Genomic DNA, 72,089 nt, shown 5'->3' on the forward strand with positions numbered 1-72,089 from the left:
GCTATAAATGAGCAAAACTTATCTTTTCAGGGATTTAATGGAACAACAACAACAAATATATCTATATCTGTATCTATATCTATCTATCTATCTATCTATCTATCTATATAAAGAACAAAATCATGACATAATGAGATATAGGTATATGATATGTTCTATTTCAATGGTATAACCAATTGTAGTAAAATATTCTATTTTAAGATTAATTTTGAGATTAGAAAGTTCAGACAACTTATTTACTTGATATCTTAAGTACTTCAGCATTTCTATGAGTCATTTTGTTCACTGATAATATGGTATATATTTTACAACTTTAAAAAATTATTTTAGTGGAAATTTTATGCTGTTAGGGATTATGTAAAGAGAAAGTAGCACCTAATATAAAATAAATAAATAATATAAAAGAAATACAGTTGAGGGGCTGGGGATATAGCATAGTTGGTAGAGTGCTTGCCGCTCATGCACAAGGCCCTGGGTTCAATCCCCAGGATAGAGCTTATTTGACAGCAAGTTATCTTTATGATTCATATATTAATACTGGTACAATAGACTCAAAAGCATATTTTGATGTAGATCTATGGTAAATGCCCTTGGGTTCAATCCCCAGATATATATAAAAAAAAAAAAATCCAGGCATGGCAGCACATGCCTATAATCCCAGCAACCCTGGAGGCAGAAGGATTACAAGTTTAATGTCAGCTTCAGCAATTTAGTTTCAAACGTTTAAATAAATATTTGGTTGCAGGATATCAATCTTCTAGATAGTTACTAAATGCAAATAAAATATTGAGAAACTACCTATCACTGTAAACCTTCATGGAAACATTTTACAAGTTTTGCTGGGAATATTTTCTTTATTCACATATTGAATTTAAATTAAAAACTTAAAATCCAAATAGAGATATTAAGTCAAAAAGTTCATTGCCATGGTTTGGATATGATTTAATTGTTTCTCCCCCAAAGCTTGGCTCCTAAGTTGGTGCTATTGGAAAATGGTGAAACCCTTCAGAGCAGGGCCTAGTAGGAGGTTCTTAGGGCAATGGAGGCATGAGGTAAACTCCTTTCATTCCCTCTCTGTCCCTGGGTTGAGATGTAATCACTTCCTTTCACACAGACTCCTGCCATTGCTAGTCATACCTCCAGGTGGTGTAGTTAAAGGGGCAGGCTTTTAAAACCTTTCCTATGCTGACTGGACTTTCAGCCACCCAAACCGAGATCTAAATAAACCTGATCTCTTATAAATTAAGTTAGGTAACTCTCATATTTCATTATAGTGATGAAAAGCTGACTAATATACTCAGGGATTTAATGGAACAGAATAACAGCTTTTACTATGTGTCATATTAAACTGAATGGTGTGTGAACTTCATCACTTAGAATTCACCTATTTTAGGCAGGCATATATTTTGATTCCATGTTTCTGTATATAAATCTAACAGTAACAGATTTTCATTAGCAAAATATTCTTCAAAATATTGTTAATAAACTGGTTTATATGATTTAACTTTTAATATGTCGAGTTGAAAATATAATAATTTTCTGTATAAAATTTATAATAAAAGTTTGGTTATACAGCATTATTTTTAATATAAAATTTTCTATTTATATTTATTGCCCATATTTCATATATAATTTTAAATTAATCATAGCATATGTGTTATAAAATGATGCCATAAACATCAATATTATATCCATCATGCCTTTTAAAAAATATTTTTCTATAAATTACATAACAAGTTAAAAAATAGCAATATTTCTAAGTTTATTGCTATAAGATTTTAAACTCCCTTTTCAAAGAGGTGGAAAAAACATTATTCCAATTAAAATGAAGAAATGTTTATTTAAACACATGCTACTTACAATACACATACACATATATATTTATATACCTTGTTATAGTTTCAGTCATCTCTATGGTGATATGAATTTCACTTACAAGCAAAGTTAAAATTTTGGTGAACTCCAGTTTAAATGAATAGTGTGACTGATTATTTAAGGAATATATTTCATTTAAAAACATTATCTAGAGACAAAGTACTGTTTTTTTATTAGTTTCCGTGACATATCACTTATTTTTGAGTACTTGAAGGTCATCTATTTGAAAATACAGAATGTTAACATAAATTTTTCTTTTACCAGTTTTTCATGATGATGTTATTCAATATGATTATTAATTTTAGAACTATTTATATTTCAATACAACTTATTTTCTTTTTTTATCATGTTTCTTATATTTTATTTATTTATTTTTATTGGTTGTTCAAAACATTACAAAGCTCTTGACATATGTTTCATACATTAGATTCAAGTTGGTTATGAACTCCCATTTTTACCCCAAATACAGATTGCAGAATCACATCTGTTACACATCCACATTTTTACATAATGCCCTATTAGTAACTGTTGTATTCTGCTACCTTTCCTATCTTCTACAATCCTCCCTCCCCTCCCCTCCCATCTTCTCTCTCTACCCCATCTACTGTATTTCATTTCTCTCCTTGTTTATTTGCCCGTTCCCCTTGCAACCTCTTATGCGTGTTTTTATATAACAATGAGGGTCTCCCTCCATTACCATGCAATTTCCCTTTTCTCTACCTTTCCCTCCCACCTAGTGTATCTGTTTAATGTTGATCTTTTCTTCCTGCTCTTCCTCCCTGTTCTGTTCTTGGTTGTTCTCATTATATCAAAGAAGACATTTGGTATTTGGTTTTTAGGGATTGGCTAGCTTCACTAAGCATAATCTGCTCTAGTGCCATCCATTTCCCTGCAAAATCCATGATTTTGTCATTTTTTAGTGCTGCGTAATGTTCCATGGTGTATAAATGCCACATTTTTTTTTATCCATTCATCTATTGAAGGGCATCTGGGTTGGTTCCACAGTCTAGCAATTGTGAATTGTGCTGCTATGAACATCGATGTGGCAGTATCCCTGCAGTAAGCTCTTTTAAGGTCTTCAGGGAATAGTCCGAGAAGGGCAATAGCTGGGTCAAATGGTGGATCCATTCCCAGCTTTCCCAGGAATCTCCATACTGTTTTCCAAATTGGCCGCACTAGTTTGCAGTCCCACCAGCAATGTACAAGAGTACCCTTTTCCCCACATCCTCGCCAGCACTTATTGTTGTTTGACTTCATAATGGCTGCCAATCTTACTGGAGTGAGATGGTATCTTAGGGTGGTTTTGATTTGCATTTCTCTGACTGCTAGAGATGGTGAGCATTTTTTCATGTACTTGTTGATTGATTGTATGTCCTCCTCTGAGAAGTGTCTGTTCAGGTCTTTTGCCCATTTGTTGATTGGGTTATTTGTTTTTTTATTGTTTACACAATTTATTTTCTATAAAAAAATAATTTCCTCTTCTTTAATTCTGAGATAATTCAACTTTAGAAATTCTTTTGAGATGATAGAGCTTGTCAGTGTTTTCAGAATTAGTAATTGATGACTTTGTATATAGGTCTGGAACTTTTACTAGTAGATGTTTTCAATTTTGTTTTGAAATTCACAACTAAGTTATTTGACATATCAAACTGTTGTCATAAGTATGAGAGATGTGTTCAAACTACGTTCTACAACAGAATATGGAGAAAAATAGAAATTAGAAATAAATTGTTGAATCTTTCATAAGTTTATTTTTTATATCAGTAAAAGTCAATTATTTGTTCAAATTTAAAGTATGAATAAATATCAGTATGTATATATGCATGTAAATATAGCCAATAAGGTAATAATTATAAAATATTTAATTTTATATATTTAATTTTATATACCTGGAATAATGTTTTTAAAGGCAGTATATATTAAAATAATCAACAAATGTTTCATTAGTGAGTCACATTACTAAAATGTCATGTGACTTAAAAACAGTTTTAAAATATTTTAAAATGAAGAAGTTTAGTGATTATATTGCCACATTTGCCTTCTATAAAACCCAGCTTGCCTCAAAAGGCCAAATTCTCACTAATAAGGATTGCAGAACCAAGAGGAGAAGACTCTAGCAGCCACAGGACCTAGGACAAGACTTGTCAAAATTTGGAGAGATGACTCGGCTCAAAATGTACCTTACTTGGAAATATACCCAATACTAGGACTAGGAGTGAAATTCATGCCAATACTTTCTCAACAGAAAGTACCAAAGTGATTCCTGAAAAATTAGTACAAACTAGTTTATCAAAAAAAATAGACATCAGCTCTGACATGTAAAGAGCATGTTATTATCATTACTACAAGTGTAACACTAAACAAACTGAAAAATGAGGATTCTTCTCAAGCCCATCAAAGAGAAGAGGTCACAGAACAAACCAGCACCATGAAATCTGAAGATAGCATACAATGTGGAGAATCAGAGCTTAGATCAGTTTATCTGGATCAAAGCTGCTGGAACTATAAATTGGCAAGAAGACTTACATGATAATATTGAGTAATTGGTAGAGGTTCTGTTTGGACTAGAGTCAGAGTAAAAATCCCTTGCACCCACAGTCAGAGTAAGGGATCTCAGTGCATGGATTTTATCTCTAAGAACCTCACAAGGCTGTCACTACTAAAATCCAAGGCAAAAGTCATGCCACATCTCTGGCAAAGGAAGGGAAATGTTACTACTTTGAAATACATAATTGTTAGGAAAACCAAAGACACCAGTAGAAAGAGAAATAAGAACACCTAAGGAATTTGAAGCCCCTGGCAACTGTGGACATAGTAAACAATAAAAACAGCTCAAATTATAGCTTACTTGTTGGGGTTTAAGTGTGCAGAGTTTAGCTCTCTCAGCCTGACACTTTGCAAGAGCTGTGGCTGTGATTTAGGTCAGCTGAGGCAAACCTCAGCTAGGAGGAGGAAAAGTTCTCTTCCCTTTATCGCAAGCCACAAGTTCTGCATGGTTTGGCCTAGAGGAAGAAGCTTCCTGCATACTGGACCTGGGAACAGTACATTCGGGGATTAGATAATGTCTACAAAGAACTTTGGGAGGGTACTTATCAAATGAACAGGAACAATCTGAATTTAGCTCTGTGTACCCGCTGAGGCATGATATTTGGGCTATGTAGATGAAATGTTACTGAAGAATTGCTTGCTTTGTTAGAAGAAGAATATAAAAGGAACTTGCAAATAAACCTCAGCATGCAGTTGCAATTGCTGCCTTGGCTCTGCATCCCCTGTGTCCCGGTTATTTCGCGACCCTTACCCAGGGACCCGAACGCACTAGACGTTCACACTTACTTAAAAATAATCTCACATTTAGGATCTATTCACCGCAGATGCTATTACCTGATAGAGCATATCAGCTTTTTAATAAAAATTACCATCATTCTAAAAAGGAAGAAAAAGAAGGAGAAGTAGAAGAAAAGAAGATCATATTGGGACATTTCAAAAGCGTAACATATATAAAACTTTGAAAGAAGTGGTGGGAGTGGTGGAGGTAGCAGGCAACTTATTTATACAGTAAAAAGGAAAATAGTTAATTTGGACTTATTAGAAATTATGAGAGAAGGGAGTGAAACAAAAAAAAATTTAAGTGTTGAAAGGAGAAAAAAGTTCAGTTTTATTGGAAAGTGCAAGAAAAATGTTTTTTTTTTTTTTTTTTGAAAAATGTTTTCTTTAGACTCAAAGAAAATAAGTGAGGAAATGCCTGGACAATATATCTACCTGACATGAAATAGTGAAAGAATCTCTTTAAAAAGAAAAATAGAGAGAGAGAGATCAAAACAAGTTTACATAATGAAAAGAAATTCTACAAACTTAAACTATAATAAGATATCACCTCATCACAGTAATAATGACTGTTATCAAGTAGATAATATAGCAAATGCTTGCACAGATTTAGAGAAAAGAGAACCCTTGACACTGTTGATTGAAATGTAAATTAATACAGCAATTGTGGGAAACAGTGTGGAAGTTTCTCAAAAAATTAAAAATAGAATTACCACATGATCCAGAAATCTCATTACTGAATATATATTCAAATGAAATAAAACCAATATGTTGAAGAGACATCTCATGCCATGAATTCATTGCAGTACTGTGCACAATACTGATGAGAGGAAACAAACTAGGTGTCCATCAATTGACAGATAAAGAAATGGTGGTCTATAAAGAAATTGAATATTATTCAGCCACAAAGGAATAAAATTCTGTCATTTGCTATAATTTGGATGGAATAGATAATTGTGTTGAGTAAAATAAGTCAGGTTAACAAAACAGGTACTGCATGATCTCACTTATATGTGGAATCTAAAACAAGCAATCTTATGGAAGTTGAGTGTAAAATGGTGGTTACCAGATTAGGGAGAGTTGATATAGGTAGAGATGGAAAAAGGTTGATCAATGGGCATTATATTATACTTAGATAACAGCAAGAAGTTCTAATGTGTTGTTGTGTAGTAGAGTGATTGGGTAACAATAATTCATTATAAATTTTTAAAAATCTAAAGAAAGTATTTGAAAAAGTTTCCTTTAATGAAATGATAAATGTTCGAGGAAATAAATATCTTTAACCTGATTTAAACATCACATTTTGTGTACATGTATTGAAACATTACTTGATACTTCATTCATAGCTACAATTCTATTTTATTTATTTGAGATAGAGCCTTTCTATTTTGTCCATGCTGATCCCTGAGAGCAAGTGATTCCCTTGCTAGGACTGCATGCCAACATACCGGTTATTTTTTTTTAATATTTTCTTTTAGTTGTAGGTGGACACAATACCTTTATTTTATTTTTATGTGGTGTTGAGGATCCAACCCAGGGCCTCACACATGCTAGGTGAGCGCTCTACCACTGAGCCACAACTCTGGCCCCAACATACCTGGTTTGTACATATATATATGTACAATTCTTGTGTTTTTATGTATCCATTGAAAATAAATAAAAATAATAGCAATAAAATTTTGTTCAAAGTTGGAAAAAGGTGAAAATCATAAGTAAAATTGAATGAACTATCTTTCATTTTCTGATGTTTGACTTAGTAGATATTCACTCAAAGTAATAAAGGCATGTGAATAAGTGAAATGAATTAAAGTGATTTTATGAGGAAAGGAAAGAAAGAACTGAAAGTACAAAGTTGTTCTAAAGAACCTGCAATACTCATGACGGTGTATAATTTGAATGTGAACTTCAAGCCATTGTTAATGTATATTTCAAACTCTAAAGCAATTCCTCAGAATGAACCAAACAAGTTCATTTGATATGCAAAGAGAAAAGAGAAATGGGATTATAATAAACTTTGAATTAAACCACAAAAGACAGAAAAAAAGGTGATGAGGAATGAAAGGAACAATCAGACAAGGAGAAGGAAAAACTTACAAACATGGCAGGTGTTATCACATCATATCAACAATAAAGTATGCAAATTGGTGTGGGAGAAATAAAATGATCTTTGTTCATAGATGACATGATTATCTGTATAAAATATTGCCCCCAAAATCAACAATAATAAAAGTGTTCTGGATATAGTAAGTAATTATAGCAAGTTCATATGATGCAAGTCTAGTGCAAAGCACAAAATGATACAAACCACATTGAAGATAAATTGACCATTTCATTCAATAATAATAATAGTCTAACAATGTAATCTAGCAATTGTGCTAGTAGGTATTTATCCAAATGAGTTTAAAATTTATTTTCACACAAAATTCTACATACAAATATTTACAGCAAATTTATTCATAATTTGCAAAATAACTGGGTTGTTCTGCAATAGGTGAATAGACTGAAAACAGACCTCTGGTATATTCCTACGGTGAAATATTATTTATCAGTTTAAAAATGAGCTACTAAACCATGAAAGACATTGAAGAACCTTGAAAGTATTTTGCTTAGTAAAAGAAACCAGCCTTGAAAAGCTCACATAGTATGATTCTACTTACAAGACATATGCTACAGGCAAAATCGGAGGTGGCAAAAATATCAATGGTTGCCAACACTTCAAGGAGGTAGAAATAAATGAAGTTAAGGGGATTTCACAGTGGTGGAAGCATGGTATCATAATGTTGGATATATGACATGATGCATTTATCAAAGTCCATAAAACCGTGCAGCACAAAAAGTAAACTTTAGTGTATGCAAATAGAAAAATTATTCAGGGTATGCAAAGATTTCAGAAAGGAATACAATGTGACAAGACAGTTTGACTATCATGCAAAATAGGAAATACTTCACTGAAATAAAATAAGCTGATTTATATAATTTTGGAAATGAGTTGAGTCTATAAGGATGATGGGAAAATAAAATGTTTATAAGAACAGTACTCTAGCCATTAAAAATTGTTTTCTGTCAAGATATGAACTGATAATTCTGAAAGCACTGCATATGTATGTGAAGGTTAACAATTAAGTAAATAGACGGTGGATGGTAGAACCAGAGTTCTCACTTTTACTATTTACAGTGTATAAAGTTATGGATAAACAAAAGGTGCATACTGAGATAATCCATGTGCAATGCATTAGGGTTAATAATATCAATATGAACTCATGTTTAGTCTAATATAAATAAACATAATTATATGCAAGCAGATATATAACTATATACATATATAGATATATATGAAAGGGTAACATACACATAGATTTCTTTGCATGTATTCATCAACACAGATTTTAGTTTTTTTGAACACTTTGTTATATGATTATCTAATGTATTTATTATAGTAAAGAAACTCTGATTAACACATGTGATATCAATAAATTAATCCTAAAGTTTATAGAGATAAGCAAAAGATCCCACAAAACCAACACTATCTAAAAACGAGATGAGCACATTTAGAGGACTGATATTACCTGAATTCAAGAACTACTAAGATATTCTTTTAACAATTGTCAATGAAACAACTGGGCACTCATATGCAAAAATAAATCTGGATGAAAACCATAGCACTTTCACAAAATCTGGAAGATAACATAGAAAATTCATGTGACCTGTAAGCAAAGACTTTTGACATATAACATAAAAGACACGATTCATAAAAGTTAGAAAGCTGAACTTTATTAACATTTCTTCTCTGTGAAAGACACTGTCGGTGGAAGGAGAAGACAAGTAACAGATTGGAAGGAATTCCATGTAAAAGGCACATCTGATTAAAGCCTACTAATCAAAATGCACAAATAACCCTTAGATTTAACAATAAGAAAATGAAAGTCTCAAATAACAATAGGCTAAAGATCAGAACAGATTCTTCACCAAATAAGATGGGTGAAAAATCATATGAAAAGATGCTGAACATCATACATTATTATGTATGGGAATGTAAAGTAATATTGAGATCCCACTACATGCCTAGTGGAATGGCCAAAATCCAAAAGAAAATCAAAGCTGATGAGGCTATTAAGAAAAAGGAGTTCTTATTCATTGTTTGTGGGAACAGAAAACAGTTCAGGCTTTTGGAAACCAGTGTGTGTCTAGTCCCCTTTTTGCTGCTATGACCAAAATATACAAAAAGAACAACTTGGAGGAAACAAAGTTTATTTCAGCTCACAATGTCAGAGGTTCTGTCCATGGGGGTTCAACTTCATTGCTCTGGGCCCAAGGTGAGGCCACACATCATGGTGGACAGTCATGGAAGAGAAGTGTTGCTTCACACATGGACGGCAGGTAGCATAGAGATCAAAGGAAGGGACAATAGAGCAGATGAAACCCTTCCAGGACATGGTTTCAGTGACCCACCTCTTCCAATCTCATTCCATCTTCCTACAGATATCCCCCTTTTAATCCATTCAAACTAGGATGGACTGATTTGATTACAGTTTTCATATGATAATCATTTTATCTCTGAATATTCCTGTATTTAAAAAAGGAGTTTGAGAGGACAACTCATACCCAAACCATAATATTCTATCCTTGGCCTACAAAGCTCATGTCCAGATCACAATGCAGAATGCATTTAGTACATTTCCAAGAGTCACCCTACCCCCAGCTTTAACAGTTTCGTCGTTGCCCAAAATTCCTAGTCCAAAGTTCTATCAGAGACCCAAGGAAAACTGTTGCCTCTGAGTCCCTATAAAAACAAAAGGAAGTTATGTATGTTCCTAATATAAAATGGCACAGAATAAACATTTCCATTCCAAAAGGTCTAAATAGGGGCATAGAAAGATGGGATGGAACCAAAGCAAGAATCAAACTTAGCCAGGCAGATGTTAAGTTCTGTAGATTCACATCCAGCATCTGAGTCACATCATGGTGAGATGTTTACTCCAAATGGTCTGGACAGTCCCCCACCTTCAGCATTGCAACCCACACTGGCTCTCTTTTAAACTGCCTTTCTTTGTTTCCAGTAGATTTACTTGGCAAAAGTCCCCATTACTGGCATTTATTAATTCCTGGGGACTCTATTTCAATTTCAGTCTTATATTTGCAGCTTCACTCATTGCCCTCTCGGGGGCAGCCTTGACAAACTCTAGTCCTGAAATACTTTCTCTGGTGTCTCAGGTCTTACTTTGAAAGCTCTGTGGGGGCCTCCATGCCCACTTAATTCCTGAACTCAAGTATCCTGCATCACTGCAGAACTAGTACCACATGGATGATACCAAGTTCTTACATCATCTTATGCAGTATCTGCCACCACCACCCACATCATCAGGATCATGGCTACAGTGGACTCTGAGTGTCTAGGTGGCTAGGCATGGTGGAACAACTTCCTAGGACACACTGTGCAAAAAGGGTGACCCATAATCTCTTTTCAAAGGAATTTTCTATTTTATATTCTTGAGCCTGCAATAGGCATGGTTTTATAAGTCCTTAAGTATTATTTCTAGTGTCTCTTTGCAAAGTACATAGTATCTCTTTAATGGTTAATCTCTTTAACCACCACACCTTCCTTGGCCCCAATTTTATATGCACTTTTCTGGCCAAATTGCAGTTTTAAAAATCCATCAACTCTGTTGTCAACTCCCAATTCTCATAGTACATCTGACTAAAAGCTGCCAGCAACATTCATGCCACTGACCAAATGCTATGTTGCCCTGAAATTTTGTTTACCAGATTAATTAGTGTCATACCTTTAAATTCAACCTCACACAAAGTCACAAGATAAGGGCAAATTGTAGAAAAGTTCTTTTACAGAATGTAACATGAATGGTCCCTGGCCCAATTTCCAATAGAGCCCTATTACCCTGTGAACTCTCACGAGTACAATTTTTGCTGTCTGCATTCTTGTCAGCATTCTGCTCTTCTGAGCTCCCACCAGAATCACCCATTATCCTCGGTTTACAACATCCTAAGATTTCTCAAGCTTGTATCTCCATATTTGCCGCAGTCCAGCTGCAGCAAAATAGCCGGGGGGGGGGGGGTGGAGGGTGGTGACAAGCAACTTGTGTAGATTGATACAGCAGGAGTGGAAGCTGTTTATTGTAGGACAACAGAGGTATTTATACATTCCACAAAGCTTATCTAATTAACATAAACTAGATACAGCAGTCAACCAATAAGGAATCTCCATACTTAATGGCTCGAGTTACTTCATAAACCACTCCCTCTGGCAAAATGCCAGGCACCATCCTGACTTGTTTACAGACCCTAACATTTCTCTGGCAAAATGCCAGGTGCCATCCTGACTTGTTTACAGACTCTAACACATATTTTACAATTTTTTTCCTATAAATTAATTCCAAAGCCTTGTGAAGCACATGGTCATGTTAATCACAGCAATGACCCCATTTCTTGGTACCAATTTTTGTGTTAGTCAGCATTTTGTCACTGTGACCAAAATGTTTGAGAAGAACAACTTATAGGAGAAGAAGTTTATTTGGGCTATGGTTTTAGAAGTTTAGTCCGTGGTTGACCAACTTCATTACTCTGGCCCAAAGTAAAGCAGAATATCATAGCAGAAGGGCATGGGGGAACAGCTCTGTTCACTCCAGGGTAGAAAGAAAACAGAGAGAGCTACATAAAGGGACCAAAGAGAAGATGAACACTTCCAGAGCACAGGGCACAACCCCAGTGATCCACCTTCTCCAGCCATGCCCCATCTGCCTAGAGTCACCACCTAGCAGTCCATTTAAACTAGGATGGGCTAATATGGTTCTAGCTTTCAAAAATGCAATCATTTTACCTCTGAATAATCCTGTGTTAACACAGAAACTCCGACAATATGGTTCTTCTCATGTGTGCTAGACAAGTGATCTTACCACTAAGTTAAACCAAGACTCAGGATGAATAATTCTTATAAAACTAAGCATATTGTCATGGTATCGATATGAAGGGTCCCTCAGAGCTCCTGGTTAGTGAAGGAATAGGCAGAGGTAAAATTAATAGATTAAGAGACTTGTAATCTAATTAGTCAATCCTAGTTTGAACTGATTGGGTGGTAACTCTAGGTAGGTAGAGCATAGATGGAGGAGATAGGTCACTGGAGGTATGCCTTAAAAGGGTTCAACTTCTCTCTCTTTTCCTAACCCTGCCATGAGTTAAGCATCTTTTCTTTACTGGATCCTTCCCCCCCTGGTGTACTAACTCACCTTGGCCCCAGAGTTAAGTTTTCTCTCTATAGACTGAATCCTCTAAAAACTGTGAGCCCCAATAAATTTTTATTTCTCTAAGTTGTTCTTGTCAGGTAATTTGGTGACAGCTATGAAAAGTTAACTAAAATATATAACACAGCAATTAAGATTTTTTTCAACCAAATAACCTAAAAGTGTAAATCAATGTAGAATTCTGAACCTGAATGTGTATAGCAGTTTTATTAATAATTGCCAAAACTTTGACACAATCTGTGGAGACAAGTGAATGGAGTACTGCATACATGGCATACATTAGGGGTGTCTGAGTGGCAAACCACTCCTCCATGCTAGGTGTGTGAGCAGCAAACCACTTACTCTGAAGGCACAGCTCTAGGTGTGAGGCCTTGATTGCAGTTCCAGTGCTTGCTCCACAGCCTGCTCCTTGATTGGTTGCTGCAAGGACAGTTGGCAAGAAATTGTATTAGTGGCTGCCTGTAAAGTGCTGAGCTACTATCTGAGTATACATGGTAACTGCACAATAAAATCAGACCTGTTTCCATCTTGGTATCCGGAGGTATTGATTAGCATCTCCACATTCTCCTCTATCCTGTTCCGTGGACCTCCTCACTGGACTAGAGAGAGCCCACATAACAACCAAGATATTCTTCAGAAAGTGAATAGATATGTTAAAAGTGGAGCATTGTTTAGCACTAGAAATAAATAAGCTATAAGGATCAGGGAATAAAAATCCATTCAGAAGGCCAGGGGCATAACTCAGTTGGTAGAGTGCTTGTGCTTGCCTTGCATCTCTCATGCACAAGGCCCTGGGTTCAAGCCCAGCAGGGAAGAAGAATAAGAGGAGGAGGAGGAGGAAGAAGAGGAGGAGGAGGAGGAAGAGGAGGAGGAGGAAGAGGAGGAGGAGGAGGAGGAGAAACAAATCCATTCAAAAATCCAGAAATCCTAAATACATAGTGCTAGGTGAAAAATGTTAATGATCCTGGAAAAGGAGAAAAGTATGGATACTATAAAAAATGGAATGGTTTCTGGGGTGGACACATGAATAGGCAGAAGAAAAAGGAATTTTAGGTCAATAAAACTACTCTGTATGATACTATATACATTTGCCAAAACACAGTATGTACAATACCAAGAATGAATTGTAATGCAAACTATGAAGTTTTGGTGATAATGATATACTTTTGACCAAATATACCACTATGGATTATGGATTTTAACAAATATACCCCTGGTAAGTATTATTGATAGTGGGGAAGCTATGTATATGTGGAAAGAGGAGAGGCTTATGAAAAATCTCTGTTTCTTACACTTTATTTTGCTATACACTTAAATATTCTCTAAACATAAAGCATATTACAACATTTTTTTTAAATGAGGAAAACATCAGGGAGGTCAGATTGTTCCAGTTATTACAGATACAAAAGATATCAAGAATGTTTTTATTAAAGAATACATTGCAAAGACATATTAAGTACAAACTTTTGTTATAGTATTAATTCATGAAAATATTTTAGTATCATAATTGGAATCTATAATGAACATATTTAAAACAATGAAAATAATTTGTTTTGAGTATGATGGTAAACAAACAAATGTAGGACAAAAACAGTTTCATCAATGATAGGATTAAGCCAATAGATAATGTTTAACACTAAACAACTCAGACAAAAGGATAATCATGTGATATTAATACACATAAAATGTTGAGAATATTTAATCTGGGTCATAGGCTAATAGATGAAAAGTAACATGGTAGTAAGAAAATATATATATACATATATGTATATATTTATTTGCAATAAAAATATATAATTATATATTTACAATTTTTATATATATATATGTGTGTGTGTGTGTGTATATATATATATATATATCTCCACCAAAGCACTCTATACTATGTTCACATAAAATTCCATGTATCACATGTGTACACACACACACACACACACATATAATTACACTCATATAATGATAATTTAAAAAATATCTGCCATTGTCATGGGTTTAGATAATAAGATATTGCTGCAGGGTCAAATGTGTAGATATATACAGTAAAATTTCTGGGATGTTTAAATGGTTTAAATTTTTGTTGTTGTTTTTAGTTTATTTGGTTTGGTTTGACCCCCTTTTTTTATCCCTACAAAATTTTCTTTCCAATTATTCTTCTAGCCATCACTATAATTAATATCATACCACAGAAAATATTTAGGGTAATTTTTTAGAGAGACAGAAGGAAAAGGCTTTTGAGATTTCTTGTTGGAGAATGCCCATCTGGTGCTCTTATCATTTGGGTGGACTCTGAATATTTTGTGAGATGAAGGACCTGCCAATTACACTGTAAAAGCCACAAATTCTACATGCTTCTCCCAAGGATAAGCTTTACCTTTACATATAAGGTCTTCACAAGCCAACATATTCCTTTCTAAATAAGAAGAGAGCTATTATTTGAATCAAATATTTCCTGGAAATGAAGGATCTCAATTCTAACTTTTTGAGACAAGAGGATGGTCAGTGTCTTTGGAAAAGATAAAACCTAATACATGAGAAAAATATATGTTAAAAAGGTGCCACCTATGATAAATATGAAATCATGCTGAGCAGTGTTGCATGTCTTTTATCCCAGCCATTCAGGAGGCTGAGGCAGAAAGATTTAAAGTTTGAGGCCAGTCTCGGCAATTTACTGAGGTCCTAGGTAACTCAGTGAGACACTGTCTCAAAGTAAATAATAAAAGGGTTGGGCATTTAGCTCAGTAGTAGAATGTTCTGGGTTTCATCCCCAGTAAACAAATAGGCAATCATATAATTCATCATCCAAATTGATATTTTGAAAGGGCAAGGGAATGCCAGTAACTCCCATCCTAAGATAACAGGCACAAACTAGGACTATGTGGCTACTCTAATGTTAAAATATTACAGTGGATGATATATAGAATTAAGGGACTTAGTCCAGTGACAAGAAGCAGAGTGCATATCAAATACCTGAATTCTCTTTAGTCATTCAGTGTTCTGAGTATATTTAGGATTATTAAGATGTATGAGTTTGCTTAGAGTGAGCATTTATTTTTTGCTTCCTAGAATTCATGGACCTTACTTCAATTATAGCTCTGTTTTGTTTCTTTAGTTACTTATTCCATATTTAAATCTACATAATATTGTGGGGATTCACCCAAAATTTTTTTTCAGTTTGAAATAACAGAAAAAAGTCTGTGTACTAATATTTCTATTTCAATGTTTTGTTAGTCAGAATTTCATTGGAGAAACATCAGACCAGACATTTTGCTCAATAATTGCAAACAAATACCCACAGGAAAGGGTCAGTAGAGAACAATGAAATCATCTTGTCTAGCCTCTTACCCTTTACAAAGCCCCTTTCATTTCCATCTACTGGCTATTAATTCACTGTAACTTACTATTCTGATGATATGAGACTTAATTCAAGAAATGAATTCTGACATTCTTCTCTTTTCTTCATTTTAAATGTGGAGAATTTAATTTCTCTTATGTATGCCCTTAACCCTCAATTTAATGTAGATTCCTGAATAAACATCAAGCTCATATTTAGATTTAGATTGTATAAATTCTCTTTGCTAACACTTTATCTTATTCCTGATGTTCAATTTAATATCCTGTTTAAATCAGACTTCGTACTATAAATAATACAAGAAAACATGAATTAGATTTTAATGCATGGCATTAAAAATGAGAAAATTACCCATTGACTATGAAACAGGAAGTTCAAGATCCCATCAATTGAATCATGACATAAAATACAGCCTAAATTCCCTCTCTGTAATCCTTAACTTTGACTACATAACAAAGTTTATGATTGCACTTGTCAATAGTTTTAACTGTCTCAATTTTTTAGTTGTTCATATTATTTTTATCTTTTATACTTTACTAGATTCATCATCATCTGAATATAAGCTATATATCTCAAATAGATAAAATCTGTACTTTTAAGATTTGTGATAGAATTGATTCTTACAGATAACTGCCAAAAAGAATTATGGAATAATTTAGGCATGCTAAAAATACCACTTTTATTTAGAGGTTATGTATACACATGTCAAAACAACTAGCTGAAAATGTGAAGTACTCAGTCAATCAACCATCTATGTTGTCTACATGATGCCAAACAGCCAACTTGATTGATATTTGTTCTAAACTGAATGCATTGACTCCATAGAAACATTAATGTTATCTTTATAGAGTTGATCTTGTCATGTCTATGCTTAAAAATCTTCCTGTGGCTTTCAGGATTCGATCCAAAATCCTTAGCTAGACATGAAAGGCTTTGCAGGAGCTATTGTTTGCTTTTCTGACTCTCTTATTCTGTCATCCTCCCCATTTTGCCCTAGCCTCTGCACTGTTAATGATCTTGCTTTCTCCCAGTGTTCAGGAAGATTCCTGATGGTTTAGGGTGGGCTTTCCTATGCCAGCATCTTCTCCCTTACTCTACACACAGCTTGTTGTTATACTTGGCAATTCCTTCATTATGCTTTAAATCATCAACTAAAGGTCACACTGTCATATTTATCTGTCTCCGTCCGCTGCCTCTGTTCTGTCTCATGTGCCCCCATAAATTTTCATTCCAGGCAAAGTAAATAAATTAATGTTACTTGGATGAATGTGTGAATGAATAAAATGACTTGGTTAGTTATTTACTTTTTAAATTCAAGTCAATGTTTTTAAGGCTTATTATGTACCTATTGGTCCTTCCACTTCAATTAATTTGGATATGCGACTTATTTAAAACTTTAGTTTTGTGAAAACAAATTTGTGACTAGAGTGATGGCCTCTTGGTTTGAGGTCAGCCATGTCATATAAAGTAATCTAGGAAAACCAAGCTTAATATTGTCTTCATGAGCCGGATGCAGCAGCACACTCTTAGAATCCCAGAGGCTTGGGAGGCTGAGGCAAGAGGATGGTAAGTTCAAAGCCAACTTCAACAACTTAGTGAGGCCCTAAGCAACTCAAGGCTACCCTGTCTCTATTACCAAGAAAAAAAAAAGGAAAATAACGTTTATGATTTTTGCTAATGGGTATCTTATTTGTTTGTAACTTTTTTGCTTATCTTCAATGTGTTTCACACTGATTTTGGTATCATCATCCTTATTTCCACAGTGAATCTCTTGCAAACAGAGTCCCAAATAAAGATCAATGAATGGTGTTGAGATTCCAGAGCATGGGGAACCAGTAGATTTCATTTCTTTTCCTTCTTGGGTTAAAAGTAATTCTTTCTATTTGGAGCTGAATTACTACATCCTCCTTTCTCCTTTATCACTGGTGACTCTTCTCAGTCTTCTTGGAAGCTTCCTCCTCATTTCTCACACCCCTTAATAGTATTATGTGCTGGGGTTTTGCCTTTCAATGTTAATACTCCACGCTCAATCTCTTGGCTCTCATCGGATCCCATGGCTTGATAAATAAAATGGTATATGGTTATAAATGCCAACTTTGTGTCCCCAACACATACCTCTCCCTAAACCCTAGAATCTACTGTGTACTCTCCCTCATTTCTCCTATGCACAATAGACATTTTCAACTCAATTTATTCAAAACCGAACCTCTAATTTTTTTCCTTCCCAAATCTGTGTTCTTTACCACTTTGAAAGCAACTCAAGTCATATAAGATGAACAAGTAGAGTTGGAAACATCTTTTGCATCTCTCTCTTATACCTTATATGCAGGTCTTTAAAATACATCTAGTATATTACCACTCTGTGCCTGGGAATAAAGATTCCATAATCTCTTCTCTGTTGTCTTTCAGTAGGTTTTTAACTGGTTTCTATACTTGTGTTTTTATACCTTTAAAGATATTCTCAAGTTAGGAGTCAAAGTGATTCTTTTAAAACAGAAAATCATATCATGTCACTCTGCTTGAATCTTTAGTGGCTATCTACTTACATAAATCAAAGATGCCAGTATGCCTCATCAGCAAATACTACCAGAAAATAATTTGTTATTTTACTGCTTTGAGGTTGATATCAATCAATCAATCACCCTAACATGCCCTGGTTTAAGCTAGTGTTCATGACTATACACATTTATCTCAGGGTTTCATAAGATCTAACTTGAATCACAGGCTATTTAATTGGAATTGAAATAATCAATATCTAAAGTACCATATAATTATATTTTTGAATATTTATTTAGTAGAAAAAAATGTCTTAGGCATCTCTAATGTTTGATACTAAAGCATTATATAATGGTAATATTAATAATATTCAAATCCAATAAAATAGGTTATTATTCTAATGACAGTATGCACTTAGAGCACATGTTTACATATCAACAAAACCAATGAACTGTCCCTAGGATTTTATAGTCCACACAGAATTTAGGGAGGCAAATAAAGACAGCTAATTAAAAATAACAGAAGTTAATTATTCAAAGAAAATTACCCAAGAACATTTTGGAAAGTATTACTAATTTATTATTCACATTTAACTACATTAAAAGGATGTAAAAAACAAAAATAGTATTGTTTTCCACATATAAGAGCTTCTGAAATTTCCAAATAAATTATAAGTAAACACAACCTGGTCTATTATCTTGGATATTAAGAACCTGTCTCCTGCTGTCATTTGTTTATTTAGTTTTTTTAAAAAAAAATTAAAAAACTGTCTCTGTAGTAAAATATTTGACACAGTGTGAAGCACATAAAAGAAAAACTTGAGGAATCACTTCATCAGGGAGACTTTGGCAGTGGTATATGTCACCCATAAATATGGAAATGTATTTATGCTTTTACTTTTGTCTTTTTAATATTGCAGAGATTGACATGGATCTCTACTGAGAATAAAGATTACCAAAAGAATTGTTGATAAAGAATGAACTTAATTGTGCTTCTGGTCAAGATGTAGTAACAGGGTCAACAATTCTTGTTTTGTCTCGAAAAACAATAGCAACAACTAAAAAGAAGACAGTATATAACAAGATAGACAAAAAGTTTTCTGTAAATGTCCAGATAGAATATAGTTTCAATGTTGTGAAAGATGTAGTTTCCCTGGCAATTACTCAACTTTGTTATTATATTTCAAAAGTCTATATTCATAGACTATATGTGAGGGCACATTGACAAATTTGTTAGGTGGGCCATGGTTTGATGAAACATGAAAGGATAAAACAATGTTTTTCTTTTCAAAGTTACATGAGAAGTTCATTTCTGTAATAAGGGGGACAAATAAAGTGTATTTTATAATTTATTCAGCTTACTGTATTTTGCAGATCATAGTGAATATTTTTTTTAAGAAAATCCAGATTGGAACCCGCTGAGCTCTTATCTTGAGGTGGCAGAGTGAAGAGTCCAGGGAGGCCTATAGAGTTAGAGTTTATGAGAGAGAACACTGGAGGCAGGAGAACTAGACAAAGAGTCCAGGAAATATGCAGAGCACCCTACCCAAGTAATTCACTGCATGTTGACCCACACATGCCTGTAAGGAAGGAATTTGATGCCCAAAATTAGAGGAGGGATGACATTGAAAAAAAAGCAAACAAACAAACAACAACAACAAAACCAAAAAGAAACCAGGAATCAGCACTCAGAGCTCATTTGGGGCTAGAAATAGTGTTTAGTCCTCCAAATTATACAAGTGAATCTCATAATTCATGAGACATAGATAGAATGTTCAAAAGCATATACCTTGACCCCACAATATGAAATAACTAACTCAAAGCTAAATGCTGCTCTGGGCCTACCTAACAATGGGGGGATGGAAAGCAAGATCCAAAAATATCAAACTGTTCTCAAGTCACTTATCTGTACCCAAGAGTAAGTCTGTGTGTGTGTGTGTGTGTGTGTGTGTGTGCATTTGTGTGTGTCTCAATACAGAGTATTCAGCACATAAATTCCAAATGACTGTTTACTATGAAATTTTACTATGTATGAAAAAAGTAGAAAAATATAATTCTATAATTAGTATAAAATTTAGGTCAATTTTGAAAATCCTCAAATGGCTCAGATGTTGGAATGAGCCAGCAAGACTATTCAAAATTACTATAACTATATTCTACATATTCAGAATGGCACAGGAAGCAATAAGTAGTCTAATTACAGACATGGAGGACATGAGTCTTTTTCAAAAAGATCTAACTTCTAAAAATGAAATATAAATATTTGCCTTGACAATGATAATGCAAGAAAAAAAAGACAGAACGGACATTACAGAAGAAAATATTAGTGAACTTGACAACATAGCAACAGAAAACTATATAATATAAAGATAGAAAGAAGACACATTTAAAAACAAACAAAAAATAAACAAAATATCATTGAACCACAGGAAAGCTTTAAGTGATCTAAAAGTGGTATAATTGATGTCCCCTAAGGATGAGGAGAATTTTGCAGATACAATACCCAAGTCATTTATATGTTGGATAACACACATAAAAAGATGCAGGAAAATTAATGATTTCCCAGGACAAAAATTATAAGGAGAACTACAACACAGTACATCATAACATAATAGCACAAAACCAATAATAAAACAATGAATCTTAAAAGCAGCATGTTAGTTGCAGTGTAACAAAGATTAGTATAGCATTCATTAGAAATAAAAAAATAAAATAAAAAGAAAGAAATTAAAAGGTAAAGGAGCAACCTGGTATGATTGAATAAGCATTAAAAAAGAAGTTAATACATAAAAAATATATACTAAAAAGCAAAGTAATCATTATAGCACTTTAGGCCAATATGTAAATATTTTTGTTATTTGATATTTAAAAATATCTATTTTCTAACCCAAAAGATTCCTCAGAAAACTGGGAATGGAACCACCATTTGACTCAGCTATACCACTCCTTGGTTTATACTCAAAGGACTTAAAATCAGCATGCAATAGTGATGCAGCCACATCATGTTTATAGCAGCTCAATTCGCAAGAGCTAGACTATGGAACCCACCTAGATGTCCTTCAATAGATGAATGGATAAAAAAAATGTGGTATATATACTCAATGGACTATTACTCAGTTTTAAAGAAGAGTGAAATTATGGCATTTGCAAGTAAATGGTAGGGGTTGGAGAATATTATGCTAAGGGAAATAAGCCAGTCCCACAAAACCAAAGGTTGAATATTTTCTCTAATATGTGGATGCTAATTCACAATAAGGTGGTGGTGGTGGGGGGCACTAGGAAAGAATAGCATTACCTTTGATTAGGCAGAGGGAAGTGATGGGAGGGGAGGTGGAGATGGGAAAGACAGTAGAAGACATTACTGTATGTACATATGTGACTGCATGAACAATGATTCTGCAACATGTACACTCAGAAAAATGAGAAATTAAATCCCATTGATGTACTATATATGAAGGTGCATAAATGCATTCTACTGTCATGTACAACTAATTAAGACAAATAAAAATTTTTAATAAAATTTGCAAAACAACAACAAAAACAAAAAGCAAAGTACTCTGAAGTTTACAGCACAAGCTGTACCCCAATGTATGACAACTGAATGAAGAGCAACAGGAGGAAATAACTTATTCTCAGTTTCTTATACTGTATTGGCAATGGAACTGCAGCAATTTAAGGTTGAATTTGACTTTAAAAACTGTGTATTATACTCTCAAGAGCAACAACTAGTATAAAAAAGGCAAGTTATTTAACTATAAACCAACAATAGATATGTAATAGAAACATTTAAAATACAATTAATACAAAAGTAAACAAATAAGAAATGGGGAGACAGAGGAAAATAGAAAATAAATAGCAATACAGTAAATTTACACTTAGTTTTAATTCATTTTCCCATTAATTTCAAATGGGTGAGTGAAATTTTCACTTAATTTTCCCATTGATTTTAAATGATCAACATAATACAATTAAGGCAAAGATTGTTAAATTGACTAAGGAAGAAAAAATTAGCTATGCATTACCATTGAGAATCTCATTTTAAATACAGAGACAGAAAAAGGAGACAGGAAAGATACACAATGATATACCTTGCAATCACTAACATACACAAAAGCTAAGGTGTCTGTATCAATGTCAGCTTAACTCGATAAAGATCACTGGTGTATATCCTGATTTACACAAACTGATAAATACTTTTTGATAAATATTCAAAGGCTCTTAAATGTCCTGAAGGGATATTTCAATTTCTGCACACAAAAGTATACATAGATCAATAGGTATGTAAATTACAAATACATGCATATATTAACAATATTTAATAATACATGCGTTATTATATAAAAACAATATATTTATAAATAAGTATGTATAGTTTATAGATATGCATATGCACACGCACACATAGTTAAATAAGATTTCTACTTTTAGAGTAAATATTTTCCTGTCAGAGAGATGACAGCAAGTCTTGAAATTTATATTTGGTTCATTAAAGGAAGGTTAACTGCAAGGAATCTGCAGTAGAGTTATTTAAAGAACATGTTGAAAATGGTGGTGTAAATGTACATATAATTAACGATTTGATTTTCGAAAAATCCTGTTGAGGTTTTAGGTCTTTAATACCCCTTCAAAACTTAAAATAATACTTCAATTAAAGTGAAGTTTCATGTTAAATTTAAAAAATAATGATCTAACAATCATTTTTAATGTAAGGAATCACTAGTTATAGGTCAGAGCAACAGCATATTTTATTGTCTACTGAGTATATCACATTTATATTACCTTTTTCCCCCAAAACCTAGTTGTGGAAGGAATAAAATAATCTTATTCTTATTATGCTTAATTTAGTTATGATGTATAGGATGGATAGAGATTTTAGGTGATTTTATTTTCAATTAACAACATGAATTTTTGGTATTTTTTTCTAAAACTTAATGGAGCCAAAGAGTACTAAAATTTATAGTCATATGAAAAATTAGATACCTGTTATAATTGTTTTCAAGAATAAGATCTTAGTTCTGACAATAAGAGATAAAGAAATAAGTAGGAAATTAAGCTATCCCTCAATTTATCTGTTGAACTTAATTTTTTTTTCAGAAGAAAAATAATGATTTAAAACATGGGTTGACAACTTAGAGGCAACTGCATATTTTTATAGATACAATTTCATTTGAGACATATTTGTTTATGTATTGTCTTGTCTCCTCTTATGCCATAACAGCAGAGCTATGTAGTTGTAGATAGAGTATGGTCTGAGAATTCTAAAACATTTACTATTTAACCTTTGTATGAAGTATTTAATGATTTCTAAATTAGAACATTTATATTATTTTTATTATTTTCTCATCTTGAAGAAATTATAAAAGCTCATTATCAAATGCCAAGAATCACATAAAATATAAATTAGATAAAATTCCATACCATTGAACTTATTTGATTCCCCTTTCTATTATTAAGATGATTGCAAAGAAAATTATGCTAATCTAAGCCAGTGGTTCCCAACCTTGGCTACATATTAGAAAACTCACAAGAAATGTTAACAATTGGTGTCCAATTCATACTACAAACTAATTAAAAAAGAATGAGTGAGGAGGAAGAGGCACCATAATCAGTGTTATTTTGAATGCTCTCTAAATAATTTCTAAGTGCAGCAGAGGTTTAGAAACATGTCTCCTTGAAGAATTTGTCTTTAATGTTCAGGTAAACTAGAAGCACAGCTGAACATGAGGAAACTAGGAGAGCTAACTTCCAATATTATCTACATTCATATAGCATTATGTTACAGTAACAGTACATATAATGTAGAAGTAAAACACTCAGCAAAGTAGAATGAAAAGTTGTTTCTCTAATTACTTTGCTGGAGTCTGGAAGGGAAAGTTAAAAGGTGTATAATAAACAGGTGGCTGGCATGGACATGGGTAAGCTTCTGGAATCATACCTGTTAATAAGGTTTATTTAGGCAGTGATTCTCAATCAAGTTATTAAACTTTCAGCTTAATTTACTTTCTTTAACTTGTTACACATGAATAATCTTTAAAAACCTAATCTGAAATGTGAATTGACACTGAGAAAAACAATGGTAATTACCTAGTGTAAAATTTATTCCTCTGACTAAAGATAACATTCAAAAGAAAATCAAACAGCAAACTCTGTGTTGTTAATCAAAAAAGAAAAAATTGTCTTACCTTTATTATATATTTTCAGGCAAAGAGTAGTCCTTCTAAATAGGTAAAATTAAAAAGACAGAAAGTATTATTAATAAAATTGTATAATGAAAACCAGATAAATATCATTTAAGTCATGAATGTGAAATTGCTTAAGGATTCCTTATTACTGAACATGAATTAGAGTTTATATGTATCGCCAATGAAGAAAACACATGCTTTATTGCCTCAATATTGTTTATAGAACATAACTATAAACTATAGAAAATAATATAAGCATGAAGTAGAAGATTACCTTTGTTTGAGCAGAGAGCTCTATTAAAAACATAATTGTTAACAAATATTTAAAACTGTTAGTACCATGACTTCTTTTTCTATACCACAGTTAAAATTGAAATATAGCTGATTTGAATTGGTTCTAGAGAATATTATAAAAAAGAGGAAAGTAAGAATAGGAAAATATTTAAAGCAATAATGATATTGATATTAATAAGGAAAATTTTACAAAATTGTTATCCTTGATATTTGATTATACTAAAGAAAATGAATATAGAAAAAGTTTGTACCATCAATGTTGAATCTGATTTCCAAATACACAATTTAAATTAGAATTACAAGAGTATGTGTAGAAATTTTATTTTTTCCCTACATCATGTGTCATTAGACACAGGACTAGGTAGGAGGGCCTGGGGTGTTCCTCAATGCAGCTGTGGATGAGGTGTTCCTGGAAAGGTAACTTAGAATCTTCTTTCACATGATAATTTTTTCAGCTGCATCTCAATTTTCAAAGCCCCCTCTATCTCTGCTTCACCTCAATTCTTAAAAGCAATGCTGTTGATTTGAGGCCAGTCATCATTTCCCTGTTCATGAAAGTACCAATACTCATGTAATAGCAGGTATACAGCAGTAGTACTACAATCCAGGCAAGGAACATTAAAATGATCTGATATTAAAAAGTAATTATATTTAATAATTATATTTAATATGTGTGAAGAAATTTAAAAAAAAATTAAAAACATGCTCAAGAGGGAGATGCTACTAAAAGGACCAGGAAGATGTTGAACATAACTTAATAGATGACCACTTCCACATTCTGCACAGGAAACAGAGTTGAAATTATCATTGCCTTTATTTTAACCAAAACAAAACAAAACAACAAAACAGAACCTGCAAATGCAAAACTTTTTTTGAATCCAGAAAAATTTGGTTGAACACAGAAACCTTTTATCACTGAATAACTCTCCTCAAATTTGAGGAAAGATATATATATGCTCCAAAAGACACTGCTGGCACTTTCCTACTAGGAACAGATGTTACAAGGCAGAACAACAACAACAACAGCAAAAATCAACAAAGTTCTACTTAGATGCTGAATGCAGTCTACTGAGAGAATATAGAATACCTGTGGTAACAGGAAAAAAAGAGAGAAACCACAAGATTTTCTCCACAGTCATTCCCAGACACACAGAGAAGAGACAAGAGAAAGGAAAGCTCCTGAATAGTGTGGGCCCAGAGAAGGGAAGGAGCAACCACTTTGAGGCTTGCTTGGATCCTGCTCCCAGCCTATTCCATTGATCAAAAACCAGAACTCTCTGAGTACAAAGGACGGCTCATCCTGCCACCCCTAGCACAGGAGTAAAGTCCTACTGCTGCTGGTAGAGGAGAGAAAAAAACCTTCCATCCTAAACACAGGGCTAAGAATACTCTCTGACTTTTGACTCAGCAGAGTGAGAGGAAGAAAAATTCTAATCCAGGTTTCCAAACTTTATCTGAGCCTGCCTTAAGAGCTAGCATCTGTCTTGCCAGTCTTGAAGCTGAGACAGGTGGCCATCTAGATACATGGGAAAATAGAGATGACTATGTGGGCTAATAGATGCCACCACTACTACCTGGTGCCACACATACTAAGCAGACAAACTCAAGAATTGCCTGTGTGTCTTTCTTGAATGGGTTTGTAGAGGTCTCCAGGATCTCTGGCCAAGCTGTTGGGTGGAGGTCTTCTATACAACGCCAGTTAGTCAAGACTGGCAGGATGCCTGCTTGGTCTAATGCACAGACATGAATGCAGAAGGAAGGCATGTGAAGAGTGAGACAAAATGCTAATAACAAAAGCAGAAGATAAATCCTCAGAGGCTCTCCCTAACTGAATAGAGAGATGTCACTCACTTGAGAATAGATTTAAAATAATACCCATAAAGATGTTGAGAGCCAAAGAACAATGCAGTGAAGAAAGTGAAAATTTTAAGGAATATATAGAAAAATATTTTAAAATTCCAAATAGGCATCTTGAAGCTGATAAACATATTATGTGTGCTGAAAACTGAGAAGAGGTATTCAACTGAGCAAACCATAAAAAGCAGAAGAAACAATTAGGAAAGTTTAAAACAGGATACTAGAAATAATAATTAAGAGGAGCAAAAATATAAAAAATTGAATCAGTGAAGAAAGCTTGAGGGAATTACAGAACATTCATTAAGATGGCCAGTATAGACAGGGGTTGTAGCTCAATGGTAGAGAGCTTGCCTAGCATGTGTGAGGCTCTGGGTTCCATCCTCAACACCACATAAAGATAAGCAAATAAAATAAAGATATTGTATCCATCTACGACAACAGCAAAAAATTTTTTTTAAAAAGATGACCAATATATACATTATGGGATTTTCTGAAGGAAAATAAATGGAGAAAGGGCCAGATGGTTTGTTCTATTAAAAAAAATAGCCAACAACTCCCTAAACTTGGAAAAGAACATGAACATTTACATTCAAGACGCCCTGTGTATACCCAATAAGATAAACCCAAATAAATCCACATTGATATACATTTTAACTAATTTGGAAAAAAAAGTCAATGAGAAATTTTTATGGGTGCATTATATTTGTACATAATGATGAGATTTGTTGTTATGTAGTCATACATGCACATAACATAATAATATAATTTGACCAATATCACTCCTTGGCATTTGCCTCCTCCTTCCACATAAAAATGAGATTATTGTGATCTAACCATATAAAATGATCTTAAATACAAATTGTTCAAGCATTCAATAAAAGGCAGAGATTATCAGATTGTGTGAACAGAGTCCTTATACTATATTCAAGAAACCAATTTTAAATATAAAGACAAACTGATTAAAATAAAATCAGGGGAAAAATACATACAGGACATTAATCAAATCAAAGCCATAGTAACCATAATAATACCAAAGTAAAATTTGGAGAAGGAGATGTTACCAGTGATAAATAAGGCTGGTGCATAATGACAAATTGGTCAATCCGTTACATAAAATGCTCATGTTAGAAAAATCTCAATTCAAAGATGCACTTACAAAAGTAGAAACAGAAATTAGAAGGAGAATAAACTAAAAAGAGCAAACAAATTGAAATCCTAAAGAGGCAAGGGCCTTATAAAAACATATGTAGATTTTAACAAAATTGATAAAAAATAGAGAAGATTAATGAAATCAAAAACTATTTATTTGAAAAATAAATTGATAATACCGACAAAATTCTAGCCCAAATAACCAAGACTAAACATAGAATAAGCAAATTATAAATCTCATGGATAAAGTGGGCATATTATTAATGTTTCTTTAGAAATTGAAAACACAATTATGTGGTTGTATGGATAACTAAGTATGAGCCATTAAATTAAGAGCTTCCTGAAAAAGTTTCCCAATCCCACTCAAAATAACTATTTTTTGCCACTTATCAACGCCACAAACCTAGCAAACAACTTAACACCAGGTTTTTTTGGGGTCAGGAGTGCATGCAAACATTAATTGGGATTCTGCTTAGGACTTCACAATGAGAAAATGAAAATTTCAGTTAGGGCTGTGATTTATCTAGAGGTCCAAAAAATTTATGAAACATGACACAATTAATTTGGAAATAACAGAATCATTGTGAGAAGAATGACCACTAAAAGTTGTCTAATAAAGTCTAAATTAAGACAATAAAAGAAGACAAAGATGCAAACTTTAAAATTAGAAATGAAGACACTGAATTTCCATTTTTTTCATATAATATGATCACCTACATGGGAACCAAAACTGTTCATGGAAAGACTACTAAAATTATCTAAAAATTCAAAAATTTGCTGAATATAAAGCTGTAATGTATACAATAATAAATCACATTTTATGCACTATTAATAAAAGGTATCATATTATTTCAGAAAGATACTATATGCCAGAAGAAAAAAATTATAGGACAAAAAACTAAATTATATACAAACATTTTTAGAAGGCATCACTTGGGTTGATAAACATTTTTAAGTCAGAGATAATGTTTTCTTAGTTATATGCCTGAAACCAAGAACAAAGAAGATCTTCCCACTTTCAGGGCACATAAAAATGTATCTTATTTTATTACATAGTTACCCAAATTGTTTAAGTACCATGACATACTTTTTGACCATCATTAAGTGAGTAGCACATATTTTGTATTACATTAAAGAGGATCTTAAATTTTCTTTGTAAATTAGTGTCATGTTTCATTATTTATGTATAATTGCTATTAAATGATACATAGTTTTCTAAGCCTTGCAAATAATTATGCTTTCTATAATAGGCTTCAAAATGATGCATACATTTAGTAATCATAGCTAAATTTTTATGATTATAAGTGACAGATGTCTGAGCCTTGCAATCATTTTAACTTGACATTTTCAATTATTATAGCTATATTGATGAAAGAAGATTAAGGAGCTCTCAGATGCCAAATCCCATTATTTTAACTTTATGTACAGCTGTCAAGGCCTAATAATTCCAAAGGGATATAACTATTCTAGAATAAAAATGCAGAAGGGAGGTCCTCTTGGCAATTTGAAATTGAATATCATCTCTGAAATATAAAATAAAAGAAAATCAGTATGTCTATTTTTTTAGCTTCCACTTCTCCTTGAAAAAATGATAGTTTAAACCCCCAAAGAAGCAATAATCTACATGTAAGAATATGTTGCTTAGTACATTTTAACAATCTATATTTTTTGCCCTAAAATTCTTAATACAGGCATAACTCAAAGGAAATAATCAAGGTTATAGCTCTTAGGTTTTCAGAGTTGATAGTCATTTCTGATTTTTCCTTTTGGCTTACGTTTCTGGAAGCAATTTTAATTCTGTCCTTTTCAATTCATTTTTGAAGACCATTGATTCATAAGGAGCATCATGTTTGTGTCTCTAATATTGTACAAAATCTCTTTATGCCACAGCATATTTCTAATTTACTGAAGATTACCATGAATTACTTCTATTAAAAATTTATAACAAAGCATCTAGATTCATCCATTTTGTTTTTTATTTGCCAAAAGATATTCTATTTGAAATAGGAAGATGTGCCTTAAATATGAAGAAACTTAAGTTTCTTTATTACCAGATGTTAAAATTCATATGTATGAATATATTTTTTCAATGCAGAATATAAAATGATATGAAGTTAGTTAGACTGTGAAGGTAGCGTCTACTTATTTTAAAACATTTACATCATCTCTCACAATGTTTTTCATACTTACCTGTGATTTCCATCTTAATATTTTTCAGAAGTAATGGTGTGTCACAAACTATTAAATTCTCAGTGACCAACTGATCCCAATATTTCCTTTTTCACTCCTGACCTTGCTGCGACATCTTGTTTTTGAGATACAATTAAAGTACAATAAACTGTACATTGAAATGTGTAAAATTTGATATATTTTTGCATACACACACTGGTGAAATCATCATTATAATCAGAACAATGAACACCCATCACCCTCAAAAGTTGCAGGATGGTCCTTTTATGTGATTTTTTTTTTTTTTTTGGTTGTAGTGATCAAACCCAGAGCTTCAGGCATGTCAGGCAAACACTCTACCACTCAGTCACATCCCCAGACCTCCTTGTGCTACTTGGTAATCCATTCTATCTCCCTTTCCAGGTAACCACGAATCTGCTTTCAACCTGTTTGTACAGTAGTTTTCATTTCTTAGATTTTTCTATCAATGGAGTTATATATAAAGTCATATTTCTGCCAAGATGGTTAAACTGGTGTATATTAGTAATACAGATATTAAGGATGGAAGGTGCATTTGGGTAGTCAGCCAAGGCCTCACTGAGAATGGGATATTAATGACCTGGGATGATGAGGAAATGGGCCATTTACAATTTCTGTGGAAAATAATAGATTTGGGAAGAAGCACAGTGTATGCTAAATCTGAGGAAGGAGCATGCTTTCTTTCTTCCTGGGGCAGCAAGGTATCCAGTGCAGTTTTAAGTGAATGATGTGGAGAATAGTAAGAGATGAAGTCAGAATAGTGGTATGGTGTCTGTGGTTTAGTTCCCTAGGACTGTCACAATGCAGTCCCACCAACTAATAGTATTAATTGACAGAAGTTTATTGTTTCACAGTTTGGGAGACAAAACATCCAAGATGAAGTTTTAGCACAATTGGTTCCTTTTGAGGGTTGTAAGGTATAGATTGGCTTCATACCTCTTACTTGGCTAGAATTGTTTGGTGTTCCTTGGTTGATAGACATATTGCCATCATCACTGCCTTCATTTTTAAATGACATTATATCCTGTGTGCATGTCTGTGTCTAAATGTTTCTTTCTTAAGTGGACATCAGACATATTGGATTAGATACAGATCCTACTAATGTTTCTTATTATATCTGCAATCCTTTAATTTTCAAAGAAGATTACATTTGAGGTACTGTGGGTTAGGACTTCAATATGGAGTTTTGGGAGGACAGAATTCAAATCATAACAAAAGTAAACCCAAGCCAGGCATCCTGGTGCACACCTATAATCCCAGAGGCTTGGGAGGCTAAGGCAGGAGAATTCAAAGTTCAAAGCCATCCCTAGCAATTTAACAAGACCTAAGAAGCTTAGCTAGACGCTGTCTGTCAACAAAATAGGGGATGGAGATGTGGCTCACTGGATTCAATCCCCAGTACATTATTTCAGAAAGAAGAGAAGAAGATTACAATTATCCATTTTATAGGGGAACCATAAAACCAATATCAAAACTAGACAAAGATATCATCAGAAAATTATAGACCAATACCTCCATGAACACAGAGATAGAATATGAATAGAAACCAGAAATATAAATGATAGCACATTATGAACAAGTTGAATTTATCAAGGATGCAAGCTTGATTTTTTAATATAAATCATGTTAATCGAATCAATAGAAAACAGGAGGAAAATATAATGATCTCAGTAAATCACATAAGCTTTTATCAAATTCAGGAAATTTTTATAAAAAAATTATCACTAATGAGAAATTGGAGCTTCTTCATTCTGATAAAAGGTACTGCTAAAAATTAAAGATAATATCTAATAATTATGAAATATTTATGTCTGATATAATAATATTTATATTACCTATAGATAATCTTAAATATATCATCCTTAGCTAATGTTTAGATATTATTTTTAGTTAAAGATAATATCTTTAATAATACTAGATGATACACTCATAAAGATCAGAAATAAGGCAGGGGTGCAATTTTACTTTCCTATTCAGCAGTGTAGGAGAAGCTTAGACTCTTGCACAAAAGCAAGGGACCAAAATAATGTATAACGTGCACAATTATGCACAAATATACAGCAAAACTTACACACAAACACACACACACACATACTCACACTCACACACAGATTTATGTGTGATAGTTCACAGGCACATTATTCATAGTACACCCAATATTTAAATTGTTCTAACTCTTCATCAACAGAAGAATACTAGACCAATTGTTGGATCTTGCACAGTGGAATACTAATGTGCATTAAAAGCAAAAAAAAAAAAAAAACAAAAAAAAAACAAAAAAACTACTAACTCAACCAAGTAGGTGAAGCGTATGTACATTATTATGAGAGATAGAAGGTGTATATAAAGTAGAATACAAGGCACGATGCTTTTCATATTAAATTCCTGAATAGGAAAAGCTGTCCCATGGTCATGAAAATCAGAAAATTGTTGCCAAAGTGGTGGAGATGACTGGAAAGGAGCAGAGGCAAACTTTCTGTGATGATGTAGATGGTTTTTCCTTTAGTATGTGTTTGTTACACAGATGTACACAGTTGTCAAAAGTCAACACTTAAAAAGGGTACTTTTGTTCTCTATAATTCATACTCCAATCAATAAATGATTATACATGAATTAATATGTAAATAACAAATGACCACCCTATTCCCCCAAGTCTGATTGTCATCTCTTTCTTTCAAAGCCTGGGTGAAAAATCTAGCCTCACTGAACTCCATTAGTGAGGAATTGTCCTATATGTCTCAGTAGGCAGCAATGGAGTAAAATTTTGGTAATCCCTGTCATAGCATTATATCTTGGACGAAAAATTAGGAATCCAAGAATAATATATCTAAAGTCACTTAGCTATATTGCTGCACAATTGGCTATGTTAGCCATATTTTTAAAGTATTTAAGGTACTGATTGATTTGATTAATTTTTATAATAATAATATGAGTAAAAAAATCAAATAATGGTAGATCAAGAGATTAAGCATTGAAAATATTTTATCTTAAAAAGGCCTATGCCTGGAGTAAATATTATTCTGAAAATACCTAGTGTAGTTAGTAGCAGGTCTGAAATCCTTAACTATTTTTCATAAACTCCTTATTCTTTCCTGAAAAAAAAAAGATTTTCTATCAAAAATGCTGATAAAAGATACCAGAAATACCAACTAAGCTGTATATTTTGGGTTCAAGTCACCTAATAGGGTTTATATTAAATTCAAATACATCATTGTCATATTTATTATTTGGGAAGATTTCAGAAAGTTACTTCAAGACATGTTTTCTGTGTCTTTGCCTGAACAATCTAAATCTTGATCACATTGTGATTTCTTCATTTTGCTGAATGAGCTCTCACAGGTCAGAGTTTAACTTCCTCAACAAAGAGGTTTGGAAGTTGGCAAAACATTGTATATATAACTGAAATAATATAATATAATATTAATAATATAATAATATAATATAATAATATAAAATAATAATATAACTTAAAAACAAGATGACTTCTGAAAGTAACCTTGATTTTCTCCTTCAGACACACACACACACACACATACACAGGTCACTGGAGAGGTCTTCTAATTCTGTCTACACATTTTTTCTTCATGTCACTCTAACACCTGTTTTCATTTTCACTTTGATAGGAAGAAAAAGTAGTAGCTTACCATTTTTCCTCTTGACAGTTCCTTGATTGTAGAAGTCTAACATGTGTTAAAACATGGCTCTGCTCTGATTATTTCCTTGTTTTAGATAACTCTTTATTCCACTTAAATTTGTAGACAGCAAGTTTTCTGGAGTGTCAGTAATTTGTTGGTATGAGTTGTTGAAAGATATTCCCAGCTTTGTGTGTTCTAATGAGCCCAGCAGTTCATTCGGAGTGTCTGAGTCTTGTGAAGATAATAAGCCTGGCAACTCTGTTAGTCACAGACAGATCTGCAGTGAAGGGTACAGTGAGCTTCTAATTTAGAACAGATCTTTCTATTTGAAGCAAATAAGGCTTCAAATACTCGTGCTGGATTTTTCTCTCTTTTTTTAATTTTATATAAATTGGCACTTTAGAATTATGTAGAGATTTCAAAATTCTAACGTTTGATTAAAAAAAAATCTTTTTTGTCTCTATCTTTCAGAAAAACAAAACAAACCCCAAAATGACTATCACACTATGAAATGAATATTAGGTCCAGAAGTCTTCAAAAATGAGAGTGTTTGTTTCAAAGATAATCTATGAAGACTTTGCTTTCTTCCATTTTTGGAGGGGGAGGTGGTAGGATACAGGAAATTGAACCCAGTGGCATTTAACCACTGAGCCACATCCCCAGCCCTTGTTTGTTTTTTTAATTTTTAATTTTTTAAATTTTGAGACAAGGTCTTACTTAGTTCTTAGGGCCTCGCTAAATTGCTGACACTGGCTTTGAACTCGAAATCCTCCTCCCTCTGTCTTCCCTGAGCCACGGAAGCACCACCATGCTTGGCCGTTTTTATTAAAAAAAAGAGATTTTCTTAATTGGAATCAGAACTTAGAAATCCAAAGAGTTACCCAGTGAGCGATAATGATTTTCCAAAATCTTATTTAAATAAATTCTAATATACAGTTGTTTTAAAAATTTATGTGAGGCAAAAAAGAGTTTAAATATTGATATTCTGAATGAAGTATTATATTTTTTATTGTTAATTTTTAAGGTCCTGAAAAGTCTTAGCTTGCTTGGAAAAATATTAATCTTTTATTATATTCCAGTTAGTGTGTTTGAAAAATATGTCTCCCAAAGTTAGTGTATAATGTTTAAACTATTAATGTACATTATTTTCATATCAAGTATGTTATTTTTAATCCTGATCATAAATATCTATCACTTACATATTTAATAGTATTGATTTTACAATAATTATCTCAAGAGTTATTATTATTACATCTCTAGTGGAACTTTAAATTACTTTGTTCTTAAGGTGGACATTTTATTTTAACCATACCTTCAAGTTTTCCTTCCTTTTCTATTGACTTAGTAATAACAAGATTTAGCATATTTGAAATATACATTAAGATTATGATGGCAAAATTTAGAAAACTTTCATAGTATTTTATGTAACTATTTTTTAATGTTGAGTATTCAAGTTTATTTTTTTCAGTAGTTTCATGTTTTACCATGAAAGTGTGGTTCATAAATTAAGTGATTTCTAACAGGTGATTACTTGAGTAAAAAATGCATAGCTGCGATATACACTGCAAAAAATAGTTAATGTTTTCTCCTCTTATGTATGTATGCATATTTCTGGTTTTGTAGAATTTGGGGACTTTGTTATTACTCTGTTATTAATTTTGATTTATTTTGCATTGATCAACAGTTTATTTTGGTACTAGGTCAGAAAAACTTAGTATTGGATAGAAGAAAAATGAAAACAACTGTTTTTCCTGTCTAATTTTGTAAAGTAGAATGTCTCTGCTAGTAAAATTAATTTTTTCCAGAACTCTAGGATACCATTTAGTAACATACTGAAATGGTATCTACATCTTTTCTCTTATATCAGCATGATAATATTTAAATCAACATATAAATTGTTGCTTAGAACTGATACTTCAATATGATTTCTGAGTTGTAAATTTCAAATTTATACTTTGAACATCATTTCATTTTGGACTTTATTTCCAGCTATATAATTTGAGAATATAGGTAACCTAATTTAATAATTTTTTCAGTATAGTCCTTTATGAATTACCACAACAATTTAGTTCTTTACTCCAACTTCTGCTCAAAGATATTCATTAATGCATATGGTATATGACAATAGTCTCCCAAATTTTGCCCATGTCCTTTAAAATAAGTTTGAGATCTATGTATCATTTTGCATTTCTTAAACTGATACCAACTTTTTTTATTCTTAATAAAAATACTATATTTTATGTTATAAGCGATTAAACCATTTATATTAACTTTTAAAGATATGTAATGAAATAAAAATAGTAATGCAAATTTACTCTTAGTATCTATTTAAAATACATGAACTACCTAAAAGAAATTTTATATTGTTCTTTTTATGCCTTGAATTTATATTCACTTCCTATTTCCTTCACACAATTTTATTATATAATATTTTTATTAGAGAAACTTATTTACTGATAATTTTAATCATGCTTCTCTATAACAAAATATGAAAAAACATTGTTTTCAAAAATATTTCCTATGACTAAAAACTTTTTGTTGACAGAATATTTTCCAGGATAAAATTGTTTAAAAAATGTTATTAGTGCGTAATTCAGTAAAATGTAAATATAATTTATAATAATTAAGCATACAAGTAAAATCTGAAGTTCTTAATGAAATGACAAGGACTGTTCTGTGGTATTTTGCTTTTTTTTATCACTGCATGTATCTTTAGAATAAATTCTAGTTATAATAAAAAAAATGTTTGGTATTAATCCAGTTGAAGATTTTAACATCGAGAAAACACCATTCACAAATATAAGTCAGTGGGGATTATAGGAAAGACTTAGAGCACTGTATCAATTCTCAAACCTCATTCTAGGTCCTGTATTTTATGATAAATAAACAAGTTTAATTTCTGTTTGTATGTGGTAGAAAGAAGACAGTTTGAGATTAGTAAAATTGTAAAGATATATGACATTTTCATTAGAAGCATTTACTTCAACAAATTCTGAGAAAAAAAAAATCCCAAAAGTTAATTAATATAACCAAATTATTATAAATAATACTTTCATTTTTTTCAATTGGAAGCATCTCTTAATTTTGATTGGCTGAGTTACAAAAATAAAATCTATCAATTTTATTTCTTTTCCAATATAACATTTTACGTAATACTTTTAATTATCACTTGTTTAAAATTTTTTATCAGAAACATGGCACTGTACTTTTATCTCATCAGTTTAAATGAAAAATAGCATATGACTTGTTAAATGTATTCTATAGCTTCATACTAGCTAGTCAAAACAGATTGGTCAAGATCATTGTCATTTTTCAATCTATAATTACACAATAATACATATTGCATAAGAAAATAAGGTGTCTGGAATTTAATTCTAAGAAAGATCAATAAGACATGTAAACTCACTGCTTGTTCTCATCTGAACTCAATATGGTTGAATAGACTCACTCTTCTTTTGAATCTTCTTGTTTTGTTTTCCAGGTATTGTCCCTTAAAGTGATGTATATTTTGACTTGATTAGAGAAGAAAGACCTTTTAAGAAATTTTTTTCAGAATTCTTTTTACTTGATACTTGGAAGATTTGTATAATAAAGAGCAACACATCACAGTAAGATCCTGGAGAGTTAACAAATATGCTTTTCTTCTATAAAGCAGGAGAAAAGAAATTTTGAAGCCAGGTGGAAATAGAGATCCTATGGGAACATTAGTTCTCTGTATACCTATCAGAAGAAATGACCACAATTGGGGAAAGGACCAACAGAGATCATTGGGCTGCAAAAATCCTCAACCAAATAATAGCAAACCAAGTTTAACAGCACAATAAAATTCATTCACCATGATCAAGTGAGATTTATTTCAGGAACACAAACGTGGTACAACCATTTGTGAATCAATAGATGTGATATAAATTAACAGAAGGAAGGACACAATCATGTGATCATGACAGTAGATACAGAAAAATATTTCGCAAAATATAATATCCTTGTATAATAAAAAATCTTTTTAACAAAATAGTTTTTGAAGGAGTATATTTCAACATATACAAACCAATGACTAACATACTCTACAGTGAGAAGTTGAAAGCTTTTGCTCTAAGGTAAGAAACAATCCAAAGATTCCCAAGTGTTCCATTTAAATCATTAATTTTGAATTGATTTCATATGGTATAGGATAAGGGAATAATTGCGTTCTTTTGCATGTGGATAGCCAGTTTTCCCAGCACCATTAATTGAAGAGATTGCTTTTTTCCCATTGTATATTCTAAGCATCATTGTTTAAAATCAATTGAGTTTAGGGCTGGGGATGTGGCTCAAGCGGTAGCGCGCTCGCCTGGCATGCGTGCGGCCCGGGTTCGATCCTCAGCACCACATACCAACAAAGATGTTGTGTCCGCCGAGAACTAAAAACTAAATATTAAGAAAAAAAATTCTCTCTCTCTCTCCCCCCCTCTCTCACTCTCTCTTTAAAAAAAAATAAAATAAAATCAATTGAGTATAAATACATGGTTTACTTTTGACTCTCTATTTTTCTGTTCTATTGGTCTATGTGTCTGTTTTTATGCCAATAACATACTGATTTGATTATATAACATTGGCATAGATTTTGAAATCAGGTGCTATGATGCTTCCAACTTTCTTAATTTTGTTAAAAATTACTTTGGCTATTTGAAGTCTTTTGAGGTTTCATAAGAATTTTGTAATTATTTTTCTATGTCTATGAAAAATGCTATCTGAATTCTCAGAGACTGCATTGAATTGGTAAGTTGCTTTGGATAGTATGGATGTTTTCACAATATTAATTAATTCTAATCCATGAAAAGGGATATATTTCCATTAATTTCTTCTATTTCTTTCATCGATAGTTTGACAACTTTTAGTATTTTTTCACTTCCTTTTTTTCAATTAGTTCCTAAGTATTATTATGGTATTATAAATGGGATCATCTATATTTCTTTTCTGGGTATTTTATAAATACAAATATAGCTGAATGTTTGTGCTAGATTTTTAATGGCTAGGAAGTATCCATTTTCCTAAATACTTCTGTTTTATTAGATAATGTCTTTGTTTCTCTTTCTGTATTTATCTGTAATCTACCTCTCTGTCATACATATCCAGGCTTAGGAGAAGACATTTGTGTAAAACTTCAGACATTATATACTGTTAAAGTTTTATTTTCGTGAGATACATCAGTGTGTGTAAAAATGACTAATAAACTAGCAGGACAAATGTAAATCACTAAACTAAACCTACTTTATTTCAAATGATTAATTTCAAATGAATCAAATTTCAAGTGAATTAATCAGTATATTGAAATTTTATCATTGTCTATTTCATCCATGTATAGATTTCCATATCTGTGAAACACACACACACACACACACACGCACACACACACACACACACAAATACACACACACACACACAAAGTGTAACTTCAGGAATATTTGTTAAAGTTTTCTGAAATTCAGATTTATTTTGTTTTTACTTTCCTACTTAGTATGTACTCCTATATCATCCTGATAATGTTAGGGGACAGACATGTGAAAAGTGGGAACACAATGTTAAGAAAATAATTGTATAAAATGGGTTCACTGTGCTGAACTCCCCGTGCTTTCTTTTCCAATTAGCAATTTACCTATAGTCCTGCCTGGCGTAAGTGGAAAGATATGTCATATTCCTTGGCAAAATACCTGTTAACTGGAGGAGAAATGCAAGCTCATGATAGTGTCAACTGGAGGAAGCTAGAAGACTTTTATGACCAAATCCTAAAACTCTAGCCATAAGGATATGTCTTCTTCACCATAAAATCTGTAAGAAATGGTTAGTATGAGCCAAGGTGATCTAGAGTTGCCACAGCAGTGGGTATTTGAAAGTCTAATGTCACTCTGATTTCTGTCAAAAGTCAAGAGATGGTCCTGGGAAAACTCTCTATAAACTTCGTTGGGCTCTCCAATAAAACTGGAGTGCAAGACAGGCATGTTTGTAGGGGATGATGTAACATTTGGGGCATGTTGCACCAGAAAAGAGGAAACCTAACTTGCTGGCTGCTACCCACTTGCCAGTCTTGGAGCCGCACATGATGGTGCCTGTTGATCAGCCAGAAGGCATTACCATGGGTTGTGACAAAAAATCAGACCACCTCTAGGATAGGCTCAGAACCCTTCCGCCCTCATGGACAGTTCGTGTCTCCCATTACAGCCTGTAGGATGGCTGTTCACGTGAACTCTCCCCACCCTGCTGACCTTTATCCTGATTGGCTCCTGTACATTATATTAGCTTTGCATGTTTTCTTAATAAAGGAGATCCTGCTTTGACTGGTCTCCCTGAAGCATCTGATTGTCCTCCAGTGAGGGAGGGCTGGGTGCAGTTGACCTTTGCCTTTCTTGGCTCATCCTGGTCGGGGCGTGCTCTCCCCATCTCTCCTGCAGGTCAGGAGGGAACAGGGGGGCTAAAACCCCCGACACATGTTGTTTTTCTCCTTTCTGAGAAGACACACTCTGTCTCTTGAAAGTGTTCTCTTTCCCTTTTCGTATTTCTGCAATAAACTCATTCCTGTTACACTGAGCAACATATCTGAAATCTTTCTGGCTTGATAGCAAGAATCAGGGTTTGAAAAAGGGTCTTCACATTTCCTCAGTTTCTCAGAAGACCCCAGCTCTGTAACCCTAGTATGAGAAATGTTAAAAATTTCAGGGTCTTGAAAGGCAGAAGTGTGGCTCTGGTAAGGTCAACACCTTTGTCTTGATCCTGATTTATTTTGTACCCATTTATAAACTTCAAAACCAGATTTTTAAAAAATGTAGCCTGGTGCAGTGGTATGCATTTATAGTCTCAGCAACTCAGAAAGCTGAGGCAGGAGGATCACAATTTTGAGCCAACCTCAATAAGTTAAGGAGACCCTCCTTAGTGACAAATTAAGATTTTATGACTAGGAGAAACTCACTCTCTGGGCAGGGGGGTGGGGGACTGGGGATGTAGCTCAGTGGTGTAGTGCCCCAGGGTTCAATCCCCAGTATGTACCAGTGGAATTATGAACACTGTGCCTGGGTTATATTAGAATATTGTAGGCTGAATTGGGAAGGCATAGATAGAATACAATGGTGACATTTGACAAAGATGGATAATCTCTATCTATGAAGCATATAAACAAGAGGAAAGTCAGTTGAGATGAATCAGGACCTCATATATGTAATGATGAACTTTGTTCTCTGAAAAACAGTCATCAAGGGGTTTCAATGAGATATGAAAAAAATATCTTATGATCATTAAATGAAAAAACCAAAATAAAACAAAAACAAAACTTCCTGCCTAGCAGTGAGATTATTTCAGAGGTAATAATGTTTAATAAAAGAAACTCTTTCAGGACATTATAGCTATGGTGCAAAAGAGAAATAATGCAGAACCAAATTTAGCAAAATAGGAATGTGAATTTTTAAAAAGTAGGCCAGCTTGGAAAGATATTACTGCTGTGAAATTTATATATCCACATGATCCATTCAATTGGAAATAGTATGAAAAAAAAAACTTGAAGGATGACTTTCAGCTTCTAACTTTACTGGTATCACCACAGAGAAGATAAATTTATTGGATTTGTCAAGGAAAAAAGATTGGTTTCACGTTCTGAATGTGTTTTAAACACGAAATTTTTAATACTCATAGGCCTATGCAAAGTCCAAATGCACTTTTATGAATCAGGCCAAAACCCTGAAATCAATTTAAAAAAACCTTTCTGGATTATGTTAGATAAAAGTATGTAAATGTTTTTAAAGCTCTAATTGAATATTCATGCAATTTTCTGCAAGGTTATTTTTGTACATTTATAGCTAAATTCAGAAGACTAACTGCTTTAACATAAATGTGTGACACATACAACAAAGAAATTCACCTTTGTGCAAGGTAATATTTTATAACAGAATAATTTCACTTTTTGTGGCAGAAACAATGGTATGCAGCATGCTGAGCATTTCTACTCACATTTTAACCCAGCAGCACAATACTCTCTGAGACATAATACAACATGAAGAAAATATATACATCTCCTAATAAAACTACATGAATTCCAGAAATCTCATAAGCCAAACTTATTTTGTTTTTCTCTATTGTGAATGCCAAACCTATTTTGTTTTTCTCTATTGTGAATTTTCTCTGTTCTTTCTCCAAATTTATTCAATATAAATCCTATATTTTCAAAATGGAAGGAAATAACTATTAGTTTGGAATAGACCAACAACAGAAATGGTTGTACATAATGTAGCAGGGATTTCTTTTGAAGAAAGAGAATAACATGGATAATCTGAGATGATAAAATGAAAGATAAATTCCTTTTTGGTATAAAGAGGATAATATGGTTCACATTACAATGCTACTCGAGTAGAATTAAACTTAAGGTAATCCTATAGATCTAATGTAAATTAAAAAGTGGGAAGAGGATTATAGGCCAAATTGAAACAGCCCTTCTCTAAACTTGAATTTATAAATATGAACATGTTGGGAGCTAGCAATTAAGAGGTGAATTATATACCTTTTGAAGCATTGCTTTTAATTCACAAGTGTTTTTGAAATCGCTCATTTAAATCTGGCATCAAATGATATATATTTGATGTACATCTAGGACAGGGTAAAGCTTGTTACCAACCCCAGGCTTCTCATTTTAGTTCCTATTCTGACCCCACTGCAGAAAGCCACCCAATTCCGATATTTGTTAGTTATCTTCATACCCCAGTCTCCATTCCAGCAAACTGTTGGCCCTGATCCCAGGGCTCCTGTCCTTTCTTCAGCTATTCTGGTTTACTCTTCTTTAATCTCCTTTTACTCCATCTTCAAAGCTGTTCTGCATCATCTGCTTTTGATTGACTTCCTCTTTTCAGCTACTGCAGAAGGAAGTTTCTCAGTATTTGTTCCTAGCCATATGGAGCGCCTCACTTTAATAACAAGGCACAGAAAAATGTCAAGAATAAATTTTAAAAACAAAAATAAAGATTTGAAGACTTATTACATAAACACTTTGAATTTATTTTACCTTAGAAAACAAAGATTACAATTGAATATCTTGTTTTTCTGTTCTTTAAATTTTAATATATTTTTATTGTTAGAATGTAATATTTGCAAAATGCCTACTGCTTTACTTTATCATGGGGTAGTCATCTTGCAAGAATGCTTCATCTTTACTTTTTAAGTAAAATTAACCAGTGATTATATATTCTAGGTACCACTTAAAAGCACAAAGTGTTAAACACAATTTCTATGTATCTGATAAACCTATTGTTGAATTCTGGCTCCAGAAAATATTACCAAGCAAGCTGAGTCATGAGGAAATGAGGGCTTTATTCTTACCATAAAGAGAGCAAGCACCACCTCATGGAAGTCTTCCTACCATTTGGAAGGAGAAGAGAAGGTTGTACTTCTAAAGTTTTAAAGGCTAAATTTTTTTGGAGATGGGGGGGCGTGTTTTGATTCAGGGACTTTATTATAATTGCAGAAAGAGCAATTTAGTATTGTGGACACAGCAAGGAGAAGATTTTGAGAAAAAGGATCCTAAAAATTGTTTTTTGATATGATGTATAACAGATGTCTTTCAGAAAATTCTTAGCATGAACACTATTACCTTTCTCAGCAAGAGTTTCCAGGAGTAAAATTAATTTGATGAAGACAATGGAAAATAAAGATATATTGTGTATAGATGTGGGTGCCTTTAATTCTCACTATGTTTTCAAAGCAGATAATACATGCCTGCCCCCCCCCAATCTATCTATTTGAAATCACTGTCTTTGTCTATATTTATAAAATCAAAGGATGATTAAAATATCCCTACCACAGTTTGGCATTGTTATCATTTTATTTTTCATAAGGCTGGACATTCCTGAATACTATTCAGGTCATGTGCCTATTTTACTGTACCTAGCTAGGGCAAGGGAATTAATAACATTGTGTGCATTTGCATGTGTGTGTGTGTGTATGTGTGTGTGTAGGGTTGGTCATGGCCATAGGGAATAAGGTACAATAGAAAATAAAGTATTTGTTGACTAGTTCCTATAACAATTTTTATATATAGTCAGCTATATGTCTTCTTATCCATGAAAAATGATCTTAATAGTCACTTTGTAGATGCAAAGTAGATGTTCAGTAAAGCAGTTGAATAAATGAATTCAATTTGTTCTGCTTCTAATTACCTGAACAAACTAAATTTTTTTATAAAAGTAAAACCCAAATCTTAGTTATAGCTAGCATATAAGCCCTCAGTACATGTTACCTGCTGCTATGAAGTTTATCAGTTCTTAATATTTTTCTTCTTTTGCATATTATCCAATAATTATAATGAAGCTGATTTGTTCTCAAGATTTGATTTTCCTTTTCTGGGTGAATCTACAGAAGTTACTTAGATCAAAATTATGAGTAGCTACAATTTTCTTGTATTAAATTTTCAAATCCTCTTGCTCTCATGAAATAGTTTATGTTAAAGTGACATATCACATAAATAGTTCTCCAAAATACATTAAAATAAATTAGATATGATTTGTTTATATTTTTCTGGTATCTATACTTATAACTGTAATTGTTTTTTCAAGTTACATTGGAGGACATTTTAAGATTTCAAGAATGTAAAAAATTACTGTGTTCAGTCAAAGTCAGTGGCTGAAGCAGGAATGAAGCCTGTGATTAACTTGCTCTTTGTGTCCTGCCATTTGCCAAGACTCTGCTTTAGTTATAACAGTAATTATAACAATACTTTTTAGAGTCATAACAAAAATAATAATAAAAATAGCAAAAACAAAGCTAAGTATATGACTTTGAGACTCTTGAATCTCTGATATCGACATAAGTTGATCTAAAATTCCTTAATTTTAGAATCTGAAAAATTCAAGATGTCCCCCAAACCTTTTAATTCTTGTTATATGTTATATTTCTTGTGGTTCCCTCTACCTTTGGAATCATATAACTTTTTTTTTTTAACTTTACCTGTAGAACCAGATTAAAATTCAGTCCCTTCATTGATTTTTACCAAAACCAACACACAAAAGCAAGGAAGTAAAAAACAAACTGAAAACATAAGACTCTCCTAAAAGCTAAGTGTTTTTACAAGGAAAAACAATTGCTTTTATATAATTATAAAGCAAATATTTCCTCAGTTTTTCATTTAACTTAGTAATAAATCAGAGAACCAAAAAGATGTTACTACCAGTTCAAAAATAAATTTAAATAGCCACATAGAGAGAGAAAATTAAGATTTGTTAAAATCAATTTATAAATAGATATAAAAATGCATGTATCCACAGATAAAAAAACAAATGTATTTCATGGGGCATAATGAATTTGCCTTTCTATGATTAAGAATCATTTGTATTGTTATCAATTTTCTATGCTTTATGAAGTTTCAAAAATAGCTCAAACATGATTAAAGGCTTTGCTAACCAGGAAGGCTATGCCATTCAGGACATTATAGTCTCTTTTGCTGAATTGCAGATTCTTTCAATTTTTTTTTCTTACAATATCTGTCCTTCCCCCTTTGATTAAGAATCTCAAATATTATAATTGGTATGTCAATCTTTTTCTTTCAGTAGATTTGTTCTGATTGTTTACATAGATTCAACAAAAATTTTAATTAATCATGTAGGAATCCAAACATATTTTACAAATCTGGAGCCTCATAGTACTGACCAATTTCTATGGCCACAAAATTCATTTTAATCTGAAAGTTTTTATAAGGACTCTACAATTGAACCTTAAAAATCCCTATTGGGTAACCCAAGTTAAAAATACAAGTTGCTGAAATATGCAACAATATTTTATCTGCCATTCTTATGAATTTGGGTGTGTTCACTTCTTGATACTCCTTCCAAATTTGCCAATGTTCCAGGGTTGCCACAAAAACCCTTCTGATTATCTTACTTACAACTTAGGGCCCTGTAAAACTGGCACATTTTTTTTTTTTGTCACAGTCTGGTAGGTATTAGATTCTTAAATTAAGTTGCCTTAGAATCTTTTACAACTAGCAGGTCACACCATATTCAACGCAAATTATCCTTAAATATGAAACTCCAGAGAAGATCTTGGTTGTACAATGAATATGTCCAATTATATTTTATCAAAACGAGAATGGATTTTTTAAAAGAACTTAACAAAGCCTTGAAATGAATATATTTCTATAAATAATATGAAAGGGAATTTCAGAACCAGTAGGGGTCATTGAGAACCTGACATCATTTAAAAATATTTTATTTTATTTTACAAAAATCTGACATTATGAGTTCAATAGCATGAGAAAAAGAAAGTTTCTTTGCAAATACATAAAACAGAAAACTAATTTAAATCAAATATGCTTCAAACATAAAATCAGAATAATGATTTCCTCCTCAGTTCCATCAATCCTGTGTATTTCATTCTTATTCTGTTGGAGTTTTGATGAATGTTATAGCTGAAGAAGTCACCTGCTTTTGACTCAGAATCCTGGAAATACAGACTCATGCTACAGATTGGATGTTTCTATGGAAGGTCAGCCTCAAAGCCATGATTTGAAGAAAAATATTGAGATGTACTATACAGTTACTTATAGCGATATATTCAACTTATTAAAAATATTATATAAAAAGACACAATAAGTCGTAAGACCCAGACATCTGAAGTTTTATAAAATTCTATGAGCAAGTCTAGTGTGCATCAACAGTCAGGAACTAAAGGCCTAGAATCTGCTAGATTTTGATAAAAGAATTAAGATTCTGAGCACTTAAACATTTAATCATTTAAACAATAAGCTACTTGTAGTAAATCTTTGCTCTTATCCACTATTAGTTTAAAAAGAGACCTTTGGGACAATTATAAATATAGGAAAGCTTAATAAAAATATTTCATGAGAATTTTGATCCTTTTTCCTTGATATGATAGCATATTATGATTAGGAGACATGTTTAAAGCTTCTCACAAATCATAATCCTTTACAGCACCTCTTTCTCTTTTTAAGATAAAAGAACAATAATTCTGCTTTTTCAGAATCCTGTGGAGAAAATTTTAAAGGTAGTTTTTTTCTCTGTAACATTTTGTAAACATTTTTTCCTCTTATTTTTTGATTCAGTTTAGAAAAGCAAAAATTAAGAAGTGGTTTGAGAATATTTGGAATTTTAATTAAAATGGAATCTTGAGTGCCTAAGAAATAATACTTGTCTATTAAAGCAAAGTTGAAAAAAATTGAATATAATCAATGAATTTAAAACAGTTGGAAAGAAACAATTATTTTATAAGGGATGAACACATTATATCATTATTATTAATTATTTTTTTTGTGGTGCTAGGGATTGAACCCAGTGTCTCACTCATTCTAGACAAGTGTTCTATCACTGAGTCACACTTATTTTTGTTAAAATAATAGGTAATACTTATTTTGTTCCCCAATAATAAATAATACAAATTATTCTAGTATAATGCAAAATCTCTATTATCTAGATAGTTTACACATAATGTTTTTTTTTGCATATTTTAGCTAAGTACATTAGTTAGTAAGTCAAGTAAAGAAGCCTATCAAATTTTAACAATCTTAGTTAAAATTTTAACATGTTTTATAGATTCTCTTCAGATCCCTATAAGTTGTTAAAGCAAAAAAGAATTATTTTCCATAATTTTACCTTCCTTCATTATATTCTTTCATATTCTAGTAAACAACAACAACAAAAAATCAATAACAACTCCTGCTTTTTCTTTAGGACAGATCAAGGAGGTCTTTGTGGTCAAAACTAATTCCATGCTAATTGTATGATGTTATCATGTGATGCATTCATGACATCATTGCTATCTTAAAATGAACCAACAAACATTTTAAAATTTGTGGTTTGGTTCCCAATACAACAAATATAAACAGCTATATCTTATAGAAATAAATTATGAAACTAATGCAAAATGAGCTTAACTCTGGGGAAAGAATTAAACTTACTGATAAGCTTGTTCATATTTCATGAGAAAGAATCATTTTCCATGACATCAGTTTAGAAACTTATAGAGTTTTGACATATCTTAAAAAAAAGAAAGAAAGAATTAGATTGCCAGGAAGGTTGATCTAGAACGGATATTTATGACCTTCCTGGTGCACTTAGCATCTTCACAATTTTTTCCTACATGTCCATCATAACTTGATTAGATTTCCTACTTCTAAGTTGTCAAGAAACACGATGAAGTTCCTGTTATAAACCTAAAAGGTAAAAAGTAAATAGGATAAATACTTTTAAAATTCAAGACACATATCCTAAATGTCCTGTGTTGGAAGTTTATCTTCAACCTACAAACATATAGTCCCCCCCCACAAGGCAGGTCCAGTCTGAAAGTCTCTCACTCTTTTCTATTCCTTGCTTTCTACTTTCAAAATATTATAGAAAATTGGAAAAAAGAAAACACAGGCAAATATAGATATTTAGTAGAGTAAGCATCTGGGATATTTAGAGAGAAAACATTTACATGGCTTGTTGAATATTATTGTTGTTAATTAAAGTAGAGTCAAAGGTGAGAATCAGATCATATTCTGTTTCCAAAATACTTTGGTAAAAAAAATATATAAGGTTAGTAAAAACAGGGTCTCCCTAAGTTGCTGAGGTTGGCCTTCAACTTCCTTGTTACTGCCTCTGCCTCCATTCAGCTGAGATTATTACAGGTTTGCCCAATGCCCAGTTCAAGTTTTTAATGTTATTTAACAATAAGCCTGATTTTAAAGAGGTTTTGTATTTACAGAAAAATTGCAAAGATAATAAAAAGTTTTCCACATATCCTGCAATCTGTTAATTAACGATTACATATTAACATGTTGCAATTAATAAACCAATTTATTTTTTTTTTAAAAAAACATAGAAAATATAATGTTTAGTATGCTTCCTAATGACTGTTTAAAAATGAAGTTTAGCAATTTCCCACAGAAATCTGGTAATGAAATACTAAACAGAATAAAATTTCAATGATTTTGACCAAGTAGTTATGGCACATTTTCTTTCAAATAAAAATCTGTTGCTATTTAAATCACATTTGTTGCTGTTAAATTTAGAGAATGTCATTGAACTGAAAAGGCAGTGTGTGGATGTTATGATTTAATGATATTTGCTACCAGAAATTCCTGGAGATCAAAGTAATAATATCTTTAACATTAATGAGCAGTCAAGCAATGCTTCATTCATCTTCATAGGAAGCTCAATTCTTTGCAGAGGATGAAGAAGTAATATCAAATATATTAATACAAGAAAACCATCAGTAGACATTAATAATTCACATTATATATTATATATTTGCCATTTTTATTATTTTAAACTGTTATAAGCTAAAAATATTGATTTTCAGTTTACGTTCTGTGAAATGGAAATGTTCTCCTTTTATAACCCAGAAAATATATGCTTATAGATAAGTATACTCTTACATATTTTTGAAAAGTATTTTAAAAAATAACTTATTGACCTCTTTATTTCAGCTTAATTTTGCTTGGTCTTGAATGAAGGTAGCAACATGAATAGTATCACTTTATATTCTAAATACAAATTTTTTGAATTGTAAATTTCAATTTTAATTTTATTATAATTCTCAGTGGTTCTAGGTAATGACTTATTCCTGGTTGCAAGTTATCACTGTATTCTGGGGCAAGATATAAACTCAAACCTTATCATTTAAAAATGCATAACAGAAAGGAAATAGAGGTACAAATACATCCCTTCTGACATCTTTCTTCTAAGTCCTTAAAATTGTTCTCTGTTTCAGGTTTAAATGCTAGACTAGATAAGAGGCATCTCTACTTCACCTTTTAATCTTTAGAGAAACTAGCAATTGGAGTGGCCCTAATGAAAGATAGTTTACCAAGACCCAGCCCCGACCTCCCACAACAACCCGTGGGGGACACAGGCTCACAGTAGGCCCTGGTCCACAGCTCCACTGGCAGGAGTCAGGCCTGGCCCAGATCTGTCCACACCAACTTGTACAGGACCCAGGTCCAGTGTAGATTCAAGTTTGTCCTCCCCCCATACTTGGGAGCCTAAACCTAACCCACTTCCATCTTGGGACACTGCAGTCATTGCCATAGCCTTCCCCACACAATAGCCCCTAACTTTTTGACAACAGACAAGGCCTACAAGTAGCTGCATCTCAGAGAAGGCATCCCAAAGGGAGTGTGAGGCCCACTCTTGCAGCATAAGACATTGCTTCATTCTTGGGGCACCTTAACAATTATCTCAAGTTACCTCTGCTATTGCCACCATCAACCTTAGATGCAGTAACATACACGGAGGGACACCGGCAGGGCCTGGAAACCCAACATCAAGGTGAGGTAAAGACAGTCTGCATGGTTATTACAAGAATATAGGGAAGAAACTGTAATATCTCAGATCCACACTGCAAGAAAGGAAGACACACAGACAAGATGAAAAAAAAACAAGGGAGGAAAGTGCCCCAAGCAAACCAGGTCACTATAATAACAGAACCCTTGGACAGCGAAGTTGACGAAATGTCAGAGATGGAGTTCAGAAGGTTCATAATTAAAATTATCTGTGAATTAAAAAGAATGACCTAAATAAGCAAATACAGGCAAAAATTGATCACTCCAACAAGGAGATAAGAAAGCAAATACAGGTAGCAAAAGATTACTTGAAGAGAGAGATAAAGACTCTGAAGAAAAAAAAAAACTAGTTAGAAATCCTTGAAATAAAGGATAAATAAATCAAATAAAAAACTCAATAGAAAGCATAACCAACAGACTTGATCACTTGGAAGAAAGAACATCAGATAATGACAAAAGCTGAACAAAGAAACTATAGAACTCAATAATACAATCAATAACTTAGACTTAACTGACATATATAAAATATTTCATCCTTCAGTGAGATAATACACTTTCTTCTCAGCAGCACATAGATCTTACTCTAAAATAGGCCATATATTATGCCACAAAGCAACTATTAGCAAATACAAAAAAGCAGAAATATTACCCTGCATTCTATGAGATCATAATGGAATGAAATTAGAAATCAATGATAAAATAAGAAATAAAATCCACTCCAACACCTGGAGACTAAACAATATGCTACTGAATGAACAATGGGGTGCAGAAGACATCAAGGTGGAGATTAAAAAATTTTTAGAGGTGAATGAGAACACAGATACATCATATAGAAGTCTCTAGGACACTATGAAATCAGTTCTAAGAGGAAAGTTCAGTGCATGGAGTTTATTCCTTAAAAGAAGAAAAAGTAAACAAATAAATGACTTAACATTACATCTCAAAGCCCTAGAAAAAGAAGAATAAATCAACACCCAAATTAGCAGAAGACAGGAAATAATTAAAATCAGAACTGAAATCAATGAAATTGATTTTAAAAAAATACAGAACAAAAAGATGGTTCTTTGAAAAAATAAATAAAATTGACAGACACTTAGCAATGCTAATGAAGAGAAGGAGAGTAAAAGCTTAAATTATTAACATACATGATGAAAAAGGAATATCACAACAGACACTACAGAAATACAGAAGATAATCATCAATTATTTTAAAAACTTTTACTCCAAAAAAATAGAAAACATCAAAGGCATTTACAAAGGCATTTAGATGCAGTAGCATACACGGAGGGACACTGGCAGGGTCCAACATCAAGGTGAGGTAAAGAGTCATATAATTTGCTCAAGTTGAATAAGGATGATATACACAATTTAAACAGACCAATTTCAAGTGATGAAATAGAAGATGCCAACAAAAGTCTACCAACCAAGAAAAGCCCAGAACCAGATGAGTACACAGCCAAGTTCTACAAGACCTTTAAAGAAGAATTAATACCAATACCCTTCAATTTATTTCAGGAAATGGAAAAAGACGCAGCACTTCCAAACTCATTCTATGAGTCCAATATCACCCTGATTCCAAAACCAGGCAAAGACACATCAAAAAAAAAAAGAGAAAAATTCAGACAAATATATCTAATGAACATAGATGCAAAAATTCTCAATAAAATTCTGGAAAATTGAATATTAAAACATATCAAAAAGATCTTGCACCATGATCAAGTGGGATTCATCTCAGGGATTCAAGGTTGGTTCACATATGGAAATCAATGAATATAATTCATCACATCAATAGATTTAAAGATAAGAATCATCTCAATAGTCACAGAAAAAGCGTTTGATGAAATACAGCACCCTTTATGTTCAAAGCACTAGAAAAACTAAGGATAACAGGAACATATCTCAACATCATAAAGGCTATCTACACTAAGCCAGGCCAACATCACTATAAATGGCAAAAAAATGAAGACATTCCTTCTAAAAACTGGAACAAGACAGGGATGCCCTCTTTCACCAATTTTATTTAACATATTTCTTGAAACACTGGCCAGAGCAATTAGACAGATGAAAGAAATTAAAGGGATAAACATAGGAAAAGAAGAGCTCAAATTGGCACTGTTTGCTGATGATATAATTCTGTACCTGGAAGACCCTAAAAGTCCATCAGAAAACTTCTAGAACTAGTAAATGAATCCATCAAAGTAACAGGATATAAAATCAACACCCATAAATCAAAAGCATTTCTGCATATAAGTGATAAATCTTTCAGAAAAGAAAATGAGAAAATACCCCATTTACAATAGCCTTAAAAAATAAAATACCTGGGAATAAACTTAATGAAAGAGGTGAAAGATCTATATAATGAAAATTACAGAACCCTAAAGAGAGAAATCAAAGAGGATCTTAGAAGATGGAAAGATAGACCTTGCTCTTGGATAGGCAGAATTAATATAATCAAAATGTGCTTCCAAAGCACTATACAGATTTAATGTAATTCCAATCAAAATTCCAATTAGAATTCTCATAGAAATAGGAAAGGCAATCATAAAATTCATCTGGAAAAAAAGAGACCCAGAATAGCTAAAGCAATCCTTAGCAGGAAGAGTGAAGCAGGTGGCTTCACTATACCAGACCTATACTTTAGAGCAATAGTAACAAAAACAGCATGGTATTGGCACCAAAACAGACTAGTAGATCAATGGTACAGAATAGAGGACACTGAGACTAAGCCACAAAATTACAATTACCTTATATTAGACAAAGATGCCAAAACATGCATAGGAGAAAAGATAGCCTCCTCAACAAATGGTGCTGGAAAAACTGGAAATCCATATGTGACAAATCAAATTATACCCCCATCTCTTACCATGCACAAAACTCAAAATGGATCAAGGACTTAGGAATAAAACCAGAGACCCTGTGTCTAATAGAAAAAATAGGCCCTAATCTCCATCATGTGGGATTAGGCCCCAACTTCCTTAATAAGACTCCTTTGGTGCAAGAATTAAAATCAAGAGGGCTGGGGATGTGGCTTAAGTGGTAACACACTAGCCTGGCATGCTCCTGGCACTGGGTTCTATCCTCAGCACCACATAAAAATAAAATAAAGATGTGTCCACCGAAAACTGAAAAATAAAATTAAAAAATTCCCTCTCTCTCTTTAAAACATAAAAATAAAATGAAAAATCAATAAATGAGATGGACTCAAACTAAAAAGTTTCTTCTCAGCAAAAGAAACAATCTGTGAAGTGAATAGAGAGCCTACATCTTGGGAGCAAATCTTAATCCCTCAGATATCATATAGAGTACTAATCTCTAGGGTTTATAAAGAAATCAAAAAGCTAAGCACCAATAAATAAATAAACAAACAAACAAACAAATAAATAAATAATCCTATCAGCAAATGGGCCAAGTAGCTGAACAGACACTTCTCAGAAGATGATATACAATCAATCAACAAATATATGAAAAAATGTTCATCATCTCTAGCAATCAGAGAAATGCAAATCAAAACCACTCAAAGATTTCATCTTACTCCAGTCAGAATGGTAGCTATTATAAATACAAACAACAATAAATGTTGGTGAGGATGTGGGGGAAAAGGTATACTCGTACAATGCTCGTGGAACTGCAAATTATTGCAGCCAATATGGAAAGCAGTATGGAGATTTCCTGGAAAATTGGAAATGGAACCAACATTTCACCCAGCTGTCCCTCTCCTTGGTCTATACCCAAAGGACTTAAAAACAGCATATTACAGGGACAAAAGCACATCAATGTTTATAGCAGCACAATTCACAATAGCTAAACTGTGGAACCAACCTAGATGCACTTCAGTAGATGAATGAATAAAATAAATGTGGCATATATACACATTGGAATATTACTCAGCAATAAAATAAAATAAAATAATGGTATTTGCAGGTAAATGGATGGAGGTAGAGAAGATAATGTTAAGTGAAGTTAGCCAATCTCAAAAATCCAACTGCCGAATGTTTTCTTTGTTATGAGGAGGCTGATTCATAGTGGGCATAAGAAGAGGGGACATGGGAGGAATAGCTAGGGCAGAGGGGTTGGAGGGAAAGGGAGTGGGCATGGGGTTATAAATGAAGGTGGAATGTGATGATCATTATTATCCAAAGTACATGTATGAAGTCATGAATTGGTGTGAATATATTTTGTATATAACCAGAGCATGACAAATTGTGCCCTATATGTGTAATAAGAATTGTGTTGGCAAGGATACAGGGAAAAAGGTACACTCATACACTGCTGGTGGGACTGCAAATTAGTCCAGCCAATTTGGAAAGCAGTATGGAGATTCCTTGGAAAGTTGGAATGGAACCACTATTTGATCCAACTATTCCTCTTCTCGGACTATACCCAAAGGACCTAAAAACAGCATACTACAGGGACACAGCCACATCAATGTTTATAGCAGCACAATTCACAATAGCTAAACTGTGGAGCCAACTTAGATGTCCTTCAGTGGATGAATGGATAAAAAATGTGGCATTTATACACAATGAGATATTACTCAGCATCAAAAGTGAATAAAATCATGGCATTTGCAGGGAAATGGATGGCATTAAAGAAGATTATGCTAAATGAAGTCAGCCAATCCCCCCAAAACAAATGCTGAATGTTTTCTCTGATATAAGGGGGGTAACTCAAAGTGGGGTAGGAAGGGAGAGAATGGGAGGAAAATTACCTCTAGATACGAAATAGGGGTAGGAGGGAAAGAAAGGGAGAAGGGGAATAGCTAGGACGGTGGAAGGAGACGGTCATCATTATACAAAATACATGTATGAAGATATGAATTTCGTGTCAACATACTTTATATACAAACAGAGATATGATAAAATGTGGTATAAAGGTGTATTAAGAATTGTATGCAAAAAATAAGAGAACTCATGTATAATGGCAAAAAAAGAATTGTAATGCATTCTGCTATCATATATAAATTTTAAAAACAGCAAAAAAGAAAGATAGTTTACAAAGAATTTATTTCACCTACAAATTATAGAATAACCTTAACTTTCCAAAACCTGTACCAGCTTTTCAAAATGAGATTCTTTTGCATCTCAAAATTAGGAAAATTTGATTAAAATTACAGTACAGAAATCAGATAATTGGTTCCAACATGAAGAAAATGATGTGCAAATATGGGTTTTGCTATTTAAAAACTATTATTTTTTATGTTGATAGAAATTATAAATATCAAGTTCTCTCTTAAAATATAAGGTATTGCACTATTTCAGACATTCTTGTACTGTAATCCATTTCCTTCATTCTACCCTTTCATTTTGTTGTATTTTTGAAATCTTTCTTATTTTAGGCACACAAATACATCTAGATCAATATTAATCACCATGTTTAAATAATTTAAATTATTTTATCATAGTATTTTATTATGCATAAAGAGAATAATGCAAGATAATTCAAATGAAATTAAATAAATCCCATGAAAACAGTTTACAAGTTCTAGAGACAGAGCATGACATTTTTAGTGTTGTGCACATCATAACATAATGCTATCTTAAATATAGATTTTGCAATTGCAAATTCATATTTTAAATATTGCAAACCTATGATGAATTGTCTCCGTTTTGATTTTTAATCTACATGTGACATTGATAGAGGAATCATTCTTCCTTTTTGAGACTTTAAATTTATATTTTTGGTCTGTCAGCTATAAAATTATAAGATCCAGTCTATAGTCTTTATTCTTCAGTAAAGAGAGACTTTATATTTAGTAAATTATTGAACATATTATTAGACTAGAATAATAACATTTTCAAAAAAATAGAAACAGGCATGAGTGAGTATTGTATAAAATAAGCATTTCAATAATCAGGTTTCCAAAAAATAAATCATGATTTTTGAAGTCACCAATTCAAGCAGATAATGCAAATATTTAGGGAAGCAAAATAATCTAGAAATAAACAATATCAACAACACAAAGAGAAAGATGAGAGTTCCATGTCAAAGAAAAGAAGCTTTTTAAACAAAATGGAAAATCATATGCAAATATTTGCTGTTCTTGGGAAAAAAATCATTTGCTTATTTACTCTTTTTCTTACTGATTAGCTTCTGTGTGCAGGGTTGTACTTTCACGTGGTGCTTATGCTCTGTCACTGCTTCTTCCCATGGCTAGACCCAGTCTTGTAATTGACTATTTCAGTGCTGTGACAAAAGGCCTGACATTTTAGAGGCAGACCAGATTATTTGGGGCTCATGGTTTCAGAGATCTCACTCCACAGATGGCCAACTCCATTGTTCTGGGCCAGAGGTGAAGAAGACCATCATGGTGGAAGGGTGTGGCAGAGGAAATCAGGTCAAGACAGTGCACTAGGAAGCAGATAGAGAGAAAGCACCACCCAACAGGAACAAAAAATATACCTCAAAGACATACCCTCCGTGACCCAAGTATAATCTTTAGTCAGAACTTAAATCAAAGCTTTATTTTATTTGACACTTAACATCTAAGATAAATAAGCACATGTGATATTCCAAATAAAATTAAAAGGCAATATAACCATACAAAGACTAGTACACAAATATTTATAATAGAAGTTTTTTTTGTAATACCCCAAAATTGAAAACAAATATTCCTATACAGGGAAATGAACAATAGTGATGAAAGAATATGGTATCTACATACTGTGGGATAGTATTCAGCAAGAAAAAGGAAAAAAAATTACTAGCACACACAACATAGATGAAGCTTGAAATAATTATTCAGAGTGAAAGAAGCCAGAAGAAAAAATATACTAACTGCTTCAATTTATATAAAGTTCTAGAAAATACAAAATAATCTATAGTGACAGAAAGCAGATCAGTGGGAAAATAGATCAGTTGTTGGTTGCCTAAGGAAATTAAGTAATGAGTAGGGCTGGGTGTGAGAGAAAGATTTTAAAGGGGCAAAAATAAATTTTGAGGGTGGTAGATATGTTCATTACCTTGATTGTTATATATACACAAGATTTACACTTTAAATATATACAATTTATTGTACGTTAACTTTACTTCAAAAAAGTTATTTTTACTTAAAAAAATAAAAGGCAAATTGACAGCTAGAGAAATATTTACAACAAATCTTTAAAAATCTTGTATAGAAAGAGCTTACTGATGAATAATAATAGGACAAAAGATCACAATAATAATGGACACAATTCTCAATTGTACAGATCACAATATAGATTACACAAGCAAAATATTTTTAAAAGATAGTACTCAATGAAGCCTGTTTTGTTAGTAATCTACTAGCTTGAAACAATAAACATTTATTACCACACAGTTTCTGTGGATCAAGAATTTAATGACTCAACTTCTCTCATGGGATGTAGTAACAATGTTATTTGCTCCCAAAATGGTTCACTTAATAAATTTTAGTTTCCTCAGGTTGCAGTAACAACAGATCAAAACTGGGTGGTTTGGAACAACAGATATGTATAGTCTCATGGTGCTGGAGGTAAGAAGTTCATAACCAAGATTTTGGAGGGCTTTGAAGGAAGGCCTCTCCTCCAGGACCCTCTTTGGCTTGCAGATAGTGGCTAATCTCTGTCTCTTCACATTGTCTTCCCTCAATGTGTGTCTGTCTCTGTGTTCAAATTTCCTCTTTTCAAAAGGACATCCTTCATATTGGATTATAGCTCATCCTAATTATTACAATAAGGTTATTTCAGAATAAGTTCCCTTTCTAAGCTACCAGGTGTCACAAGCCATCCAAGAGCTGTGTGTGGACTGTTGCACATAGTATCCAAATGAGGGGATGGATCTGGCATTGAGAACTCCCTGTAGTACCCCTTCAGGGATTGATCACCTGATGCAGGTGAACTTCCCCATAAAGCTCTGCCTAAAATCCCACACAGCACCTGAGATGGGTGTGCCTGCCAAGATGTCAATCAATCTACTGACCAGAAGACATCAGGAAACAACACTCTGCCCTTGAAACCTTATCCTTGCCTTTGATGTCCCCATTATGCCGGCTCAGCTCTCTCTTTCCACTGCTCTCTTTTTTCAACATGGCAGCTTGACCCTTAAAGTCCAAGAGCTGTCCTGACCCATTATGTGGATGCTACTTTCTGTGTTGTATAATTTTTTGCCACCTTCTTCTTAGCCTAATGTTGCAGCCAGCCCATTTAAACCCAGTTTGTCTCCTCTGTGTAGAGGATCATGGTCCAGAACTGGGGCTAATGAATTTTAAGTAGACACAACATTCACGTAGCTTTTGGCAGGAAGCCTCACTTCCTTGTATTTTTGTTTGTTTGTTTGTTTTTTGTTGTTGTTGTTTTTGTGGCCAAAGGGGCTAATTCATTTATTACCTCATCTATATCACATGGTTTCTAATGTGAGAACTAGGAAATTGCATCAGGAAATGGCAACTGGATTTCTTCAGACTGAATGACCCAAGAATGGGAACAAAGAGGTCCATATGCTTTCTATGTGTGGTCTAGAACGTCTAAATTACAGTCACTTTTGGGTTATTTAGTATCCATGTATGGAAAAATCAGGCTCCACCTCCTGAGAGGAAGGGTATCAGTGAATGTGTGAACATATTTTAAAACATTATACTTACTACCTAACAAATGAGACTTAAAATAAATACTAAATATCATGCCAACTAAAAATTGTAAAAGTAGAAAAATATTAAACCTTAATGCCAGCAAGGTATTATTTAAAATTGAAAGTACTGCCTTTGTAAAAAATAATTTTTTAAAACTCTTTCATACATGTTTACTCTTTGTTGAAGCAATTGCAGTTATGGTGGGTTTGGTAATAAAACATAAAGGAACATGACTATATGGTAGGCATTTTAACCTAAGGATAGACTCCTCCATTCATGAACAAATTGTTAAAAGTGAACAGTTCATCCACTAGGACAGACATTACACAAGAGTAGGAACAATTTTCATTGTTTCTTAAACTGAAGTGCCCTTTCTTATAAGACTTTTGATTTAAATATTATGAGATGACCTGATTGTCTGAGATAGTTGAAGTTAACCAATAAGAAAGAATTTCAAAATTTAAGAGATACAGTGGATTTTAGTACTAGTTCTCTGGGGGAAATTAAATGGAAATAAGCAATATAGATAGGAATCTCAAACTGTGCTTCTTCTTTTTTTAACTTGCTAATCTACTAAATTTTGAATCCTAGGAGATTAGGTGAGTCATGTTAGGGACAGAGGGTGAGGGATTTTCAAAGCAGACACAACTGTAAAGCAAGAAAACAAGAGTGATTTCAGTTTCTGGAAATTTGTGTATGAAATACACCGAAAATTCTTCTGCCAGAAAAAAACATTACATAACTGTTAATATAAATCGTTAAGTTACATATTTTTAATAAATACCCATATTTGAAAGAACTTAGAGATTAGGAAAATAATCATTGACCCCCCCAATGTCTGCTGAGGAATTGTTGCCTTTGGAAAATTAGTGATTTTTTTTTGTATATAATTAGAGATAATTAGACTTTGAATAAAATGGAAAGTAGAAAAAGATATTTTTATAATAATACAAGACTTCTGTGTTATGATTCTCCAGAGGAAAAGAATCAACAGGAAGATCATTATAAAAAAGGGACTTCTTAGATTGGCTTACGCTACCAGAAGCTGGATAGTCCACAATGGCCATCTGCAGGCTGAAGAGCTGGAGAACCAGTGGCTGTGCAGTCCAAGAGGCTGAAGCCCCAGAACAAGAGGGACCAATGGTGCTACCCGAGTATGAGACCGAAGGCTGATAGAGAATCTCTGGCAGAGTTTGCTTTGGAAAAGTGAAAAAGCGAGAGTCCAGTATCCTCAGAATATTGCAGCAGCAATCAAGAACCCATTCAAGAAGAATGGAGCTTGCCATCTGCTGCTGCTTCCTTGTTCTTCCAACTATTATTTCATCCAAGCCATCCTACTATTGGAGAGTGTTTACCCATACTTAGGAAGGTCTCCATTTCAGTTACCTATCTCATGCCAATCATTCCTAGACATACCCCTAATCCTCCTGATCCCTGGCATCTCTGAATCCAATTCAAATTAACCATTACAACTTGTAAAGTTATACCTTAGGAAAAAATGGTGGATAAGAAAAACAGAAGAAAGTAAATAATTCTTAGTTATTGGCCTGGGCTAAAGAAGAAAGCTTGAAATTTGAATATGAACTGGCTTTGGAGCTGTATACCATAAAGCTAAAATTTTAAATGTCTCTAATAAACTTCCAAGAACTTATACAAGCAAATCTAATTCTTCTTGAACAAACAAATATTTCACTTAGGCTATTTGGGATTCTTTCAGTTCCTCCTAAAGAGAGTTTGTAATCCAAACTTACATTCCACATTAAAAAAAAAAAATTCTGCCATGATTAAAAAATAAAACAAAATTCAGAACTTTACAGTAAGAATATCACCATAGAAATGAAAAATAAAATAAAGTACTTAAAAATAAACAGGTATGTTTTAGGAAGAACTAAATAGAAATTTAAAGAATGCAAAATAGCCATCAAAATAAAAACTGAATATGTGTCTAAATTATAAAATCCAAATATGATACAATTTTTAAATAATCACTGAAGTATAATCCAAGAGAATACATTTGATCTTTTGATCACATTTGGTCTACAGTTGATTTTTACTATGTTTTTTCTTTCTTAAGTAGTACAATGGTAATTGAATTTGATACATATTAAAAGGACTGTTTCATTTACTTAGGAAAACATTTAATTAAAAGTAACAATAGTTTTTGGTAGATAATATGTTTTAAGTTATTATTATGAAAATGAAAGAATTATGAGTAATAAGAATGTCATTGCTATTGATTTCACCTGATTGAGTAAATGTCATGGAGGAGACATTCAAGAAAGTACAAAACAATAATATTTTGCAGAATAATGAGCCAAAAGAAGTGGTGATTGGGGCTGGAGATGTAGGTCAGTGGTACAACACTTGTCTAATATGCTCAATGACCTGGGTTCAATCCACACTACTGGAAAAAAGAAAAAAAATAAAGATGATTTTATGAAATAAAGAATAATAAAACAAATTTAATTGGATTATTAAATTAAAAGATTATTAAAATGGAAAATTTAAAATAATATAACCATCAAATGGGGGATGTGAAGAGATGGAGGACAATGAATGGAAAAGTGAAATCCTCATATTTTAAAGTTAAATGGAGCAACAATGTTCAAATTGATATATCAAGAAATAAAAATGCTACAAACATCGTTTAGATGTATGCTAGACCTTGCAATATAACTACCCAGAACACTTGACCTTGGAAATAGAAATGAGTGAGAGACTGCTACATTTCCTGTGTCATTTATTGCACTATTTACTTTAATGAATATGCCAAAAGCTTTTCTAAATTTTTATTGTTTTAAGCTTTCCATTGGAAATATTTAATATCTTTAACTTTAAAACTAATGAGGACAGTTAAGAGAAAATATGATAAATGATTTTTCACAAAAAAACCCAAACATTAAAATATCAGTTATATTGATGGTACAAGCCATACAGTATACTCAAAACTCTGTAGATTTTTATTGAATACCTTGAGGGAATTGTTTGAAGGTAGAATGAGATATTTACATCAATGCACAAATGTGCATTCAGAATTTCATATAAATCCATGGACATTTTGAAAATAAGGAAGTCCAAATGAAAGGGTCAGAAATATACATATACTTTTTCCAATATAGTGGAGAGTTTGTGACAAATTAATGCAGAAAATTTATTATATTTTCATCTGTTTATTTACGATTTATGTTTTTCATAAAAGGATACAATTGCAAACAAGACATTCAAAATATACAAAGGTTTGGGAAAAGAACATTCAAAATTCTTGTGCATGAAATACATAAGCTTGTAGGTAGAATTAAATCTTTCTTAAAGAAAAAATATTAGGCAGTGGTAGCCTTCAGCGGTAGTAATTTTTACTCTGCAATTTATGAGTTCCTCACTGACTTCATTATTTGGTGAACAAAATCCATACTTATTATGGGAACCTTTATATTCACTCTTATTTAATAAATTTAAAAGAGAGAGTACATCAATACGTTGTGATACCATCCAGGGAGGATCTTTTAAAATAGATTTTATTCTAAAATATACATCATACCATGCATATTTTAATTCAGTTCAGTAAGCACTTCTTGAACATAAAACTGCATTGGAATTTTCTGCAGTCTCAACTTCAGATATAGCTAAGTAGTACTGTAGACATACCATTCTTTCAGGGTTTCTTGTTTAAGTTGGCCTTCTTCCTATTCATGATGTAACCAGGCTATCTGACCTTTCTTTCCTTAACAAGGAGATTTATTAGCATAAAGCAGAGACTTAAAAACAGGTATTTGTCCTCACGGAGCTTTGATTTTAGAAAGCCTAGGTTCTTGAATAAAAAAGAAAGAATCATGACAGTCAAAATATTTGAAAGATAATAGTGAGCGAATCTCGACCAGTGCTTTCTTCTCTTTCTCTCCAAGCAAATTTAAGCCAGAAAAAAAAAAAATTATCCTAAGTTTGGGATGAGAGAAGTGCTTTTAATGAATAAACCATGCAAGCTTAGATGCAAGTGTGTCACAGATGAAAAAAGCACTAAGCCCTGATTCAAGTCCTTTACCCCTTATCAAATTTGAGGGTAAGAAACTTGAGGTAGATTTTGAGGAATTAACTATGATATTAATTTCATGTACATATTTTAGACCTGCTACTGTAAAGAACTATTGCACAATGTAGCCCGTCCTTCCTAAGATCAATTGACCTTACTCAGTTTCTTAAATATAGCCATTGTTTTGTAATATTTCAAACGTTTTCCTTCAAGGAAACCTGTTAAATGATTCATGGTCCTGATCATAGAGAGGCATCTTAGAGCTGTCAAGAAGTCAGTGTGGGGTGGCACACAACTATAAGAATTGTAAGACCAGCAACTATGGAGGCTTATCAGGAGAATCCCAAGTAAAGCCAGGTTTGACAACTCAATGAGACGGTATCTCAAAGTAAAAATAAATAAATACGTTTTTAAAAAAGTTAGTGATTAATGATTCTAATACCTAACTATCTTTGGGAAAAGAAGGCATGATGATGATGTAGAAATTCAATAGTTAAGAACCACTTAGATGTTATAAAATCATTAAATTTTAAGGTACAAGGGGAGAGTCCTTGATTTTTCAGTGTAAGTATCTTGCAAGTATTTCCTCTTGTGTAAATTTGTTGAAAATAAAATAACTAAGGGTTGGGGGTTGATCTTAGTGGTAGACTGTGTGCTTATCTTGCGCCATTCCCTGGGTTCAATTCCCAGTTCCCAAAACAAAACACAACACTTAATACATATTAAACTTCAAACATTTTATGAAACAATTTGGTTCAGGGGACCCCACAGGAACACTGGTATTAATTTGAAAACATTTGCTGAAGGACATCTTTCATAATATCTTAACTCTATGTCCATGAAGCTTTAGAATTCAAGCAGCTCATGTACATTACCTCTCTTAGCTCTTGAAATGGTTTCTACAAAAATATACCATTTTGATTCTCATTTTACATGTTGTTATGATGTGGATCTGGAATGTGTCCCAAAGGCCATATGTGGAAGTCTTGGTCTCCAATATAGCAATGTTCAGAGGTGGGACTTCTGCAAAGTGATTGGGTCATGAGGTTCTGACTTTATCAGTGAATTACTCCATTTATACCTGAATGGACTACTGGGAGGTGGTAGAAACAGTGGGGAATTGTTGAGAGAAGTAGTTCACTGGGGGTGTGTGTCCCAAAAGGGGATTTCTTATCCTGTATCCATTTCCCCTCCCTCTTCCTCCTACTCCTCCTCCTACTCCTCCTCCTCCTCTTCCTCTTCCTCCTCTTCCTCCTCCTCCTCCCCTTCCTCCTCCTCCTCCTTCTCTCTTTCTCTCTCTTTTCTGACTGCTGTTTTTCTCAGCCACACCTTTCCTCCATGATGTTCTGTTTTACCTCAGGCCCAAAGCAATGCAGTCAGTTGACCATGGACTGAAACCTTTGAATCTGTGAGCTAAAATATATAATTTTTTTCTAAGTATATTTTCTCATGTATTTTGATCACACTCATGAAAAACTGACTAACATTTGATATGGAAAGAGACCTACAGCAGTTGTTCATAGATGAGAGATTGGAGCTGACATAGTTTATTTTTCAAATTTCTAATCTTTCTTGCTTACACACACACATTTGCTATCTCTCACCTCTCTTTCTTTCTCTCTCTCCTCATCTCTTTTCCAAATCATAAACGGAGGCATTTCTTCCCTGTGCCAGGTACTGGGATGTAGTAGTATAAAAGTGTGCTTTCCTGTCTTTCTCTAGTTTGGAAGATACTTGCAGGTGCTTGAAAGATTGCATCTTCCCTCCACTAAGGAGAGCAACGGACAAGAACAAGCACTGTAACTGGAGCAGTACCAAAGCCCTAATTCAGGAAAATCACAAGTCAGGGCTCTTGACCCTTCTTTTCTACAGTTCCTGCAGGTGTCTAGAAATCCCAGCCTGATATGAATGTCAGAACTGAAATGTAGAAACGTTCCACTGCATATCTTCTTATAATATAGTTTATTTAAGTTCCAGATTACCCACTTAAAGCTTATGTACCTGGAAAAAGTGAATCTAAAATTGTTCTTCACCTCAGGGCTTCTTGCAAGCCTTCCCTCCCACTAAACCCTCTAGAAGACTATGTTCCAAAGGAAGGACAGACTTCTGGTTCCTCATCTCTCCTCTAAGGCATAATCTTTTGTTTACTGATGCTTCTGAGAGATAAGTATCTGAATCTGAGGATGGACATTTAAATAAGTATTCATTAAAGGAATTACTTATAGGGAGAAACCATCTTAAAAAACCCTTCCCATGCTCTCTGAAATGGCAGAGCATTTCTGACATTGGTATGCTAGTCTAGAAACCTCTAGGGACTGCCTGATTGAGTCAGTATTGATGGAAATATGTCAGAATCATTTTCCAATTCACTGTGATTATTCTGCTACTGTTCCATTTAGTCCCGTGCATCCATCCTTATATACTGTCATATTTTTTTCATCCAGGCAGAGACAAGCTTCTCTAAAAAAAAGAAAACTTGGAAAATTTAGACCCTTTCAAAAAGTTAGTCTACAGTTTCTTTAAGCTTGACTGGCTGCATAGTTGTTTAGTTCTGGTGAAAAAAAAAATACATAACATGGTCCTTGGTCTTGAGGGCTACAAAATTTCTCATATCCCTGATAGAAATTTAGGATCCAGAGGCATTTGTTTTCTCCAGGAAATTCTGTGTTTGAGCCCCAATGGGTACAGATGGCCTATAATAATTTGTAAAACATTTTTAATTGTAAGCTATAATGAAGGTAGAGAGCGCTTAAATCACTGCACTCCAGAAAACTGTGTTTGAAACCAAATTGTATTGATGATGGCAGAAGGCAAAGTACCTAATCTAATTTAGCCACTTCAGCAGCCTTTGATCTAATATGAAACAAGGGGATGACAGACCACGATAGAAACATCAGCACAGGATTTGGCTGACTTTCCAGAATATAAGGCAGCCAAGACCACTTTAGGCTTAAATATTTCAGAAGCAATAGTGTTATTCTTATTTTTATGTATGGTATGAGACTGGGAAACTAGCCAGGAGACAATGTATCCTTCTGCAGAAAAATATCTTGGGAACATGTATCACCCCTTCAGAAGAGGATGTGACACAAAGTAAAATCCTTTTTGTATTGTAGAGGAAGAGTGGGCATCCAGAAATAAATTCATTGCTTAAAGGTAGTAATGAAATTCACCCTGAAGCAGTCAATCAACTCTAGATTTAGTCATTCTGGAAAGAATGGCAGCCAACAATATATTATACTTCAGTTTTCTTGGGACAGCAGAGTTTGCTTATAGTAAATAAAGTAAATTATCAAGGTGAAAAATATTGGAGAAGAGGCAAGAACTTTGCTATTGGGATTTCCTGCTCACTGCAATAAGGGAAGACTATTTTTATTAGTCAGTATGTAATGGTAAAAGAAATAGATTTCTTTTACTCATTTTTCTCATTTGAACTTTTTTCCATTATCATTGATTTACATCAATGATAGAGTAAACTTGATTAGAGTTATCCAAATTTAAATGATGTAGAGTGGGTGGCACAGGGTCTCAAGTGTGCAAGAAAATTGTTCTATCACTGACCTACACCGCTAACCCCTTAAAATTTATATTTGAGAGAAGGAAAGGCAACTATTAGATTAAAGATCACGTATTAATCAGGTTGGCAACCATAAATTATTTATCTTTTACCATATATCATTAGATATATGGTAAAACATATATCATTATAAAATAACTTTATATCATTATTTTAGAATTACTTTACCATGAATTACAAATATTATTGAGATGTATTGCTAACCAGCCTGTTTTTTTCCTTCTGTTTGAATTTTGTATACATATTCACTTCTGATAAATAAAAATCCAAATGCATAAAAGCCAAGTCAACAGAACCATTATTGTAACTTTAGATACTTAGTAGTATTTCCTCTTAACTTGTGCATCTTGGTGTTAACATCATCCTTTTCTAATGTGAAAATAAAATGTTGACTCCAACTGCTTTCATGCTGTTTTGAAAATTACTTTATACCAGGTAAACTTGCAGATATGTTAAAATCGTCAAAAAAAAAATCAGTAAATGAAAACAGCTTTCCAAAAATAATACTTTCTTAGTACCTCCTGTAATAAAATTTCATCCTTTATATTAATGCTTGGCTTGGCGGCCAATGTTCTTTTTATAACATCCGTTTAAATGTGTCTTTTTCGGGAAGTGTATACAAAAACTCTTCAAAAGTCCCCATGAGGATGTCCACACGGCAAAAGCCTCTGAGAGGTGGGCTGTAGTCTCTAGCAGCCGTCCTTCAGTTGTCTTTCAGCCTGACTCCTCTCTACCCTGTTGTCTCCAAGCATAGCTACTGTCTGTTGTGTCCATCTGGCTATTGTGTCCATGAGGAATTCGTCTCTCCTTACCATGCTAAAAAGTGGGAGTGCAGGCTCTCTCCATTGCCCTTTCTCCTTAACCAGAGACCAGCAGTACCTCTGTATTATTTGGCAACTTCAGAATCCTCCAAGCAAAAGAATGCCCCAAGTGTTCAAGAATTCAAATAGTAAGCTCCTGCAAACACAATTGCCAAGGCCTACTTTGATGGCCACGCAAGATAAAATACTTCTCTTTCCATCTTCTACTTTCCTCCAATAACTAGGCTTCAGGATGTTTCTCCCTTTCTGCATGAGAAAGGTAGAAAAATTCTACAGTATTCCTCATAAAACACCAATTCCAGTAATAATCCTTATTTAACTTTTAAAAAATACATATATCTAATTCTTTCTATTACATAAGTTGAATTGGATTATGAGGTAAAAGCCACGTGAGAAGTTTTCCCCAGAACAGAACACTGACTCAATTTGCAAGAAGGGAAAATTTAATGTCTTTCCTTTCCTTCCTATTTGATGCTATCGATAAAATTTTGAATCAATATAAAAGTCTCAACCAAAATGACTTTATACTCTGAACATATAAGAATTTTCTTTTTGAATTATTATTCAACCCATTATTATCATTTAGCTAGAACATTTAGTCGATAACTCAATTTACTAAGCTTCTGCATTGTGTCTGGCATAATTCTAGGTTCACTGGAAAAGGACGACGTGGTGGAGATTCTCTGGCTGGAAGAATATTTATACCTATATAATTTTATATTTGTATAAAAACTAAAACAACTGTTATTATTTCTGCAGGCACACTAATGACAAGATTAATAGGTGTTTGGAGAAGGGAAAGATCAGGGTGGATTGGCATAACCACAGGAGCATCTGAAATTAACCTGGACCTTGAAGTGTGCAGAGGATACAAGTCAGCATGAAGGAAGTGTTCATTCTGGGGCTGGGGGAATTTTGAGAGCAGCGGAGCTGGCAGGCATGGCATATTTAGGACATGAGAAAAGAGGCTTGATGGATTCTAATGGGGAAGTTGAAAAATGATATGAGATAGTTCTGAAGAGAAAAGAACAAGATCTATTGTGGAAGCTATTAAACAGTATAGAATTATCTTAATAGAGCCATTACTGTGCTTGACTTGAGGGAAATATAGAAAATGATGTCTTAAGAAATGATCTATTAATTTTCTTGGTATGTAATCATCAAATTAACAATAGAAACTAGTTAAGCAATTAAAACTAAAATTGCCATTTTCTACTGAGTCTAGGACCACATGTATTATTTGGGCCTTGTACACCATGGTTGAGTCTTAGGTTTTAGTTAAAAGACAGCAAGATATTGGAGGATTTTAAGTAAAGTAATAACTATAAGGAAAGCAGTCTGGAGAGTATTACTAACAAGGTGATTTGGCAAAGTGATGTCTTTAATAATCTTGATGAGTAATATTTAGAACAGTATGGGTAAGAAAGCGTGTGTGTGTGTGTGTGTGTGTGTGTGTGTGTGTGAGTGTTTAAGGAAGAAAAAGAGTAGAGGAAAATAGAGGCAACAGAAATGGAAAACTCAGAGTTGAGTGTGCTAGAGATCAGAAAATAGTAGCTCAAGACAATATGACTTGAAGATGGATGGTTTTGCTTTTTTGTTTTATTGTGTGTTGCTTTGACTTTTAAGATACTTAAGTACCTTCAGAATAGAAACTAGCAATTCAAACTACAGTTGCCATTTTCCCTGTATTATTTTGGTGCTTATTACAAGGTACTTATTACAGCAAGTGTAAATGCTGACATGAATACAGAAGATGGAGGGATTTCAGAGTTGATATAACTGACTAGATGAGAGGAAATGAATTAACTGCACAAGAGAAGATGAGGACCTTCGAAAGCAATATTGAAAGTCCACTCTTGGTAAGCAGAAGTTAGGAAGAATACATTTGTGAAAATGCAAATAGTTCAATAAAATGGGAGCACATGCCAGTTTTCTGATGATTATTCTATTTCCTTAGTGAAATAGACAAACAAAAATCTTAAGTGGAAAAGGTGGTTGAAAGAGAGCAGAAAGAATAAAATGCTCATCTAGAAAATGATACTGAATGGATTGAAGCCATATAGTAGGACTGCCTGGCAGTGTAAAAGTCCCCTTTGAGGTTTATCGTCATGAACCAGCCAGCACGTAGTCACATTCAGCTGCTGTGGCACACATGAGAACAAAGTGCTGGATTTCCCGGGTGGCAGTCTTTGTCTCTAGAGTAGAGGAAGATTAATAGATAAAGGAGTTAAAACAAGTGTAACCATTCAGATCTTAACACAATAAGTTTATTTTGAAACAACAATAAAAATGTTAAAGAATCTATGCATGGAGAGAGTTTAAATGAAGGGTGATGGATTCAAAGCTAGATAATTAGAAAGAAAGGTGGGGATATATGGAGGATGAAGGATACATCAGTGGATTTTAGGTCCTGATGAAGGCAAAGATGCTTTATAATTGCTGTACATGAGGTCATGAGTTGGGAAATTGAAGGTGGTTGTTGGAGAATGGGAAGGTTGATACTGAAATTGTGCGGGATTTATAGTTAGGTAAGTATGAGATTAAAGCTATCACCTGAGGAGTGAATACCTATACTAATTGGACATACTCAGAGAGACCCATGCATTGGAAGGATTATCTGTATTGTAAGGACAATAAAATTTTTAAATGAGAGGCTTAATTCTTCCTGTTGAAAATAAGAGGGGCTTGACCCCATTTCTTTCCAACAGCATTTGTGCTAGAAAACTTTTAACTTTAATTTCCTTCTGTCTCTTTGAAATGCATAGAAATCTTTTTGGATACTCAATAAGCCTCTCACCAGCTTCTGATCCAGGAATGCCTGGGGCTTGGACACCATCTCTTTGTAACATAAACATTGTGAGAGAGACTGAACCTCCTCTTTCTCTTTCTGTGGAATGATAGTAGGGGTCTCATTTCAGGGGCTCTTGCTTCAAGTTGTAAAACTACATTTTGTCATAAAGATTTGAAAGTATGATTTTCCTTTGTATAAAATCAATTAACAAGCACATATGGTCACTCCAATTATCAGGTGAATCTAAAGGATGAATTATGTGTGACTAATGGTGCCATCGAGTCCTATTACTTGAGGATTAGTAATCGCTTATCTCAAAAACATAAGTAATGAATTGTATCTGCTAGGATATATAAAAGAGTCAGACTTCTGTCTTTGCAGCTTCTTAGCAGATTGCCTGTGATGTGTGTTACATTCTGGTTTAATGTTTATATAATAATAAACCTATTTCTTTTTCTACTAGTTACATAGAGCGTTTCTTGGGATGGGAGGAGATTTAGTTTTTAATTATATTTTCCCAGCAGCATGGATATTGAAATCATGAAGAATCATGACAATGAACCATGATTCAAAAATCTTCCTGGAATGAGATGTGACCTAGAGGTCTATAAGTCAGTGCAAGTGAAACAATAGGAGAGAATACAAATATGGGATCTGGACTTCAAAAGTCTATGGCACAGATGCAGAGCAGAGCTAAAATGCAATAGCAGTGTGGTGTTTCTATGGTCATTATATCAAAAATATCTAGTATTCATTGCCTATAGCTTTGACTACATGGTTTAGTATGGTTAAAAATGCAGAGAAGCACATTAAGATATAATGAGTCAGAAAGATTTCTTTACATGAAGAATTAAATATCAATAAAAGAACAATTCTAGTAATGTCACAAGCCAGTACATGAGTGATTGCCAAATGAGTTATGCAGACAATTTGTGCAGCACATTCAGAAAAACAAGAGGTCACAAATGAAATGAGCTGGAAAGATTCTTTTGAATTAATATGTATGGAGTATTCTCTATCAAGTCAAAAGGATCATGTCTAGACTAGCTTTCAAGTAGCACCTAGCATGGGACAGACACCCCATGAGGGCTCAATAAGTGCTAATTATCATAATATCAAAGGGTGAAAGACACCTCATCTAAACCAGCCCTCAGGCATCAGGCTTCAACCATTCTAGTTAGATAAGAGGCTGTCTGAGTTTGAAACTCTTTCTTCAGAAACCTATTTATAATCATTTCTGTTTAAAAACTTTCCTTGTTTTTAAACCAAATCCCTTTCTCTATGCAATTGTTTTCATAATAGCTGTTGGTGTCAAATCCTAAGGTTAGATAAAATGTGATTTTCTAATTATTTGTCATTCTTTGTAATGAATTTCTTCTTTTTCTTGTTATCAGTGTTCAAGTTAGTTATAGAGGACTTGCATAAATCCCTGCTTTTCATTTACCCATCTATTCATTTATTTATTTGGAATGTATTTTTTAATTAAAACTTATATTATTTATGCTCTATTACAACTTATAGCAAACTTAGCAGCTGAAAACAGTCCATTTTTTTATTGTTGGTCGTTCAAAACATTACATAGTTCTTAATACATCATATTTCACAATTTGATTCAAGTGGGTTATGAACTCCCAATTATACCCCATATACAGATTGCTGAATCACATCAGTTACCCTTCCATTGATTGACAAATTGCCTTTCTAGTGTCTGATGTATTCTGCTGTCTGTCCTATTCTCTACTATCCCCCCTCCCCTCCCCTCCCCTCCCCTCCCCTTTTCTCTCTCTACCCCTTCTACTGTAAATCATTTCTTCCATTTGTATTATCTTGTCTTACCCCTCCTTTCCTCTTATATGTCCTTATGTATAACCCTGAGGATCGCCTTCCATTTCCATGCGATTTCCCTTCTCACTCCCTTTCCCTCCCACCTCTCATCCCTGTTTAATGTACATCTTCTTCACAAGGTCTTCGTCCCTACCCTGTCCTTGTTTACTCCCCTTATATCAAAGGGGTCATTTGGTATTTGTTTTTTAAAGATTGACTAGCTTCACGTAGCATAATCTGCTCTAATGCCATCCATTTCCCTCCAAATTCTATGATTTTGTCATTTTTTAATGCAGAGTAATACTCCATTGTGTATAAATGCCACATTTTTTTATCCATTCATCTATTGAAGGGCATCTAGGCTGATTCCACAATCTTGCTATCGTGAATTGTGCTGCTATGAACATTGATGTAGCAGTGTCCCTGTAGCATGCTCTTATTAGGTCTTTAGGGAATAGACTGAGAAGGGGAATAGCTGGGTCAAATGGTGGTTCCATTAATGTCACATTTTAGTGGTTCAGAAATAAGGGAGGAGACTAGCTGGAGGGTTGTATAAGGCTCCCTCAAGTAACTTCCCC

This window comes from Urocitellus parryii, chromosome 11, assembly GCF_045843805.1.
Source record: "Urocitellus parryii isolate mUroPar1 chromosome 11, mUroPar1.hap1, whole genome shotgun sequence".
Taxonomy (NCBI): Eukaryota; Metazoa; Chordata; class Mammalia; order Rodentia; family Sciuridae; genus Urocitellus; species Urocitellus parryii.